Consider the following 72,089-nt stretch of genomic DNA (forward strand, 5'->3'; position numbering starts at 1 on the left):
TGCAAACGTGGATCAAAATAAGCAGTGCGACCAAGGGAACCGGCGCCACCACAGGAAGACCAAAATGTGAATAAAGCGGTGACTTGGTCCTCTTGCTCAGTTTGGTTTTAAAAGGGATAAAGGGGAGGATTTGGGTGGACCCCCTGCTGTGTTCGCTTTTGTTCTTGAAACAAAAGCACCAGACAGACGTGCTAGAGTTCCGCCCCCACCACCAAACGCCAGGAAACCAGACCTGTGAAACAGGGTCTGCATTCCAATCATTTTAATAAAAGGTTTTCTTTTTGGCTGAACAAGTAACACCAGTATCCCTGGAACGCTAAAACATGCTATATGAAGCTAAGGTCACTTTCACCATAAACGTGGGGGAAAACTGCCCCTAATTTAAATTAGTGCCTGGGCTTTTGCACCCTTTTGCACATTTCCCTTTTACTGTTACACAAAACCAGCGACATATGCTTAAGGGATATTTGGCTAGATCAAGGTGTCTACACGTCAGAAAAAGCATCAACTTTTATAGAACCTTGCACGCACACTTCTGTGGCCCAGAAACAGTATCCGTGCCATTTAGAACAAATCACTGTGTGTACTACACTGAGACCCATTTTCATTTCTCAACTGAACAAACATTCTGGAGACGAATGAGCAAAACATTATCAAGTGCAATGTTTCTATCTTCAAGGAGCAACTTCTAGAAATTGAAGCTATGAAGACTGTTGGAGAGAAAACAAATCAACCTAACGGCTGAGTAGTTCTTTTTTTTTTTTTTTTTTTGTCTTCCTGTTTTAAAAATAATACCTTGAAAAAACTGAAGTCATTCTTCAGCAGTGTGAGCCCCCCAGATTGAGAGTAACGGTTCTAAGCGCTCTCAGAAGAAGGTTCATTATCTCCCGTTCCTGTTACCCCACTGCATAATCAGTTTGTTATTAGGTCTTAACTGCACAGTCATTTATAAGAAAAGTTAGCAAATTGCTGGTCCTTTTTGGAAAATGATTTTCGGGAAAATAATTCAGCCCTGAATTCAGCCAAAATACTGTCCTCAAGCATAGCCTAAAAACAAATGATATTTATCAACTTTTTAAGTACTTTAACCTAGAGAAAATCACAGGGAAATGCTATAGAGTAGCAACACTAATCACAAACTCCCCTTAACGTAATCTTCACTTAGAGAAAAGTTTCCTGTAGGATCATTATGTTAATAACGATATTATCAAAATTATGTAATCTTAAAATAGTGGATACAACTAGTTTTTAAATTGCTGATTTTATTAGTCTGATTCTATGAGGAAACTAGGGCTTCGCTGGTGGCTCAGAGGTAAAGAATTCGCCCACCAATGTGGGAGACGAGGGTTGTGTCCCTGGATCAGGAAGATCCCCTGGAGAAGGAAATGACAACCCACTCCAGTATTCTTGCCTGGAGATTTCCATGGACAGAGAAACCTGGCGGACCACAGTTCATGGGATCACAAGTCGCCACGACGTAGCGGCTAGACAGCAACAACATGAAGGAAATTAAATTAATGAATAATGGACAATTGTTTACCTTTTGGGTTCAGGGATACCTTAATCCCCATATGAGCCAGAGAAATTAACTTTGGTACCTGACTTTTGTCACTGGCTCAAGGGCCATACTTTGCCTTCTTACTACCCTACAGGAAGGAAAACCCCCTCCTACTCAACAATGTTGCAAAGCAAGACAAGAATAAAAGAATATGGATTGAGAAGCAACTTTTCATCTGTCTTATTTTAACTTCATCTCTCTTCCTCTTACCTAAATCTTTCTATTCCTACCCTATAATAAAGCCTACGACCACCAGTAATCAGAACACTTTGAGGTCCTTTATCAATAGATATTTGATCAAGTGTCAGTGACATAATAAAGCTCACAGTCTTGTAGAAGAAAATGTTGCTGTTGTTTAGTTGCTAAGTCATGTACAACTCTTTTGTTACCCCATTGACTGTAGCCCACCAGGCTCCTCTGCCCATGGGATTTCCCAGGCAAGAATACTGGAGTGGGTGGTCATTTCCTTCTCCAGGGCATCTTCCCAACTCAGGGTGTCTCCTGCATAGCAGGCAGATTCTTGACCACTGAGCCACCTGGAAAAGAAAATAGTTCAACATTATAAAATAAACCAGAAGAGTTCAGAGGAGACATGGTGCCAGATAATGTGGAGAAAGTTATATCAAATGCAACAAGGAAGAGGTCGCAGACTTGACAGGTAAAATCACAGTCAGCCAGAACTACCAGGGATGCAGAGAACCTGGGAGTGTTGTTCCAAGCTGTAAGGAGAGGCAGGCACAAAAGCCTTCGCTGGGCACTGAGTATACCAGTAGGTTGGAGTGGATGGCTTTAGGAGAATAAGCTTGAATGGGTGGCACAGCTGAGGAGAACCTTGATGCTAAGCTGAAGACTTTAGACACTTTTAAAGGAGCGGGGAGAAAACACGGAAGTTTGTGGGGAAAGAGCAGCAACCTGGAATACATATCAACAATGATATGTAATCTATTACTGTGTGTGTGAGTTGTTCAATTGTGTCCAACTTTTTGCAACTTTCCTGTAGTCCATCAGGCTCCTCTGTCTACGGGATTCTCCAGGCAAGAATACTGGAGTGGATTGCCATTCCCTCCTCCAGAGGATCTTTCTGACCCAAGGATCGAACCCTGGTCTCCTGCATTTCAGACAGATTCTTCACCGTTTGAGCTACAGGGAAGTCGCATTCTATTCCTGTAGTTCCCCCTAACTAAGGATCATATGTTCCAATACCCCTTGATGCGTGAAATCACAGAGAGTACTGTTAAGTTTTTTGCTATACATACAGCCTCAGTTCAGTTCAACTCAGTCGCTCAGTCATGTCCGACTCTTTGTGACCCCATGGTCTGCAGCACGCCAGGCCTCCCTGTCCATCACCAACTCCCGGAGTTTACTCAGACTCACATCCATCAAGTCGGTGATGCCATCCAGCCATCTCATCCTCTGTCTTCCCCTTCTTCTCCCGCCTTCAATCTTTCCCATCAGGGTCTTTTCCAATGAGTCAGTTCTTCACATCAGGTGGCCAAAGTATTGGAGTTTCAGCTTCAGCATCAGTCCTTCCAATGAATATTCAAGACTGATTTCCTTTAGGATGGACTGGTTGGATCTCCTTGCAGTCCAAGAGACTCTCAAGAGTCGTCTCCAACACCACAGTTCAAAAGCATCAATTCTTCGGCATTTAGCTTTCTTTGTAGTCCAACTCTCACATCCATACATGACAACTGGAAAAGCCATAGCTTTCACTAGACAGACTTCTGTTGGTAAAGTAATGTTTCTGTTTTTTAATATGCTGCTAGGTTGGTCATACCTTTTCTTCCAAGGAGCCAGTGTCTTTTAATTTCATAGCCGCAATCACCATCTGCAGTGAATTTGGAGCCCCAAAATTAAAGTCTGTCACTTTTCCCCATCTGTTTGCCATGAAGGGATGGGACCAGATGCCATGACCTTAGTTTTCTGAATGTTGAGCTTTAAGCCAACTTTTTCACTCTCCTTTTTCACTTTCATCAAGAGACTCTTTAGTTCTTCTTCATTTTCTGCCACAAGTGTGGTGTCATCTGCACATCTGAAGTTATTGATATTTCTTCCAGCAATCTTGATTCCAGCTTGTGCTTCAGCCAGCCCAGCATTTCTCATGATGTACTCTACATATAAGTTAAATAAGCAGGGTGACAGTATACAACCTTGACATACTCCTTTCCTGATTTGGAACCAGACTGTGTTCCATGTCCAGTTCTAACTAGTGCTTCTTGACCTGAATACAGATTTCTCAGAAGGCAGGTTAGGTGGTCTGGTATCCCCTTCTCTTTAAGAATTTTCCACAGTTTGTTGTGATCCACACAGTCAAATGCTTTGGCATAGTCAATAAAGCAAAGTAGATGTTTTCCTGGAACTCTCTCGCTTTTTTGATGATCCAGTGGATATTGGCAATTTAATCTCTGGTTCCTCTACCTTTTCTAAATCCAGCTTGAACATCTGAAAGTTCATGGTTCACGTATTGCTGAAGCCTGGGTTGGAGAATTTTGAGCATTACTTTGCTAGTGTGTGAGATGAGTGCAATTGTGCAGTTGTTTGAGCATTCTTTGGCATTGACTTTCTTTGGGATTGGAATGAAAACTGACCTTTTCCCATCCTGTGGCCACTGCTGAGTTTTTTAAATTTGCTGGCATATTGAGTGCAGCACTTTCACAGCATCGTCTTTCAGGATTTGAAATAGCTCAACTGGAATTCCATCACCTCCACTAGCTTTGTTCGTAGTGATGCTTTCTAAGGCCCACTTGACTTCACATTCCAGGACGTCCGGCTCTAAGTCAGTGATCACACCATTGTGATTATCTGGGTCATGAAGATCTTTTTTGTACAGTTCTTCTGTGTATTCTTGCCACCTCTTCTTAGTATCTTCTGCTTCTGTTAGATCCCTACCATTTCAGTCTTATATTGAGCCCATCTTTGCATGAAATGTTCCCTTGGTATCTCTAATTTTCTTGAAGAGATCTCTAGTCTTTCCCATTCTATTGTTTTCCTCTATTTCTTTGCTCTGACTACTAAGGAAGGCTTTCTTATCTCTCCTTGCTATTCTTTGGAACTCTGCATTTAAATGGGTATATCTTTCCTTATCTCCTTTGCCTTTGGAAAACCACAGTCACAGAAAACTAACCAACCTGATCACATGGACCACAGTACACTTCAGTTCAGTCACTCAGTCGTGTCCGACTCTTTGTGACCCCATGAATCGCAGCACGCCAGGCCTCCCTGTCCATCACCAACTCCCGGAGTTCACTCAGACTCACGTCCATCGAGTTAGTGATGCCATCCAACCATCTCATCTTCTGTCGTCCCTTTCTCCTCCTGCCCCCAATCCCTCCCAGCATCAGAGTCTTTTCCAATGAGTCAACTCTTCACATGAGGTGGCCAAAGTACTGGAGTTTCAGCTTTAGCATCATTCCTTCCAAAGAAATCCCAGGGCTGATCTCCTTCAGAATGGACTGGTTGGATCTCCTTGCAGTCCAAGGGACTCTCAAGAGTCTTCTCCAACACCACAGTTCAAAAGCATCAATTCTTCGGTGCTCAGCCTTCTTCACAGTCCAACTCTCACATCCATACATGACCACAGGAAAAACCATAGCCTTGACTAGACGAACCTTTGTTGGCAAAGTAATGTCTCTGCTTTTGAATATGCTATATAGGTTGGTCATAACTTTCCTTCCAAGGAGTAAGCGTCTTTTAATTTCATGGCTGCAGTCACCATCTGCAGTGATTTTGGAGCCCAGAAAAATAAAGTCTGACACTGTTTTCCCATCTATTTGCCATGAAGTGATGGGACCAGATGCCATGATCTTCGTTTTCTGAATGTTGAGCTTTAAGCCAACTTTTTCACTCTCCACTTTCACCTTCATCAGGAAGCTTTTTAGTTCCTCTTCACTTTCTGCCATAAGGGTGGTGTCATCTGCATATCTGAGGTTATTGATATTTCTCCCGGCAATCTTGATTCCAGCTTGTGCTTCCTGCAGTCCAGTGTTTCTCACGATGTACTCTGCATATAAGTTAAATAGGCAGGGTGACAATATATAGCCTTGACGTACTCCTTTTCCTATTTGGAACCAGTCTGTTGTTCCATGTCCAGTTCTAACTGTTGCCTCCTGACCTGCATACAGATTTCTCAAGAGGCAGATCAGGTGGTCTGGTATTCCCATCTTTTTCAGGATTTTCCACAGTTTATTGTGATCCACACAGTGAAAGGCTTTGGCATAGTCAATAAAGCAGAAATAGATGTTTTTCTGGAACTCTCTTGCTTTTTCCATGATCCAACAGATGTTGGCAATTTGATCTCATGGACCACAGCCTTGTATAACTCAATGAAACTATGAGCCATGCTGTGTAGGGCCACCCAAGATGGACAGGTCATGGTGGAGAGTTCTGACAAAACGTGGCCCACTGGAGAAGAGAATGGCAAACCACTTCAGTATTCTTGCCTTGAGAACCCCATGAACAGTATGAAAAAGCAAAAAGATAGGACACTGAAAGATGAACTCCCCAGGTCAGTAGGTGCCAAATATGCTACTGGAGATCAGTGGAGAAATAACTCCAGAAAGAATGAAGGGATGGAGCCAAAGCAAAAACAACACCCAGTTGTGAATGTGACCAGTGATAGAAGCAAAGTCCAATTCTTGTAAAGAGCAATATTGCATAGGAACCTGGAATGTTAAGTCCATGAATCAAGGCAAATTGGAAGTGATCAAACAGGAGATGGCAAGAGTAAACATTGACACTCTAGGAATCAGCAAACTAAGATGGACTGGAATGGGTGGATTTAATTCTGATGACCATTATATCTAGTACTGTGGGCAAGAATCCCTTAGAAGAAACGGAGTAGCCATCACAGTCAACAAAAGAGTCCAAAAGATAACACTTGGATGCAATCACAAAAATGACAGAATGGTCTCTATTCACTTCCAAGGTAAACCATTCCATATCAAACCATTCAAGTCTATGCCCTGACCAGTAATGCTGAAGAAGCTGAAGTTGAACAGTTCTATGAAGACCTACAAGACCTTCTAGAACTAATACCCAAAAAAGATGTCCTTTTCATTATAGGGGACTGGAATGCAAAAGTAGGAAGTCAAGAAATACTAGAATAGCAGGGAAATTTGGTCTTGGAGTATAGAATGAAGCAGGGGAAAGGCTAATAGAGTTTTGCCAAGAGAATACGCTGGTCATAGCAAACACCCTCTTCCAACAACACAAGAGAAGACTCTACACATGGACATCACAAGATAGTCAATACCAGAATCAGATTGATTATATCCTTTGCAGGCACAAATGGAGAAGCTCCATACAGTCAGCAAAAACAAGACCAGGAGTTGACCATGGCTCCATCATGAACCATGATTGCCAAATTCAGACTTAAATTGAAGAAAGTAAGGAAAACCACTGAACCATTCAGGTATGACCTAAATCAAATCCCTTATGATTACACAGTGGAAGTGACAAATAGATTCAAGGGATTAGATCTGATAGACAGAATGCCTGAAGAACTATGGACGGAGGTTCGTGACATTGTACAGAAGGCAGTGATCAAGACCATCCCCAAGAAAAAGAAATGCAAAATGGCAAAATGGTTGTCTGATGAGGCCTTACAAATAGCTATGAAAAGAAGAGAAGCGAAAGGCGAAGGAGAAAAGGAAAGACATACAGACAGCCTATGGGGTCACAAAGAGTCAGACACAACTCAGCAACTAAACCACACCATCATATATCTATGATAAAGTTTAACTTATAAATCAGGCATAGTAAGAGATTAACAGCAATAATTAATAAAATATAACAACTTTAACAACACCATAATAAAGGTTATGTGAATGCTATTTCTCTCTCCCTCCCTTTCCTTCTCCGCCATCTAAATATCTTACTGTACAAATTTAATGCATTTTCCATGCTCACTAAGCATTTCTCATGCACTGTGGCCATAGCTTTTGCAATTTGAGGCACAACAGCAAAACTAGCACAAATTTCTTTTTCTTTTTCCACAACTTTATGGATAGAAAATTTATTAATACCATAGATGGTAGCAACCTCAGCATACAATTTTTTTTTCTTATTAAGTGGGGCATCTTTCACCTTTCCACTTAAAGGAAGTGCATTGTGGCTTTCCTTTTGCATATTCAAATTGCCAGCATCACTGCTCTGGCAGTTTGGAACCATTATTAAGTCAAATAAGGGTTGCCTGAACACAGCACTGTGATGCCAACGACAGCCTATCTGATAACACGATGGCTTCTAGATGACTCAGGGGCAGGATGCAATAGACAGAGGATGATTCACGTCCCGGGTGGGATGGAGCAGAATGGCACAAGATTTTATTATCTTACTCAGAACAGCATGAAGTTGGAAAAAAAAAATAGGGGAGTGCTTATTTCTGGAATTTTCTGTTTAATATTTTCAGACCTCAGTTGACCATAGGTAACTTAAACCAGGTGAAACCACAGTGATGTGGGCAGGGGGACTACTGTGCGATAAATCATGCTAAATGATTGCTTTTCTTGAACACTGGTGAAATGCTTGAAAACAGTTGTTTTGTCATATGGTGGTAATTTTATTCCTAGCTACTGGGCATATACCCTGTGTGTGTCAGTTGGTCAGTCTCGTCCGACTTTTTGCAACCCCATGGACTGTAGCCCACCAGGCTTCTCTGTCTGTGGGATTCTCCAGGCAAGAATACCGGAGTGGATTGTCATTCCCTTCTCCAGAGAATCTTCCCGACCCAGGGGTCGAACCCTGGTCTCCTGCATTGCAGGCAGATTCTTTACTGTTGGAGCTACAGGGAAGTCTCTAAGGAAACCATAACTGAAGAAGACACATGTACGTCAGTGTTGATTGAAGCACTATTTACAGTCGCTAGGACATAGAAGCAACCTAGATATCCATCGACAGACGAATGGATCAAGAATCTGTGGTGCGTACACACAGTGGAATGTTACTCATCTATAAAGGAATGCGTTTGAGTCAGTTCTAATGAAGTGGATGAACCTAGAGCCCATTACACAGAGTGAAGGAAGTCAGAAAGAGAAAAACAAAGATCATATGTGAATGCATATATATGGAGTCTAGAAAGGTGGCCCTAATGGACCCGTTTGCAGGGCAGCAGTGGAGACGCAGACACAAAGAGTGGACTTGCAGACCCAGTGGGGAAGGAGAGGGCGGGACGAACTGAGAGAGCAGCACTGAAATGTATCCATTACCGTACGTAAAATAGATGACCAGTGGGAATTTGCTCTATGACACAGGGAGTCCAAATCCAGTGCTCCGTGACAACCTACACAGGTGGGAGGCGGAGGGGAGAGGGAGGGGGGTTCAAGAGGGAGCGGACATGTGAACACCTATGGCTGATTCATGTTGATGTATGGCAGAAACCAATGCAATATTGTAAAGCAATTACCCTCCAATTAAAAATAAATAATTTTTTAAAGTGTTAAAAAAATAAAGGATCGTTTGATTGGAAGCTTTAAACCATGATCGGGTACAATATTTGCCAAATAAATGATCAAGGAAATATGATATGGTACACAACTTCTGCCTACCTCAAAACACACCTGGTAGCAGGATGAATTAAAGAGAGACAGGAAGCAAGAAGATCACTGCAGCTGCCTCTGCAATCTACACGGTGGTGGTAGTGCATCGTGCTAAGTCGCTTCAGTTGTGTCTGACTCTTTGTGACCCCGTGGACTGTAGCCTGCCAGACTTCTCTGTCCATGGGATTCTCCAGGCAAGAATACTGAAGTGAGTTGCCATTCCCTACTCCAGGGAATCTTCCTGATCCAGGAATCAAACCCGCATCTCCTGAGACTCCTGCATTGACTCTCAAATACTGAGGAATATAATATTCCCAAATAGAGTTCCCAAAGGCCCCTGCTACAATCCAGCTGAATGACCACACACGAAAGACTTTATCTCTACAAACCTCTATGTCCTTAGAGAGAAATGCTTGCTTTGAGGGATTGCCCTGAGACTTAAGTAAAAAAATGTGGAAAGAGCAAAAAACCCAGTGCCTACCATTTTGTAGGGTTTCAAAAGACAACTGAATCGTTTGTTATAGATACTTGCATATCACACTAAGATTTATGTACTTAAAGGTATATTTCTTACCTCCAGTTATGATTCCTTCCAGGTATTAATTATGTCTTCATCAGATTTGTGTTCCAGTGCCCAGTCCCTTGCTGACCACATGAGAAGGACTCATGAATATTTTGAAACAGTTGTAAAGGTCCCATCACCCAAGAATGCATAATTCTTTTCACATTATATAATCTGAATTCTAAACCAGAAGACTGGCTAAAGGATCGTAAGATCCTTGGAACTTGCAGTTTGTGTAAGACTTCTGCAAAAAGCGATACTTATTAAATAATATGGGCTTCCCAGGTGGTGCCAGTGGTAAAGAACCTACCTGCCAAATACAGAGGACATAAGGGACGCGGGTTCAATCCCTTGGTCTGGAAGGTCCTCTGGAGGAGGGCATGGCAACCCTCTCCAGTACTTTTGCCTAGATAATCCCATGAACGGAGGAGCCTGATGGGTCACAGTCCATAGCATCGCAGAGTCTGACACGACTGAAGTGACTTAGCATGCACACACGCATTGAATAATATACAAGACTCGGCACAACAACATATAACAAAACTGGTTTCTTGAGTCAGTTTCAATACTGACCTATCAGTGCACGTTGGACATTCATTGTTTTTGCCTGCTCAGCATGGAATCTTCTCTGAGAAACTACCTCTTCCCTAAATCAGTGAATAGTGTATGATAGATGCCCCTACCCTTGGTGCTAGGATGGCCATGTGACCCACATTTAGCCAAATTAAAATATCCCATCCTCGCAGCTGCAGAGCTTGACTCAAGTAAATGCATGTTTCCCAACTCAGGCCAACGAAGCCCACTGAGCATCAGCTCCAGGATTGTAGAAACAATTACTAAGAAAGGGGCTTTCTCCTCTGAAGTTGCTAAAATGTAAACCGGATGTGAGCCACCAGGTTGGGACTATTGGCCTGAGGTCAATATTAAAAAAAAAAAAACTGAAATGTCTCTGAGCACTTAGATCCAGCCATGCCTGATCTCCCAGTGAGCTTTTCATTTAAGGGTAACAGCAACTTCCCCTTTTATGTCCAAAAAAAAATAGCAGCTGTAATTTCTGTTGTCTCCAAAACAATCATAACAAATTCCAATATTAGAAAAGGAATTGTCAGGAACAGACTTTAAAATGGGTAATTTGCTGAGGGCACCCAGGGAGGAGGTCCGTGGAGACTTATTGACATGCGAAGTCAAGAGATTACCCTGCATTCTTGCTGTGCGTTTGCCCAGCTTCTGGTAAGCCATGACTTGAACTTTGGGATTCAGATCATGTGTCCATCAGAGCCACACGATAGGTCAGAGGTTGGAAGGGCTTGGCTACATTCATTTTTAAAAAGGATAATGTCCACTTGAACGTAGTCCCTCTGAGGGCAGAAAGGAAGAAAGTATAGTATCTCTAAAGCAGCTCCATTTCTGGCTGAGGCCAGTAATCCAAGAAGGCTGAAAGTTGGCAATCTCAGCAAGTCTTCAGGGTTAAAAAAAAAAAAAAGCAAAAATATTTGTACCAAACTAAAGTTAGTGCAAAAAAAAAAAAAAAAAAAAAAACATTGGCAAATACAGTCAGGAAGATAACATTGAGGTCTCACAGAGACTTCAGGCACCCCTGTCCCTCTTAAATTCCCCTTAAGTCTGGAAGATCCAAGTTAGGAAAAATTAAAATCACCTCACGGCAAAAAGCCATCCCTGGAGATGTAATTTGGGAGCAGAGGGGCATATATTCGCTGTGACTCCCACCCTAAGAAGTTGTTCTGAACGACCCTGGAGAGGCCCAGGTAAAAGTCATTTAAGCTGAGGGTTAAGGGCATGAAGGGAACATTCAGGGCTGTTGCTAGGAGACAGAAATCCCTGGGTTGGGAGTAAATTTGAGCACTGTCTCCAGCTTTGATTATGGAGTTGATCAAATGCAAATAAATACTGAACTACTACCTGGCAAACAAAGGACTGAGGTTCCTGAATTCCTAATTTAAAAAAACAAAAATGATAAAGTTCCTGTGATACCACCCCAACGCCCAGGTCAGATGTGGTCACAGAGGAAAAAGACCTTGTGACCAGGATCCAGGAAGACCATCCTGGCCAGCACAGGAGCACACATCTCAGTGGCTTAGGGAGTCATTGCATCTTTTGGCAAACAGGATATGCTTATGTGCTATGGACAGTGGTCGCTGTGTGTGTCTTTCCCTTTTCCAGGTGGGCTTTTTAAATTTCTTGTCATTGATCTGTTGGGAGATGTTATGTGTATCAGATAAGTTGTCAAATCATGACAACCCTAACTAAGAGCAGTGCAAATCTTCCCAAGATCCGACTTGTTACAAGACCCAGTAATTGCATCTTATATTGATCTTTAAACTTCTGTAGACTGATTAAGTCACCAAGTGGTAATTTATTTTTAAATGAATTTTTTGTATGGTATGGAGTAGGGGCCATGGTTTATTTTTTTCTCGTATGTTGTTCCAGTACATTTGTTGAAGATTATCCCTTCCCTATTAAATGATCTTCTTGCTTTTGTCAAAATGAACACATCTGGGTCTATTTCCAAGTTCTCTGTTTCTTCCATTGATTGTATGCCTACCCTTATGATAATTCCATATTGTCTTGATTACTGTAGCATTTATAAAAGGTCATGAAACCAGATAGTATAAGTCCTTTGATCTCGTTTTCCTTTTTTTAAGAATTTTTTTGACTATTCTAGGTCCTTCGCATTTCTGTATAGATGTTAGAATCAGCTTCTTAATTTCTACAAAAATGACCTCTGCAATTCTGGTTGTAATTTCATTGACTCTATGTTTCAATTTAGGAAAAATGAACATCTGAACAATATTTAGTCTTCCAATCCATAAATATGGTGTATCTCTTTATTTTAAATTTTAAAAATTTCTCTTGGAAATATTTACTGCTTTCAATACACAAGTCCTTCCTGTCTTCTGTTACATATGTTTACAAGTATTGTATGCTTTTTGATACTGTCCTAAATATCTTTAATATCTATTTTTATCTATTTGTTACTAACATAGAGCCACACAGTTGATTTTTTAAGTAATAAATTATACACTTATTTGTGATGATTTGATTGTTATCAGCAAGACTCCTTTTGGATTTTGTTCATAATACTATTCATTTTCTACCACATATTCAGTAAATGTTTGCTGACTATTGTGTACTGGGTAAGATTCTCTGGAGGTCGTTTATTTTTTCATTTATTTTTATTTTAGTGGGGTATAATTGCTTTACAATGTTGTGTTAGCTGTTGTACAACAAAGTGAGTCAGCTCTGTGTATACATACATCTCCTCCGTCTTGGACCTCCCTCCCACCCCCATTCCAGCCCTCCAGGTCATCGCAGAGCACCGAGCTGAGCTCCCTGTGTTACGCAGCAGCGTCCCACTCGCTATCTGCTTTACACGTGGTAGTGTATATATGTCAGTGCCAATCTCCCAAGCCGTCTCCCCATCACCCTCCACCTCTGGGTCCACATGTTCGTTCTGTATGTCTGTGTCTCTGTTCCCACCCTATACTTGGATGTATCCTGAGGACATCCTAACAAATAGGTTCATTTGTTAAGTTTAGTTGGCCCTTTGCTTGTTTTTTTATAGACTCCTTAGTTTTTCTACCATGTCTTTCATGAATAGAGACAGTCTTACTCTTCCTTCTCAATCTTTATCCCTTTTAGTTCCTTTTCTAGCTTCGTCCTCTAGTTTCGATGAGAACTCCCAGTACAATATCGAAGAAAAGTGAAGAGAGCAAACATCCTTGCCGTATTCTCAGTCCTAGAGAACAGCATTCCATGTTTTTATCATTAACTATGATATTTTTAGTACATATATTTTAAATGTTCTTTATCAAATTTGGAAACTTCTCTGCTCGTACTAATTTGCTGAGAGATTTCATCATATGTGGGTGTTGAATTTTGCCAAATGTTATTTTCTGTATCGATTGAGATTATCATGTGATTTTTCTTCTTTATCTTGTTAAGCCTGGTGAATTACATATATTAGTTTTTAACTGTTAAACAAGCCTTGTTTTCCTAGGGTAAACCCATTGCAGTCAGGATGTATTATCTGTTTTCTAGCTATTACTTGATTTGATTTGCCAACATTTTTATTTTTGCATCTATGCTAATGAGAGGCATTAATAGGGACAAAATGAAGGGACAAAGTAGGAGACTGGTTAATCCCACTAGGGGACTATAAGTAGAAAAATATGAGAGGCACCTGTAAGTTAATAATTACTCGAGAAAGCAGGTTTGCTTAACCACAAACCAAGCATGCTTGCTTAGCAGGAAAACCATGAAACAGACGCACGGGACATGCCCCAGAGCCGTGGAACAATGGTGGCTTGAGACCCGCACTCTGCCCAGTGAGGTGAGTAAGTTAGTGATCCCTAGGACATGCTCTCTGCACAGATGAAAAACAGCAATCTGTGAACCTCGCTTGACCATGTAGGAACAAGAAAACTCCCCTGCTCAACCTGGAGAAGGAGCTGAGGATGGAAGCATGACATCTACTCAAGAAAGACAAAGAACTTCTTCCCCTTGTCCTCAGTTCTTGGGCACGGCATTTCTCACCCAGCTGCTTGTAAATCTCACAAGCATCCTATCCTAATGAATCTCTTCTTGTCTACCATTTTGCTCTTGCTGAATTCTCCTCGGCACTGAGATATAAAGGACTCTGGTACCAGAGTTCTTCGGAGCCCCCGCTGAAATGACACCAATCGGTTTCAGTATTTGGTTTATAGCTTTTTTCTTCTTGCAGTGTCTTTGACAGGCAAATTAATGACTGTTAACAAATTTAAACTTGTTAGCCTGTGTTTAGGCCATGGAAACCTCTAGTTGTTTCTCATTTCCTATAACTTAGTGAACTCAACTTTCAAACTCTGTCTCACCTGTGGAACTTGTCAAAGCTTGGATTTTTAGGCTTTAGTAAGTTGGGTCTGGGCTTCCCTGGTAAAGAATCTGCCCGCAATGTAGGAGACCCTGGTTTGATTCCTGGGTTGGGAAGATCCCCTGGAGAAGGAATACGCTACCCACTCCAGTATTCTTGGGCTTCCCTGGTGGCTCAGATGGTAAAGAATCCGCCTGCAAGGTGGGAGACCTGGGTTTGACCCCTGGGTTGGGAAGATCCCCTGGAGGAGGGCATTGCAAACCACTCCAGTATTCTGGCCTGGAGAATCCCCATGGACAGAAGAGCCTGGCGGGCTACAGTCCATGGGGTTGCATGCAGTCGGACATGACTGAGCAACTAAGCACAGCACAAGTTGGGTCTAGAGTAGCCTTGGGATTCCCAGGTGGCACTGGTGGTAAAAGAACCTGCCTGCCAATGCAGGAGACATAAGAGATTCAGGTTTGATCCCTAGGTGGGGAAGATCCTCTGGAAGAAGTCATGGCAACTCACCCCAGTATTCTTGCCTGGGAAATCCCATGGACAGAGGAGCCTGGCAGGCTACAGTCCATGGGGTTGCAAAGAGTTAGATACGACTGAAGTGGCTTAGCTTGCAGTCAGGGTAGCCCTGACCTCAATGCACGGTTCTGTCTTCTGAGGTATGGCCTTTCTGGTGTCTCAGTGAATGCCTGGGGTGTTAACAAGACCTCTCCCCAGGCTGGATCAGATTTGCAGCTTGCATCCACTCGAGTGATCCCAAGCTCTTATCTCTGCCTCTTCAAGTTGACTGGACCACCAGCCTCAGCACGGACCCAACTTACTGGGCAACAACTGACAACCTGGACAGGGACTCAGATGTACACGTGGAAAGAATGCCCTTCTCTTGGGGATCATACCCTTGTTATTCAACACCAGAAAAGAGTTACCTCATATATTTGTTCAGTTTTAGAGTCATTTTTGACAAAAAACAGCAGTCTTCAGGGCTATGTTTTATATTAACTCTTTGTTTTGACTTGCAACCACCAGAGGCAACATATCAGAAACTCTAGGACAATGATAAAATGGATTTTTTTCTTATTGCCTCAAACTAGGGCTGAAAGCAAGATGGTTGCAGGTTTTATATGGACATTTGAAAAGCATTATTTTTTTCTCAGTCGTTTTATTTTATTTTTCGCAGGCATTTTAAAATCTTATCTTCTTACCTCTTTCCCAAGAACTCTTCATTCTGGTAATATTTCATGAAATTTCTTTACTAGCAGCCACCCACTGAATCGATGAGAAAAGGACAGGTCAAATGATCTTTGTTATATTTCAAAGGGGAAAAGTTGTGACAAAGGAAGTATAAGAGGGAAAGTGTGCTTTACTAAGAAGAATTAGGAAACTCTAGCGGTGTTTTCCCAGAAACTGTCTGTTTGACAAGAAAGATGGCCAGAGGAGTTTTCTGGTCCATTCAGGAAGCAAGAATCTGTAAGAACTACACACAAACTTCGATTCCAACTTCAAAGAAGAAAATGGTTGAAGACACTTCAAATCTTTCCTTCCATCAGCTCTTGGGAAACTCCCTTCCTGACTCTCAAATTGGAGATCCTTCTGTTGTGTCAAGTATCTACTGCTGTATTTCAGTCCTGTGTGTGTGTCTGTGTGTGTGTGCGTGTGCTCAGCCATGTCCAACTCTTTGACACCCCATGGTCTGCAGCCCACCAGGCTCCTCCATCCATGGGATTCTCCAGGCAAGAATACTGGAGTGGGTTGCCATTTCCTTCTCCAGGGGATCTTCCCGACCCAGGGATCAAACTTAGTGTCTCAAATAGCTACCATTGTATTAGCTGTGACTCTGTGGGTCAGCTATTTGGGCTGAGATCAGCTGGTTGTTTCCTTTTCTGGTCTCATCTGAGGTCACTCATGTTTTTATGGTCATCCATCAGCTCAAATGAAGCTGGTTAGTCTAAGCCTCATTCACATGTCTGGTGAATGGTGCTGGCTGTCAGCTGGGCCATGTGTCACCAGCAGGCCAAGAGACCTCTTTGTGTAGTGGCTGTGTTCAAAAGCAGCGAGAGATGGGACAAACCTTAATGAAAAAGTATTTGTTTAGACTGTGCTTGAATCATATTTGTTATTGCCAAAGTAAACCACATAGACAAGGCTAGTGCAAATGTGGATAAACAAATAATAAAGGGTGTGGATATAGGAAGGTATGATTCATCAGTGCCATTACTATTTCAGTCTACTGTATCCACTGAGATATCCAATCATGTCCATAAGCCCTTTTGCATTGGTGTCATCTTTCTGCAACAGTTCTTAAATATCACGATGTGCTTCTTCTAACAGAGGATGCAATAACCAGTAAAATGAAGAATATGGACTAGTGATTTCTGAAGTCTTTTCTGCTTTCACAATTTAACACCAATAGCTGGGGCTCCATTCCCAGAAGTGGAGTTAATAATTATCTGGCACATACCGGTGAAGTTGTTGATATCAAGCCTTCATTTTATGCTGCTAAATACTCAAAATAGCAAATATATGTTGGTTACTTGCAGCACGCTATTCCAAGCCTGATTAGTACCCTAGGCATAATTCACAGACTCGCACTCCTTAACGTTGTCCCAAATCTACAAGCTACACGTGAAGAAACTGAGGCCCAGAAAGATCAAGTGACTTGCTTTAATTAAGTCAATTGACAAGTAAATGGAAGAACTAAGCTTGGAACCCAGGTCTTTCAATGGTTACACCAGTGTGCTCTTTGTTCAGCAGTATCCCAAATGATTTTCATGGGATTTGGTCTTGCCTTCTAAACTGCTACCTTAGCTAGTATATTTAAGATCTGCATTCCAGCCACAGATTTTTTTTTAATATTTATTTATTTATATTAATTTGGCTGTCTCAGGCCTTAGTTGCAGCACTTGGGATCTTTAGTTGTGGCATGTGGGATCTGGTTCCCTGCCCAGGGATCGAACCTGGGTCCTCTGCGTCAGGAGCACAGAGTCTAAGACTCTTAGCCACTACTGCTAGGGAAGTCCCCCAGCCACAAGTTTTAAATGCAAACTTTCCTAATTGATAACGAGAAGATATCTGGAATTTCCTAGTTTTTACTCTTTATAGAGTTTAATAGGAACACTTCATCAGCACTGCAATTCCACCTCATGGTTCAGGAGTGGGTGGCGATGAGAACGGAGAAGCCAGTGGGGATGAGAAAGGAATGTTATTGCAAAAAACTGCTTCTGAATTCTCTCCCACCCATTATTCCAGTAAAAGCATCCCTAAGCCCTGACTTCACCAATCAGCCCTGACTTCAAGGAATTTCTGCAGCTCTTTCATTGCTTTAATATGACATGCATCCTCAGAAATGTTTTCATTCTGATTTAGTTACCTATTAATGTGTGCCCCAGAACCACTTCAGTCTCAGCACGTTAGGGTCTGGGATGTTTTTTCCCCAAAAGCAATCATTCAGTGTAGGTCTGAACCATCCTCTGAAAGAAGAATCGAATTGCGCTCTGTAATAGGCTAAAGGGCAAGACGCTGAAAATAGAACTATCTTCTGCATCTTACAAAATTCAACTGAGTCTTTCAGAACTAACAAACGAGCCCAGAATAGGAAAAGGTCAAAAACCAGGGGCTGTTTGGGGCCACTCAGACTTCCAAGACCTTAGGATTTCACATGGTCTGGCTTACTTGCGATTTTACAGCTACAAAGCCATGAAAACTCCATGCAACTACAAATCACTAAATAAGCCTGTGCAAGAAGACATTGAAAACCCAAATTCATCTTTACCAAGTGAAGGGTATGCTAACAGGAGGAAGTATAAACAGCGCATGAAAAGAGATACGTAAGAAAGGTACTAACACACCAATTTGAACTCCTGTCAAACGTCTCTTTAGAGCTCCTGACAGCAGGAAGCCAATTACTTGGGAAAGGATGAAGTTTGTTTTATGAGCACAATATTACAAATGAAGCCCCTTCATCCTGACATCAAGGAAGAATTTTGCATTTCCAATATAAGCCAGCAGTGTTTTGCAGTTGATGGGCTGGTAGTTTGCCTTGGAGGTTAAAGCTATGGGAGGAATCAACATCTTCTTAACTCCCTGATTTAGCTCTGGGTGATTAATCTATGACACTTAGTTTGTGGGCACCTGCAACAGAAAACCAGGGCCCTCAGAGCACAGTAGCTCAAGCTACAGTGTAACTTCTGGCCTCATGAGCTTCTAAAGGTCTCTAATGTGAAAAGACTTTAAAGCTTCCTGCATTGAAAGCTGTGATCTTCATCAGAGGGGTATGAAAAGAAGCACAGAGCATCATCTCCCATGTCATAACTTCTGAACATAATTGTATTATTATTTCATCATATAATATTCCCTTAGAAGAAACAATTTTCTTGAGTTTGCACAAAAGAAAATGCTTTCATTAGAGGGCCATCATTGCCCTTGCTGCTGCTGCTAAGTCACTTCAGTCATGTCCGACTCTGTGCGACCCCATAGATGGCAGCCCACCAGGCTCCCCCATCCCTGGGATTCTCCAGGCAAGAACATTGGAGTGGGTTGCCATTTCCTTCTTCAATGCAAGAAAGTGAAAAGTGAAAGTGAAGTCGTTCAGTCGTGTCCAACCCTCAGTGACCCCATGGACTGCAGCCTACCAGGCTCCTCCGCCCATGGGATTTTCCAGGCAAGAGTACTGGAGTGGGGTGCCATTGCCTTCTCCAATCATTACCGTTAGTGTGGACACAAAAACATCTAATTTGTCTCACTTTGTTTATATAGCCCTTTCCTTCATATTTGAGCAGATAGCAGGATTCTTAACTGCTCAGCACAGGGTGCTTGGTTAAGCAGTGGTGTGAAGTGTTTCTCTCTGCTCCTAAACATCTGCCACGGTTTTCCCAGGGAAGAGTAACATTTCACTTGAATGAGAAAAGGAAAGGACTCAGGCTATTCAACGGATCTGTGGGATGATAGCAGTATCACTTACCTCTACCCAGGTGGTGCAGTGGTAAAGAATCCACCTGCCAATGCAGAAGACAGAAAACCTGAGTTCCATCCCTGGGTTGGAAAGATCCCCTGGAGGAGGAAATGGCAACCCACTCCTATTCTTGCCTGGAAAATCCCATGGACAGCCCTCCAGGGCTACAGTCCATGGGGTCACAAAGAATCAGACACGACTGAGCAACTGAGCATACAGAATCTATACAATAGCGGGTACTAAGCAATTAGTATGCCTGGGCACAGGGTTCAGGGTTCCCAGTCTTATTATCACTGGTGTCCCAGAAAGCTGCCGTATGTTGACCATTTGACCTGTGAGAGTCACACAAACTATAAAACAGACACTTAAAAAGCCCTGCCATGTCATTTCTGTGCTGCGGATACAAAATTGAGATTTTAACAGGAAGAGAAGCAAAAAGAAAGAATCTATTCCATTTCCTTGGGCTAGCGTCTTGACTGAGCTTCCCCGGTGGCTCAGTGGTAAAGAATCTGCCTGCGATGCAGGAGACCCAGGTTTGATCCCTGGGTCAGGAAGATCCCCTGGAGAAGGGAATAGCAACCCACTCCAGTGTTCTTGCCTGGAGAATCCCATGGACAAACAGCCTGGCAGGCTACAGTCCATAGAGTTACAAAGAGTCGTTCAGGACTGAAGCAACTTAGCACGCACACATGCTGCATCCTGACTGCTTCTGTTTTGAGTTTAGCACAAAGATATTCAGTTCAGTTCAGTCGCTCAGTCATGTCCGACTCTTTGTGACCCCACGAATCGCAGCACGCCAGGCCTCCCTGTCCATCACCAACTCCCAGAGTTCACTGAGACTCACGTCCATCTAGTCAGCAATGCCATCCAGCCATCTCATCCTCTGTCATCCCCTTCTCCTCCTGCCCCCAGTCCCTCCCAGCATCAGAGTCTTTTCCAATGAGTCAACTCTTCGCATGAGGTGGCCAAAGTACTGGAGTTTCACCTTTAACATCATTCCCTCCAAAGAAATCCCAGGGCTGATCTCCTTCAGAATGGACTGGTTGGATCTCCTTGCAATCCAAGGGACTCTCAAGAGTCTTCTCCAACACCACAGTTCAAAAGCATCAATTCTTCGGCACTCAGCCTTCTTCACAGTCCAACTCTCACATCCATACATGACCACAGGAAAAACCATAGCCTTGACTAAGATGAACTTTTTTTTTTTTTTTTTTTTAAACACGGCGCCACCACGTCCAGGGCATCCCCTGTGCAGGCTGCAGGAGGCTTCATAGCTGGCGGGTGTGCACCGGAGGCCCCTGCTTCCACCTGGTCCGTGTCCGCACAGCGGCCAGCAGCCTCCTTCCGCCCACTCAGAGAACGCAAATGTCCACACCGAGGCGCCCGCCGCACGCCCGCTCACTGAATGCTGGGAGACTCGTGCGCTGGAGAGCAGGGCGCTTGCGCGCCCTAGCTCCGCCCAAAGCCCGTGGCGGTGCTCCAGATGGCTGACTCACTCTGCGCCTCTAAGATGAACTTTTGTTGGCAAAGTAATGTCTCTGCTTTTCCATATGCTATCTAGGTTGGTCATAACTTTCCTCCAAGGAGTAAGCGTCTTTTAATTTCATGGCTGTAATCACCATCTGCAGTGATTTTGGAGCCCAGAAAAATAAAGTCTGACAGTTTCCACTGTTTCCCCATCTATTTCCCATGAAGTGGTGGGACCGGATGCCATGATCTTCGTTTTCTGAATGTTGAGCTTTAAGCCAACTTTTTCACTCTCCACTTTCACTTTCATCAAGAGGCTTTTTAGTTCCTCTTCACTTTCTGCCATAAGGGTGGTGTCATCTGCATATCTGAGGTTATTGATATTTCTCCCGGCAATCTTGATTCCAGCTTGTGTTTCTTCCAGTCCAGCGTTTCTCATGATATACTCTGCATATAAGTTAAATAAGCAGGGTGACAATATACAGCCTTGACATATTCCTTTTCCTATTTGGAACCAGTCTGTTGTTCCATGTCCAGTTCTAACTGTTGCTTCCTGACCTGCATACAGGTTTCTCAAGAGGCAGGTCAGGTGGTCTGGGATTCCCATCTCTTTCAGAGTTCTTCTAAAACCCAAACAAGTTCTAATTTCCTTTGTGATTTTGTCTTTGATCCATAGTTTATTTAGAAGTGTACAACTGACCCACCATATCCACGGGTTCCATATCCAAAATATTCAATAACAGGGACTTACCTGGCAGTCCAGTGGTTCAGACTTCACCTGCCAATGCAGGGAGTGTGGGTTCAGTTTCTGATTGTGGAGCTAGGATCCCACATGCCTCCTGACTGACAACTCAAAACACAAAACAGAAGCAACATTGTAACAACTTCAATAAAAACAAAAAAATTTCAACAATGAGAAAAATTCCAGAAAAGTTCCAAAACACAAGTGTTAAATTTGCTGTACATTATTTACTTGGCATTTACACTGGTGGGTCAGATGGTAAAGAGTCCACCTGCAATGCAGGAGACCCGGGTTTGATCCCTGTTTCGGGAAGATCCGACTTCCCTGGTGGCTTAAACAGTTAAGCGTCTGTCTACAATGTGGGAGACCCGGGTTCGATTCTTGGGTCGGGAAGATTCCTGGAGAAGGAAATGGCAATCCACTCCAGTACTATTGCCTGGAAAATCCCATGAACAGAGGATCCTGGTGGGCTACAGTCCATGGGGTCGCAAAGAGTCGGACACGACTGAGGGACTAACACTTTCACTTTCACGTTATATTATATGTACAACTATTTACATAGAATTTACATTGCATTAGGTATTATATGGAATCTATAGATGATGTAGGTATGCAGGACATTGTGATAGGTTATGTGTAAATATGCCATTTTATATAAAGGACGTGATGTCTGGGGATTTTGGTATCTTCAGGAGTCCTGGAACCAGTCTCTCCCAAAGACTGATTATATCACTTAGTTTCCAAAACATTTGAGGATTTTTCTAGTTATCGTTTCATGACTGATTTCTAGCCTAATTTCACTGTGTTTGGAGGAATACTCTGTATGAATTTAATATTTGGAAAATTGTTGAGGCTTGTTTTAGGTTCCACTGCGGTTGTTGGATGCAGTGTTCAATGTATGTCAATTGAGTCAAGTATGGCTCAACAGGTAAAGAATCAGCCTGCAATATAGGAGATACAGGAGACCCAGGTTTGATCCCCAGGTCAGGAAGATTCCCTGGAGGAGGAAAATGGCAACTCACTCCAGTATTCTTGCCTGAAAAATCCCATGGACAGAGAAGCCTGGTGCGCAATAGTCCAAAGGGTCACAAAGAGTCAGACACGACTGAGTTGATTAAGCACACACACACACACACACACACCCTTACTAATTATTTTCCTCTGCTTACGCTTTCAGTCACTGAAAGAGATACATTCAGTTCAGTTCAGTTCAGTCGCTCAGTCGTGTCTGACTCTTTCTGACCCCATGAATCACAGTATGCCAGGCCTCCCTGTCCATCACCAACTCCTGGAGTTCACTCAAACCCATGTCCATCAAGTTGGTGATGCCATCCAGCCCTCTCATCCTCTGTCGTCCCCTTTTCCTCCTGCCCCCAATCCCTCCCAGCATCAGAGTCTTTTCCAACGAGTTAACTCTTTGCATGAGGTGGCCAAAGTACTGGAGTTTCAGCTTTAGCATCAGTCCTTCCAAAGAAAACCCAGGGCTGATCTCCTTCACAATGGACTGGTTGGATCTCCTTGCAGTCCAAGGGACTCTCAAGAGTCTTCTCCAACACCACAGTTCAAAAGCATCAATTCTTCGGCGCTCAGCCTTCTTCACAGTCCAACTCTCACATCCATACATGACCACTGGGAAAACCATAGCCTTGACTACACGGACCTTTGTTGCATACCTTAGAATTACCTAAAACTAGTGTGAATTTGCCTTTTCTTGTTTTGGTTCTGAATTTTTACTTTATAAATTTGGGGGCTTTATTATTACATCCAAGCAGATTTGTCAGTGCTGCTTTCTGGTTTCTTTACCGTCTGAGCCACCAGGGAAGCCCAAAGAATACTGGAGTGGGTGGCCTATCCTTTCTCCAAAGGATCTTCCCGACCCAGGATTCAGAACCGGGGACTCCTGGACTGCAGGTGGATTGTTTACTAGCTGAGCTACCAGGGAAGCCCCACTTCCTGAAAGATGAATCATTTTCTCATTGTGAGCTATCCTTCTAGTAATTCTTCCTGCCTTAACGTCTACTTTGGGCTTCTCTGATAGCTCAGCTGGTGAAGAATCTGCCTGCAATGCAGGAGACCTGGGTTTGATCCCTGGGTTGGGAAGATCCCCTGGAGAAGGGAAAGGCTACCCACTTCAGTATTCTGGCCTGGAGAATTCCATGGACTGTATAGTTCATGGGGTCGCAAAGAGTTGGACACGACTGAACGACTTACATGCTAATGTCTACTTGGCCTGTTTAGCAAAAAAAAAAAAAAAACCAGCTTTCTTTGGTTAATGTGAATAAGGAATATCTATCATCCTTTAACTGCCAAACTTTATTTTAGGTTGTTTACTATAAGCAGCACGAAGGTTTGTAAACATCTAGTTGGACCATTCTAATCTTTTCATTGCAGTATTTGGACTTTCATTTACAAGTTTAAATCTACCACGTTACTATATTTTTCTCTTTTCACATGTGCCATGTTCCTTTTGTTCTCGTTTCTTGCCTTATTTTGTTTTAATTAAATATTTTTATTATTCAATTTCCACTTTTATTATCTTGTTTATTATACTTTTATTATTTTCTTAAGGGTCATCCTAAAATAAAATATACATTCTTGACTTTTGCTGCAGCATAATACCAGGACTTCAGTTCAGCTCAGTTCAGTTCAGTCGCTCAGTCGTGTCCAACTCTTTGCAACCCCATGAATCGCAGCAGGCCAGGCCTCCCTGTCCATCACCAACTCCCAGAGTTTACCCAAACCCACATCCATTGAGTCGGTGATGCCATCCAGCCATCTCATCCTCTGTCATTCCCTTCTTCTCTTGCCCCCAATCCCTTCCAGCATCAGAGTCTTTTCCAATGAGTCAACTCTTCGCATGAGGTGGCCAAAGTACTGGAGTTTCAGCTTTAGCATCATTCCTTCCAAAGAACACCCAGGACTGATCTCCTTTAGGATGGACTGATTGGATCTCCTTGCAGTCCAAGGGACTCTCAAGAACTTCAGAACAGTATAATTCCATTTATCTATTTTCCAACCTTTTGTTTTATTTTTTGTCCTGTGTCTATCCTGTAGATATTTAAACCCCACAAAAAACAATATTATTATTATTCAATATTTTAAATATTCATCTAGATCTACCCAGTTATTAGGCTTTACATTGATTTTCATTTTTTTCTTGTATCTCAATGCCTCTGAAATACAGTAAATACCAGAGCAGAATTCACTCTAGTATTTACTAAAATGCAGGTCAGCTAATGATAAAATTATCTCAATTCTTTTTTGGTCTAGAATTATTTCATGTATTTTTAGAGAAGATTTCTATGGGGATGGAATTCTAAGATAGTTTTGAGTAAATTATTTAAAACAATTTTTTCAAAGTGTTGAATAAATAATTTCATTGCCAGCCGGCTTCCATTGTTGCTTGGGAGAAGCCATATGACAGTTTTATTTGGGCTTCTGTTGGCTTTTAAGACTCTTTGGTTTATAGCAGTTTTACTATGATATGCCTAAGTGTGATAGTTTTAATTTTTATCCTGCAATGGATTTTTACTGCTTCTTGACTCTTTCTTTATTTTTGGAGAACTCTTGGCCATCATTCCTTTAAATATGGCTTGTTCCAATCTCTTTTTTCATTGAGAGATTCTAGATGCATCCCTCAATAAAAATTGTGTTCAAAAATATGTTTGATCTCTTTACTAAGTCCCATATTTCTCTAGTATTGAGATTTTCTTATGGCTTATCTCCCAGTTCACTAATTCTCTTTTAAGCAGTCTTTTTTAATCTGATATTAAACATATCTATTGAGTTAATAATTTCAGGTGTTATTCTTTTATGCTCCACATTTTACATTTGATTATTTATTATTTGCTTCAGCTAACTTCCTAATTTAGTCACATTCATTAAATTTGTCAGGTGACTTCATTGTTTGGATCCCCTCCAGATCTGTTTCTGTTCTGCTTTTTTTTTTCTGCTTTCAAGAACGTGTTTACCTTCAAGCATTGCCTGGTGATTTTGCATTGAATTCTAGATAACATATATGAAATAGTTTGAGATTCTGGAGAACGTCAACTCTTTTAAGACAGTTTTTAGCTTTCCTTCTGACAGAACAGAGAAAGATCACCTTAATCTCATCAGGGAATAAGCTGACTCAAATCTGGGCTCTGCTTTGTAGGGCTAATCTATTTCTGACCCTCTCTCACTCCCGCGGTATAAACCACCCAGGGGCCTATTACAATCCTGGAATATTTGTCAGTGTTTTCTTCTTTGAACTAGCTCTGAAGTCCACTTTTTGTCCCCTGGCCCGTGAGACCACCAGAAACTCCGTTTGACTTCTCAACTTTTCAGCTGTCAATTTCTGCTCAGTTTCTCAGCCTCTCTGCTGCGTCTTTGGAATTGGCAAATATCTTGAAGGGAAAAGCATGCCTAAAAGTCAAATTCCTCTCTTGGCACTTTTCTTTCCAAGATCTTGGCTCCTCCAACTGTAGTTGCTTTAGGAGCTCGCCAATGCTTCAAATGGACTTTTTGTAAAATACATTTTGTTTATTTATTTCACTATTACCAGAAACACACATTCCTCCAAAACACTTATAATATGTTTAACATGCCATCCCAGCAGCACAAAATTGATCATTTCTATAAAATACTAGATGTATTGAGTTTAGCTAACGGGAGACTGACAACTTTTGGGGCAAGGTAGTTCCTGTTTGACCAAGGGCACGTCTCAACAGCACAGAGCAGCTGTGGGCTATTAGCAGCCACCTTTCACGGCAGCTGGCAGATTGATACATTAGGTGAAAAGGATATGCAGGAGAGCATCCATAGCACTGAGTACAACAGATGTCTGATCATTTCGGTAGATTTTTTTTTTTTTTTTACTTTTTCAGTTTTTATCTAGATCTTCCTTATTTCTTTGCCTTCTGCATCACAAACATTTTTCTGGCTCCTCAAACACTGGGGTGGGTGTGGGAACTTAGAATGGAATTAAAGGGAAAATACCCACCCCAAAACACACACACTATCTCCAACACCATTCCGAGACCACCACTCACCTCTCAATGCTGCTCCAGTGATATATCCCTTTCAGCCTTTTTGTTGGAGACACCCTGCCCTGACAAGCAGATCTCTTAGAGTCTTCTCAACATGCTTCTGAACTCGCTGCTTCGCTCAGAGTGTCCGATTAACCCATGAGAAAGCTTACCCCTGTCTTTCCAAAATCTAGATGTATAGGACACTCCTCTGGTAGCCTCCCCCATTGGTCTAATCTCCAGAAGCATCTCCACATAACCTCTTGCCTTTAGGATTTTCTATGCTAGAGTTAGGGCTTCCCTGGTGGCTCAGATGGCAAAGAATCCAATCCACCCGCAATGCATGAGACCCAGGTTCGATCCCTGGATTAGGAAGATACCTTGGAGAAGGGAGCAGCTACCCACTCCAGTATTCCTGCCTGGAGAATCCCATGAATGGAGGAGCCTGGCAGGTAGGTAAGGACTAAGGGACATTTTCAAACTCCTTTCCCATTAGCCCTTATTTTAAGAGTGTTTCTGTCTTGAACACAATGGCCAGATTACTGGTGTACTTTCCCTTTATGCTTCCGCCAGAACTCATGAAGCCTCAGGAATCTTGCACTTGTGTCTAACACGATTTGCCACAAGATACCGTGAATTATTAATTACTTGATTCTAAAACATTACTTTTAAAACCTAAATGTTTAACTTAATAGAGTTTTTCCCCTCTGGGTAAGATTTCCAAGTTTAGAAAAAACGCACAGAGTATAGGTTATTACTACACAGTTGCCATCTTCCTACTGAGTGACAGAGAATCAGCATTAAGGTCTGACTTCAAAAATAGCTTCATGTTAGCAGACCACACTGGACAGAAATCAGATTACTTCAAGCCACTATCATTGTATCTGAATCTTGGGAAGCCAAATATAATATAAGTTCTTTGAAGACCCCTAATTTTTCCTCTTAATTGATTTCTAAGCATTAACTGAGTGTATGATTCTGGACTCAGTGTTGAATTACAAAGCCAAGTAAGAAATAGCCAGTTCTCTTAAAGAGCTTATCAACTAATAAGGGAACCACAAAAATAAACAGATCATTAGTATACGGCTGAGTACTGATGATGACAAGGAAGCCTGACATGCTGCAGTCCATGGAATCGCAGAGTTGGACATGACTTAGTGATTGAACAACAACACTGATGGTGAGAGGCACAGGGATCTGTGAGAACCCAGAAGACAGCAGGTAGCAAGTGATGGGAGCTTCTGGAAACAAGTGCTGCTTGAATTGGCTTAAAGGACAATTACGATTCTCAGTTTTCTATCCTTGGTGACCAACTGAATGTTTCCATCGAAGAAGATGGAAAATGTATAAGCATGACTTAGGATGAATGATCATGAATTTAATCTTGGAATTGGTGGGTTTGGGCTATTGACCCAAAGAAGCAAAGATCAGATGAGATCAGATCAGTCGCTCAGTCATGTCAGACTCTTTGCCACCCCATGAATCACAGCATGCCAGGCCTCCCTGTCCATCACCAACTCCCAGAGTTCACTCAGACTCACGTCCATCGAGTCAGTGATGCCATCCAGCCATCTCATCCTCTGTCATCCCCTTCTCCTCTTGCCCCCAGTCCCTCCCAGCATCAGAGTCTTTTCCAATGAGTCAACTCTTCGCATGAGGTGGCCAAAGTACTGGAGTTTCACCTTTAACATCATTCCCTCCAAAGAAATCCCAGGGCTGATCTCCTTCAGAATGGACTGGTTGGATCTCCTTGCAGTCCAAGGGACTCTCAAGAGTCTCCTCCAATACCACAGTTCAAAAGCATCAATTCTTCGGCGCTCAGCCTTCTTCACAGTCCAACTCTCACATCCATACATGACCACAGGAAAAACCATAGCCTTGACTAGACGAACCTTTGTTGGCAAAGTAATGTCTCTGCTTTTGAATATGCTATCTAGGTTGGTCATAACTTTCCTTCCAAGGAGTAAGCATCTTTTAATTTCATGGCTGCAGTCACCATCTGTAGTGATTTTGGAGCCCAGAAAAATAAAGTCTGATACTGTTTCCACATCTATTTCCCATGAAGTGGTGGGACCGGATGCCATGATCTTCGTTTTCTGAATGTTGAGCTTTAAGCCAACTTAGAAGCAAAGATAGGTGGTAAATATAAGGATGTATGGGCTTCCCAGGTGGTGCTAGTGGTAAAGAACCCATGCAGGAGACATAAGAGAAATGGGTTTGATCCCTGGGTTGGGAAGATCCCCTGGAGGAAGGCACGTCAACCCACTCCAGTATTCTTGCCTGGAGAATCCCATGGACAGAGGAGCCCAGCAGGCTACAGTGCATGGAGCTGCAGAGAATCAGACACAACTGAAGCAACTCAGCATGCATGCATGCATTAGGATACATAAGAATAAAACTCAGGGGAGATTTAGACTATAGATACAGCTTTGAGAGTCATCAGCATTTAACTGGTATTTCAGTTGAGGCTGGATACAGTCACTGTAGTTTTACGTTGTCTGGTTCACAGATCTTTTTGAGAACAGGATGAAAATTATGGACTCTCTTCTGAGAAAAATGTATCGAGAGAGAAGTTCTGCATATGCTTACAGTGACTGCAGAGATTCCCTGAAGCTATTCATGAGTAAGAAAACACAGTGTGTAATAATAACAAGGGAAGTGAATTGATGATTGAAACTTCCTGAACCGCAGTCAAAAGCACTGATGTTCAAGAACCGCATGCAAGATAAAGCTATCTAGACAAAGGAGATTTGAAAAGGTTGAGTTTTTAATCTAAGTACTTCCATTTTTATAACTATTTAACTATGGACTACCTGCCTTTGGAACCAGTTCAGTCTATAAAACACATCACCACAAAAATCCAAAACTAGAGGCAATTTTGAAATATACATGTGAAATGGAGTTGGGTACATTCATATCACAGCTCCAGAGAATCTATCAAGCTAGAAGTAATGAGTTCTAGTTTGTAAGGATTTTTACAGCTCAAGAAAAATTGGCTTTTCTAAAGCTTTTCTGTCTCTCTGTTGCCAGAGCACCGTGCTTATGCTTCTACCATAAAACTCATTTCATTCCTTCCTGTTCACAGGTCACACTCCTGCCTTCAAAATTTTAGGGTCTTTGTAGAAAAGGACTCATTCTTGTTTATCTCTGCCCATAATGCTGTTCCCTCAATCCCTCCAACTGCCCCCTGACACACACCCCTAATAACAAAGCCTAGTACATGCATATGATGAAAGTTTGTGGAACCAACCAAAACTGTCAACCCAATCACAGACTCTTCTAACATTAGCAAAGCAGAAATTGAAAGTATGGAAGATAATGGAAACCAGAGGCTCCAATTGCTTCTCTCCAACTCTGGTCTGATGGCTCCCATTCCTGCAGAAACATCACAGTAAATAACATTTATCGGCCCTGGGTCTCCACATCACACTTGTCATGCCTGTATGACACTGCATGGTGTGGAATTAAGAGAAAACAGAAGGGGAAGGATGTAAGGTCTCACAGGTAAGATTTCTTCTCACACCATGTAAAAGTCACTTCTTCGGTGGAAGGAGACTATCATTTGTGCAGAGGACCAAACAGGGGTTAGTACAAAAAACAGATCATCTCAGGAGTCATAAAACGAAGGCTTTGCTCTGCATAGATCAAGACAGAAATCAAGAACACACGTGCAGGAACTAAACCACAATTTAGCCTTGTTTGCTGCAAAACATTGTAACTAAGATTAGTGCAACTGACATCTTCAAATATTTCAGGGAGCCCAAAGGGAAGCCATTTTTTGACCTTGGTAGATTTGCAGTCCCATCTAGTATGGAACAGAGCAGAATGTCTGCTGTTTTCAGAAGAATGTTTGCCCTGGCCTCTGGCTGATGCCTTCATTATCTTACTCCCATAAATCTTCACTTCCTGCTTACAAATGGGGCACTTCTGGCATCCATTTCTACATACAAAAGGTCTGAGTTTATTGCAATATCTGACAAGGTGCTTTTTTTTTGCCTTTCGGTTTTTGTGGTTTTTGTTTGCTTGGTTGGTTTGGTTTTATCCGTCTGTCCATCTTCAACTATCTAAAGGACACTTAAGCCCCAGTGTCTCTCAATTCAAAAGCATGCAATAAAATAAAAAAGCAGATGGAGAACCATTTCAAACTAGCCTTGACTCCATGTGAGTCTCTTGAGGTGATACACAGCCTCAAATAAGCTCTGGCCAGAACTATGTTTTGCCCGAACTATTCGTCTCTTCCATGGGAAGGCAGGGTTTGTTCCTTTTCCAAGGTGACTGCGTAGAGACTGTAGTTGCTCGGGAGAATACAAAGTATTACTTTGGTCTCTAACAACAATTCTAAACCAAGAAATCAGTTTGTCCTAGACAAGGAAGGCACGGTAATAAACACAGCACAGAATAGAGTTCTTCTTTGTTAGACTGGATGTCTTCTATTTTTTATACTGAGTGAAGTGCTTGATTCAGAAGATTCTGAAAGGAAATCAGGTACAGGACAAGAAGGAAAATGGCGAGACTGGAATACTAAGTGAGGAAGGAGAAAAATGATAAATAGGTCCCGACTTGCAGCTGCTTATTCTGAGGATGGGAATTCAGCAATTGGGTTTATTTTTATAAAGTCAGACCTTTGCCTGGCATGGTTCCTCCCACCCCCCAACTATATTCTGTCACATAGCAAATCCATACCCATTACTCAAGCCTTATCTCGTACATCATCTCTTCTGCAAAGCTTCCCAACACTGAGAAAAGAACTCCTTTCTCCCTCCTTTGTCCTCCCATCTCACTTAATCAGTCCCCCTTTTTTTAGAAGAATTGTCCCCCTCCACTCTGGAAGCACCTTAAGGGCCCTGGATTATTGTTCATCATTTTCTCCCCAGGGCCTATCATTACAGATGATGCCCAAAAAATGTGCTTAATAAGTGTATGCTGAAGAAATCTAAGTGACTAATGTTGAAAAAAAAAAAAAAAAATCAAACTCCCAGATACTTGAATTAGATAGACAATGAATAAAGTGCCACTCACTGTATGCCATGAAGACCCAGTCTGAAATGAGTGAGACCCGCTAGCAAACAGCGGGTATGAAATCAGCCCTGAATGTGACAACTCCTAAGAGAAGTTAGCATAGAAGGCCTAGAAGAATTGTTACAGGAGGAAGAAATGAAAAATAGTCTTTTTTTACTTGGGGTTCATTTTCCAAAGGAATTTTAGCAAGAGGCACATTTTTTTTTTCATCAGGAAAAAAAAAAAAAGTGAAAATATTTACCCTGAAATATCCCTGTGTGCTGTATAATTATACCCTGGGCAGAAAGGTTATACACCCACATCAGATGTACAGAGCACATGGGCGAAGAGTCTAAGACTCTCCTCCCACTTAGACATTGCTCAGTCCGTTTATGAGCAGACACTGAAAACTACACTTAAAAGTACCTTTACATTTAAAATGAACACTGCATGGACCAGTGCACAGATTACCATGGACACTGTCCAAATGTGGCCTCATAGCATGATAGGAACCTAAAGCTTATTGAGAAGGACAGTTTCTTTTCCATAGCCCCTTTGCAAAAATCTGTTTAAGGATGCAGTGACTTGCCAGAAATTATTCAACTGCTGTATGATTTGAATAACTTTCCCAGAAGAGTCTCTTAGTTCTCTGCAGGGCATGAAGAGACATACATAATGAATACACACATTGACACATGCAGACATACATGTTCACATGCACTCACACATACGTGCATTCACACCCAAGTGTGCAAATACTTTCACATACATGTTCACTCATGCACCCACACACATATTCTTTCTTTCTCCCTCCCCTTCTCTCTCTGTCTCTCTCTCACACACACACATCCAATTATCTAGTGAAAGCTGCTCGGTGAGCAGACCATTTCTAGGCCAGCTATTACCTGACTCTCATGTACTGAAAAGGGGGTACCTAGTAGGTTTCAGCCCAGTACTTTAGAGTAGCCATCAGCAGCAACGAAGTCCCCAAAACTGAAGTCTCGTTTATTATTGAGCATATCCCCACACCCATCCACATTTCTGCTAAATATTAAGGATAGCTGTCAGGTCTTGACACTATCGAAAATAAACTTGACATTTTTAAATCTCAAGAAAGTGATCTGTAGTCACAAAATTAGGGCTAAGAAAAGCAGCATTCTTAGGCCTTGAAGCATCTTGGTGTTGCTTCTAGAACTTCAGTTAGTGAGCAAAGCCCTTCTGTTCTTCCTGCAGGGTTCCCCTTAGCTAGACTAGAAACCCCCCAGAAACAGGTACCTGTGTTCTCTGCTCACCACTGGGACCCACAGTGAAGGAATGAGTGACAGAAAGATGCTGCAAAACTCTCAAGTTAACGTGATGTGTTTAGTCACTCAGTCATGTCCGATTCCCTGCGACCCTGTGGACTGTAGCCAGCCAGGCTCCTCTGTCCATAGGATTCTCCAGGAGAGAATACTGGAGGGGGTAGATGTTGGCTAATTTGTGGATGTTCACCATGACATATGAGTCCTCTTGTCTAGAGAAAGAAAGGAGAAAAATAGAAGCATTTTCCAGGAAAACCCAACCTTTTCCAGGTGTTTCCACAGCTCAGAAATGCATTTGTCAGCATCCTTTCTCTCTAGGTGTTTGGCTTCATTGTGGCAACTTCCTCCATTTACAGAAGAGACTGAAATCATGCATACACTTCTCATATAAATTACGTTGCTTTCCACACTGACACTGGAGAGCAATGGCTCAGCCTGTACCTACCAACGAAAGGGTAAGAGTGAGTAACCGTCCAAAGACAATAATCAGAGGAGCAGTGAATATGTATTATTCATAGCACATCTTTCCCTTAGGTGAAATGTTTTGACCAGAAAATCAGATCATTATTACAGATTTACACCTCGTTTGTCCTATGTAAGCATCATTTCATGATACTAAAGAGAAGAGAGTTAGCCTAACGGTTTTTGTCCAACCAGTTGTACTAAATAAATGAATTCCTAGAGTAGATTCCCAGCAAAAGTTTGAATAAATATATATACAATTGTCGGAGAAGGCGATGGCACCTCACTCCAATACTCTTGCCTGGAAAATCCCATGGACAGAGGAGCCTGGTGGGCTGCAGTCCAAGGGATCTCGAAGAGTCGGACACGACTGAGCGACTTCACTTTCACTTTTCACTTTCACACATTGGAGAAGGAAATGGCAACCCACTCCAGTGTTCTTGCCTGGAGAATCCCAGGGACGGGGGAGCCTGGTGGGCTGTTGTCTCTGGGGTCGCACAGAGTCGGACACGACTGAAGCGACTTAGCAGCAGCAGCAGCATACACAACTGTGTTACATGGAGGTCCCACATACTACGTTTGTATTATACCTTTTAGCCATACTGTGTTTGACAGAGAGTGGAGAAATAGAGTCCCAACTAGGAAGAAGATCTGATTGGTTTGTAAAACTGATTATACACATTCTGCATCTATGGTGTAACATTTGTATATTTTTTTACATAGATGAAAAGATAAAGATCTATCTACACAGTGATCCCACCCCAATCGAACTTCCTGTGTTTTTAGGAATTGCAGCATCTGCGAAGCTACAATAAAGATTCAAAGAAAGAAAAAAGACAACAAATGTGTCTTTGAAAACCATGCCAAGGAAGGGACCCTTTAGCTGGAGCTAAGCTCCCGTGTTCAATCTGTCTCTGCCCCAGAGGAAACGGTACCCGTTTGGAATGTGAGGTGAAGATGCTCGCTTTTGTGGAGATAATTGGCTCTAAGCAGGCATAGTAATTAGCAGCATCAGGTAACTCAGGCAGCATTTGGTTGCCATCGCCTATTTACTTGTGAGCAAACGGGAGGGTGTGGGGGTGAAGGAGCAGATGGGAAAGAGACACAGGCACTTCCTGGCACTTTGCATGGACGCCTGGCGCAGTCTTCCTCCCCCCGCCCCCCTCCCAACGCCCCGAGCCAGCCTTGGTGCCTCTGGCTGCTGAGCCACGTCTGAAGGGCCCGTGGGCAGGTGCAGATGCCGCCAGCTGTTCCTTCCCAGTCACCTGGCACCAACAGGGAGTTTCTGTGCTCATATCTTCAATCTCTGCACACTTTAGTCTCATAGCTGAAGACTTATTTTTAACAATAACAAGCCAAAAGGGCTGTAGTTAGGGGTTAATTGGGCATAAAGGCAAAATGTGGAAAGACCCAGCTGTTCCTCTCGGGGAGAATTCCAGAGAGTTATTATAACTGATTGCTACCTTTCAACAACAATTCTCTAATCTTGGTGGCAGCACCAGAAACTGAGATGTAGCCAAAGTCATGGGGAAGGAATGCCACATAGAAATGCCTGTAAAAGCAGGGGGAGGGCAGTGGGGTTTGGAGTCATGAAAATGGACTAGGACAGGAAAGGAAATAAAGGAACCATCGTGGCAATCTTTGGGTAAAAATAACTAGTGTTAATTGAGCAGTTACTGTGTGCCAGGCACCATAATAAGGGCTTCCCAGGTGGTGCTAGTGGTAAAAAAAAAAAAAAAAAAAAAACCTGCCTGCCAATGCAGGAGACATAAGAAACGTAGGTTCTTACATCGGGGAGATCCCCTGGAGGAGGGCATGGCAGCCCACTCCAGTATTCTTGCCTGGAGAATCCCATGGACAGAGGAGCCTGGCCAGCTACAGTCCATGGAGTCACAAAGAGTCAGACATAACTGAAGTGACTTACCTCATACGCACATGCAGGCACCGTATTAAGCAATTTACATAGACAACATTATGAGTTTGGTATTACCCCCATTTTACAAAAGAGAAAACATGGACCAGTCAGCCTATTAAGTACTAGACTGCAATTCAGACCAAAAAGTTCCTTTCTAAGGCTTTCCTGGGAGTCTGGCAGACTGGAGTTCTGCTTCTGGGCCAGCTTCTGTGCAGTAGGGTAACAGTCAGCAAGTCACTGAACTTTGGTATCTATCCCTACAGACAAAAGTGGCAATTCCAAGTATAAGGGCCTCCTGCCTCAGAATCATCTGACAAGCGTACTTAATATGCAGATTTCAAAGTCACTCCTTAAATCTAATAAATCAGACTCTCTCTAGCAAGGGGCACCAAATTGCATTATTAATAATCCCTGAGGATTTTTAGGTTCAATAAAATTAAAGATGGCTGGACCAGCTGATATCTAAATCAAAAATGCTATGGCTATGGCAGTCGACTTGACATCCCAGAAAGTTGCTGCTTTATTTATACTTCAGTTTTGCTTATTTAAAAGAAAACTCAAACTAGTTTTATTCTGTGTAAATTGTTTTACTCAAAGAGTGATTTTGAATGACTTCTTTTTTAAATCCCCAAATTCAAGCCAATCTTCAAAGGATAAAGAAATGGACACCCTGAAGTTTAGGATTGGTGCTCCCCAGGTGGTGCTAGCCATAAAGAACCCACCTGCCAATACAGGAGACATAAGAGACACTGGTTCTATCCCTGGATTGGGAAGATCTCCTGGAGGAGGGCATGGCAACCCACTCCAGGATTCTTGCCTAGAGAATCCCATGGACAGGGGAGTCTGGTGGGCTACAGTCCATGGGGTCATGACGAGTCGGATACAACTAAGCGACTAGCACACACACAAACAATTGCCCTAAGATTCACAGTATTTTTGAAAACAGACCTCTATGGGGATGATTTTTAAAGGAGTCAATTGTCTTTTGAACGTATGAGCTCTATTTTTTTTTTTCAATAAAGCATGATTATCTTATAGCTCCCAAACAGAAAGCTCTGTTAGGTTCTGTATGAAATTGCGTTTCTACTTACAAAAACAGTGATTTCATATGCTTCAACCTAATGTGTGTGTATGTGTTTGGGCAGGCTTGTGTGTGTGTCTGTGTGTGTGTACATAATGTGTGTGTGTGAGAGGGCAGGCTTGCACACAGGCCCATATGGGCTGAGTACAATTCCTGAAAGTGAAAGTGAAGTTGCTCAGTCATGTCCGACTCTTTGCAACCCCATGGGCTGCAGCCTATCAGGCTCCTCTGTCCATGGGATTTTCCAGACAAGAGTGCTGGAGTAGATTGCCATTGCCTTCTCCAGGGGATCTTCCCGACCCTGGGATCGAACCCAGGTCTCCCGGATTGCAGGCAGACACTTTACCTGTCACCTTGCTGGGTGCTCATAAGGTAGTGCTACCGTCTCAGTGCATTCTCAAAAGATGTTAGTTATTAATGGTGAAATTTCCCATTTGACTTCCCAGTCTTTGTCCTACATCCTTGAATCCTAATAAAAAGGTGAATATTCACAACTGTAGTAGACCAAACAGTAATCAAACTAAAAATCTGGTAAAATTCTTCTTCTGTTCCGTTCCCAAGCATAATTCGCAAATATGGACACCCAGCTCCTAAGAGCCATGGCATTTCTCCCCATTGCTCTTGCAAATGTGAATTCATACTGTATCTTTTGAAAGATGACTTTGGCGTCCAACAGATTTTGTCAGCTGCTTGTTTTCCCACTATTCAGGCCATCTTCCTCAAACTACATATTCAGCTGTTGTCACTAAAAACATATCAATAGGAGAAAAATATCTAAAAGTTAAAAATCAGGTGGAATGACATTGATTGAGTGCTTGGGGAAGAAATAAAAGTGATGGAGCTCACTGGGCCCCAAGAAATATCTGTGCGTCTCTCTCCTCTGCGTCTCCCTCCTCTGTGCCCACCTCTGACTGCCAGGGGGATTATTTGGCAGCAGTGAGCTCTGACTAAAGCTTCTAGAAGCTCTCATTCAGCAGTGAAATTGTTGTCTTCCTCTGATCCTCAGATTATGGAGATGAGGGGATGAATGTAGGCACTAAGATTCCCTACCGAGATAGCTTTTCACTCTTTTCAGTGGGAAAAAGATCAAAAGGAAACTGGCTAATTAGCATACCAAAGGAGACAAAAACCCCTAGAGCTTTATCGTTGTTGCAATCCAATAATAAACACCCGAGTACAAAAAAGATTATTTGATAATGACATACAGAATTGAAAGCTTTTGAAACAGCAGCTTCTAGAAAAAAAATATTTTTGGAAGGGAAAATATCCATAATTATACAGAATAATGCTTACCCATTGGGGAATGGCTCTTGGTTCTTGGGAAAGCTACTTGCAGAATGACTTTGCCTAAGAAGGGTGGTGTGGCTTCCTTTATCTGAAAAACTCAAAAAGCCTACAAAAGGTTTCAAATCCCTTCCCAAGTAAACATTCAGTGCCTTCATATTCCCTGAAATTAAACACAGAATTCTTGTCTTGAAAATAAGTGTCCCCTTTTCCCAGACCAGCGCCCAATCAAAGGCTTGAGCTCAAAGTCAAAGGAATTTGCGACTCTTTGGGACTCATTGTTCTTCTCGACATCCTTTTCTGGTTTTGGAAAGTCCGGAAGTCTCTGCAAATATGAACTTAAAAAAAAAAGTGAGAGAGACAGAGAATAAAGCAATTGTTTAATTATAAATGAGTTACTCTGTGAGACACAAGTACAGGAATCCACCAGGACCATGGAGAGAGACAGCCTTGAAAAAAAAACCAGACCCTTACTCGTTGGTTTAATATTAATATGGTGGGTGCTTTTCTTCAGACACTGAGGGGACAATAACCAGCAGAATGGAGTCTTCTGCTGTGAGTTTGAGTGAGCTGCGAGTGTGTCTGCCTCTTCCTTTAAGGCGCACATAGAACATGTCGATCGACATTGGGTGCGTGGTCAGGCTTGGCTTCCCCATGAAAAACCGACCCACTTCCAAGTCAACTTCAGGACCTTTCTGGGACAGGAGATGGTGGAACTCTGAATTGGGGCGGGGGTTGGGGGTGGGGGTGGTGGCACAGTGGGCAGGTGCTAATAGAGAATTTCTTCATGAAGGGACAGGGGTTGCCAAGCTCTAGTTCCCATCTAAACTGCCTACTGATCAGAGAGAAGGCATTATTTCACTTGGAGATCACCCAGGTGATTATAATGGACTTGCCTGCGACTCTGGCTCTAAGCCATTTGAATTAAAAAGCACAGAGTCCTGGGTTATTAATACTTTATCCTATTTTTAAGCAAAGAATCATTGTTAATGAGTCAAGGGGTAATGACTCTTTATACAAGTCTGAGTTTAAATGAATAATGTCTCTCTTGTTTTATGCATTTTTAAAAATAATTAATAGATGAGAAATATACCTTTGACTGGCCATCAAGTATGCTACCTTTCTTTATCTCTGGGAACTTTAGTTCTTCCCAGATCTGCCAAGATCACTTAAGGACCTTATTTTGATAGTTTCATGCAAAATTATTTCTTTGTTCCTTTTCATAAATTGTCCGTTGGCAATGAAACAGCCCCAAATCAGAATTTTACTCAGAAAATGTGTCTAGAGGATGCCATTTACCCACCACTCCAAAGTATTAATTAGACTTAGCTGTTTGCCAGCTAAGTACCAGAGGAGACCATGGTGATTAGCTGCACTAATTGGAATTTCAAGTGGCACTGATAACCACACGAAGATAATAGGATTATACCTTCCCTCCCTGAAAAAAAGCAGTTTTGTCATAACTGTTTAGATGATGGTTTTAAGCTGTTTCACACCTAACTACCCTCAGAGAAAGGGAACATTTTTAGATACTATTTTTATTCATACCTCCCCACCCCCCCAAAAAAAAAAGAGAGAGAGAGAAATAAAACTCTTCCAGATAGTAACGAAAGTACAAAGGAAAGTCCCTCTCTGTCTCTGGATCTCGGCTTGCTCTTCAAAAAGCCAAGAAGCCCAGAAAAGCAACTTTATATGACCACCAACAGCAATTCAAGCTGATTCAGAAAATCAGCTAGACCCGTCCCTCTCAGCAAGAACATATTTCTGTTTTGGTTTGCAGAAACTCTCTCAGAAACTGATGGACACCTCAATCCCCAGGATGGCCAGAGCTATAGATACAATTCGTGTTTGGGAAGGTTGGAAAGATGTTCTTATCCACATTTTAAACATGAAGAAACTATCATTTGAAGAGGTTGAATCTTTCCTAGTATTCTCTTCCCTTGAGCACAGCCCATGTTTACAGAAATGTAGCAGTTTCCAAATCTGACAGGTCCCACTGGGGCAGAGAAAGACTCCACAGCTTCTGTCCTCCAACTGCTCATGGGGAGCCAGGCGCTGGACCGTCTCCCCGGACTGAACTTCCTCTGCGGAGTTCAGATATCTTGGTTTAATCTCCATAGATAAAACCCCAACGTGGTGAGGAGCCACAGCCACTAAGAGTGGGATCCATTCACTGTCTTACATTTCTGCCCAGGCCAGCTGTTGCAGATGATGGCATACACTATCATAAAAGAAAGCCTCATAAGGGAAAAGAGAGGGGAGGGTGGGAAATCTTTCTCAGATATTAAGTATTCAAAAGAGATATATTAACATAATTTTTACTTCAAGTAAACATGACGAGCAAATGCTGGTCAAGACTTACTTGCGCTTGCAGTCAGACTTCTGGTGGCTGGGAGATGGAGCTTTTGATGCTGAAAACTCAACTTCTCTGTACACCAATGCCAAATCAAATCTCAGAGTTTCGAGTGAAGTAGAAAAGAATAGCTTTATTGCTTTGCCAGGCAGAGGTGGACACAGTGGACTCCTGCCCTCAAAACCTGGGTTCCAGCCCTGGAGGGTTTGGTAAGGAGCTTCTTGGCAATGGTTCAAGGGTGGAGACACAGGGACCTTTAATCTCATCTCAGGTAATCTTGAGGAGTTTCTCTAGTTCCTTTAATCTGGCCTCAGGTGGTCTTCTCTGGTATGAAGAATATCCCATTTGCTAGTGTTAATTCAGTTTTCAACTCATTTGGGTAAATACCAAGGAGTGTCATTTCCGAATCTTTTAAATGTATGTTTAGTTTTGTAAGAAACTGCCGAACTGTCTTCCGAAGTGGCTCTCTTGTTCTGTATTCCCACCAACGATCAGTGAGACTTCCTTCTGCTCCGCATCCTCACTAGCGTTTGGGGTTGGTTGTTAGTGCTTTGGATCTTGGCCATTCTTAAAGGTGTGCAGTGGTACAATTTTAATTTGCAATTTCCTAGTGATATATGGCACCCCACTCCAGTACTCTTGCCTGGAAAATTCCATGAACAGAGGAGCCTGGTAGGCTGCAGTCCATGGGGTCGCTAAGAGTCGGGCATGACTGAGCGACTTCACTTTCACCTTTCACTTTCATGCATTGGAGAAGGAAATAGCAACCCACTCCAGTGTTCTTGCCTGGAGAATCCCAGGGACCCGGGAGCCTGGTGGGCTGCCGTCTATGGGGTGCACAGAGTCAGACACGACTGAAGCGACTGAGCAGCAGCAGCAGCAGCTTTAATTCTATCAAGGGCTTAAAGACGCTGTTACCTGCATCCCTCCAGGTGGAACCAGGACCCTGACCCAAGACAGCACTGTGTTTTCTTGACTGTTCCTCATTAACTCTGCATCCCTCCCCTTTCTGGAGCACCAACTCTTCAAAGCTGCCCTTTGGAACTTAGGGGGAAGTCATGGAGGTTGGAGTCCACTCCCTACAAGAAATGGGGGGCAGGGAAAGACTTCTGTGCCCAGGAACCCCATAGTGTGCTCTCAGTTTCAATGCTACTGCTGGGTGAATCAGGTCTCATCAGCAACTTGAGGGACCATAACATGTTTTCTGAAAGAGTCAACTTAGTGAGTAAACCACGAAGGTGTTTTCCAATGTAGAAACCAGACCTACATTGCAAACCTCTATAGTTTGGGAAAAAACAAGATAGATTTAATTGCACAGCCATTGGTCCTACTCACACTTGAAAGCAAGCCTGCTCCAGCATGGCCTGTCTCACATGAAGAATCTCAGGAGGCGCAGAAGCCATGTGGAGTTGACACAGCAACCTAAGGAGGGCGGAAAGGCCAACTTATCCCTACATATCTTCATCATAGGAACAGGGGTAATTTTAGACACTCTTTAGGTTGAGGCATTACATTTTTAGAATATTCTTTTCTGTTACCATTTTATCCATGAAAGCAATGATTACTCAGCATCATATTACTGAAAATGAGTTTGGGGAAACTGAATCAAAAGCAAGGCCATGGGGAAATCAGAGAAGGTAGAGATAAATGTGTTAACAAAAAGAAAGGCAGAAAAACTATGGGTAGATCCTGAAGCCTTTTCTGGTGGAAACAAGCAGTGGACAAAGTTTTCCTAGGAAAAATCTGAGAATGGTGGACTCCAGGGAGAGAATTTCCAAACGTGGGGAAGAGTTCAACAAGTGAAGAGAAGTGAATCAAAATGAACTTTTCTCGCTGTGAAATTTTCACTCAGGCTAGCAAATAATCAAAATGGGTTTTCTGCTTGACTTGATTTTTTAGATGACTGAAAAATTAGGTCCTCCCTAGAATAAAAGCTTCATATAAGCAAATTATTTTACTTATTTCTATGCTGCCGCCGCTGCTGCTAAGTCACTTCAGTCATGTCTGACTCTGTGCGACCTCATAGACGGCAGCCCATCCGGCTCCACTGTCCCTGGGATTCTCCAGGCAAGAACACTGGAGTGGGTTGCCATTTCCTTCTCCAATGCATGAAAGTGAAAAGTGAAAGTGAAGTCATTCAGTCATGTCCGACTCCCAGCAACCCCATGGACTGTAGCCCACCAGGCTCCTCCGTCCATGGGATCCTCCAGGCAAGAGTACTGGAGTGGGTTGCCATTTCCTCCTCCAATGCATGAAAGTGAAAGGTGAAAGTAAAGTCGCTCAGTCGTGTCCGACTCCCAGCAACCCCATGGACTGCAGCCTACCAGGGTCCTCCGTCCATGGGATCCTCCAGGCAAGAGGACTGGAGTGGGTGCTGTTGCCTTATTTCTACACTTAATGACAAATACTGTGTGCCTGACTCATAGGAATTATTCAGCAAATGTCTTATGAATGAATGAGTGAATCAGGAAAGAAAAAAGGAAAGAAAGGAAAGAGAGAAAAGGAGGAAAGAAAAGAAATGGATGATGCAAAGTTTGCTAAGTCTAAGAAAACTGAATATTTTGTAGTTGAGAAATTTTAATAACTGCAATTATGGCTATTCAGTGCTGCAACTATTGATTCAGAATCTATATGGATCAAATTAAATGTGTACTTGTTGGCCTGAGGAAGTAACTTGGACGAGATTTTTGTTTGTATTTCTGCGTAGTAGAGAATGGAGCGACAGTGAAGCAATAGCTAATGGAAGCTAGAGAAAAAGGGTCCTGAGTTATGTACTAGCAAAACAATTAGTAAAACAACCCCTTAAGGTACTTGAAATTTTCATATAGGAACCCAGGAGTGAAGTGGGTATATACGTAAAGTATATACCCATAAATGTAAAGTATACAGTATTTCGAACTGTGCAGTGGATAGAGGCCTGACAAACCTCAAAAGATTCTTAGTTAGAAAGACAGTGAGGAAGTGGTTTTGGAAACCAGAGAAAAGAAACGCCAAGTTATATATGCAGAGATTAATTAGCAAAGCTGTCATCTACAGTAATATGGAAAATAAAAAGGATACCTAATTAACTCGGAGATCCAGCTAAGGATCCATGCAGACTGTTGAAAATAGCACCTGACATCTTTAAGTTGCTGAAGATAAGTTATGAAAGGAGTAAGATGAGGTAAAGTAGTAATTGTTCGGTTTTCAAGCAAAATTTAGAGAAAATGTGAAGGGTTCGGGGTTTGAAAATGAAACTAATTTTCATCCCCAATGTATGTTGGGGAAATATTTTCAAAGTAAGAAATTGCTTCGAGGAAAATATAAAATCCAGGGCACCATCAGCAAAATGGGGCCTCAAGGTTAAGATTGAATCAAAGTGTTGTTTATGAGAACTCAGAATGATTTAGGGTACTACCTCATAAACTCTTGGCTAGACAAAAGGGCTTCTAATAATCTCTAGGACTTGTAGAATCTCTCAGCTAGTGAGAAGAAAAAACAAGCCTTCTAAGTATATTAAGGGTACAGTCCTACAGCACCCTGATTTGCACGCAAAAATTAGAGAGGGGTCAGTCTTGAATTCCTTTATGACAAGGCTACTGTCTAATGAAGTGAACCCATAATAAGTTTTATAAGAAATCCACAAAGTTTTTAAGAGAATGATACAATATCAACATTGCCAGATTAGACTAAAAGAGACAGAAATAATTCAAAATAAAATTTGAATTTCAAAAGTAAAAGAAGACTCTATCCTTTCAACCTTCTACAAGCAGGAAGAAGACCAAAAAAATGACTCAATTGTGATGCCAAAATTCATCCTCTGTGCACCAATAAAAATCAAATCTCAGAGACAAAGTTTTAGGTGAAGTTAAAAAGAATATCTCCATTGCTATGTCAGGCAAAGAGGAACACAGCAGGCTAATGCCCTCAAAACTGTGTCCCAACATGGGGGACTCTGGAGTTTTATAGCCATTGTTCAAAGGTGCAGTTGCTAATAAGGATCAGAGTGCGTGCAGGGCCTGCATTCCTCTAATCTGGATTCAGGTGGCCTCTTGGATGAGCGTCTGTGGTTCTTGAAGTCATCAAGCAGTGACTTTCTCTGTAGAATGAAGAATGCTTCATCAAGTAGTTAACATCTGCAGAAGATCTCAAAGATATTGTTCTATGTATCCCTTGAAGCCAAACCAGTGCCTCAAGGCGACATTGTTGTTTCTTGATGTTCCTCCCTTGTCTCTGTATCCTGTACCTTCCCTGATCAGCAACTATTTGAACCTTTCTTTGGAATTCAGAAGGGCTTCCCTGATAGCTCAGTTGGTAATGCAATGCAGGAGTAAGTGAAGTCACTTGGTCGTGTCCGACTCTTTGCAACCCCATGGACTGTAGCCTATCAGGCTCCTCCATCCATGGGATTGTCCAGGCAAGAATACTGGAGTGGGGTGCCATTTCCTTCTCCAGGAGATCTTCCCCACCCAGGGATCGAACCCAGGCCTCCCGCATTGTAGACAGATGCTTTACCGTCTGAGCCACCAGGGAAGTCTCCTGCAATGCAGGAGACCCCGGTTCAATTTCTGGATCAGGAAGCTCTGCTGGAGAAGGGATAGGCTACCCACTCCAATATTCTTGGGCTTCCTTTGAGACTCAACTGGTAAAGAATCCACCTGCAAGGCAGAAGACCTGGATTTGATCCCTGGGTTGGGAAGATCCCCTGAAGAAGGGAAAGGCTACCCACTCCAGTATTCTGGCCTGGAGGATTCCATGAACCTCATGGATTCATTGTCCATGGGGTAGCAAAGAGTTGGACACGACTGAGCAACTTTCACTTCACTTTCACTTGGAACTCAGAGAAGGTCATGGAGGCTGAAGCCTCTTTCCTCCAAACAAGAAACAGAGGGCACAGAAAGGCTTTCATGCCCAGGAGCCCTGTCGAGTTCTGCTGTTTCACTTATAGCCATGGAGAACCACCAACAGATACCAGAACTAGGTCCCAACCATGAAGCTGGCATTATATACCCAACTAGATGCCAGGTTTGCTATGGGCCTGTGACTACTGCCAAGCAGGAGAAGCAGGTTTGATCCCTGAGTTGGGAAGATCCCCTGAGAAGGAAATGGGAACCCACTCCAGTATTCTTGCCTGGGAAGTCCCATGGACAGAGGAGCCTGGCAGGCTACAGCCCACGGGGTTGCAAAGAGTCAGACATAGCTTAGCAACTAAGCAGCAGCAGGAATAGTGACTTTTATATATCTCCCCTTTCCCTTTTTTGAATATGTGTTTTTGTTTCCTGTCCTTACTCCACCATTATAGGTTGGTACTGGTGGCCAGAAGGGAGAAAGATAACTTATCTATTTACCTTAGAGGTATTTGGTTTGAAAATAACCACACCTAAGTAGCCTTATCCTCCCTGGGCCGAAGATAATAAGATTCCAAGCCTGAGTCTGATGCTCTAATTAGAGCAGGGTGATCTCTAGGGGAATTAGACTTTAGGAGGCTGGGAAAGGCTAGAATGTATTGTCTGTATAGGAGGATCAAGAATTGTTAGAGTCCAGAGAGTTTACAGTGATAGATAAACAACTTGTCTGTCCCAGTGAACCATGTAAAGGTGCCTCCCTGATTAACTCTGCACTTGACCATGGGGTAACTTTGGGTTTTTATTTTGTTTTTTAATTGGAGGAAAATTACTATACAATGTTGTGTTGGTTTCTGCGGCACTACAATCAAATCAGTCATCATTTTATATATGTGCGTATATATATATATATATATATATCCCTGTCCTCTTGAGCCTCCCTGTCCTTGAAAATTAGCAAGTGCAATGCAAGAAAAGGCTTAATAAGCAACTATGCATTGGGCTTACCCTTTTGGAATGCTCCATCTTGAGACCCAGCTACCATACTATAAGGAAGCCCAAACTAAAGAGACAGAGGGGAGAAGCCAGAGATAAAGACACCTGGATAGCCTCTGCAATTATAGCCATCCTACTAAGTCATGAATGATGAAGGCATCTTGGACATTCCAGCCCAACAGACATGGAGCACAGATGAGCTTTCCCTACCAAGTCTGGGCCAAATTCCAGAATCATGTGTGAATATATTATTGGTGGTGTTTTAAAGCACTTCAAAACTAGCACAGGTTTTGAAGTGGTTTATTATATAGCAATAGATAACTAAAATAGCATGTGTTTCTATTTTAAAATTATTCTTTCTTTGTATAAATATTCTATGTGACTTAATTTTCTCATTCCTTGACTTTAATACCTAAACATGAATTGAAGGGTTTCAAATTCTAGCAATTTAAAGGTTCTGTTCAATTAGGTTTCAGTAAGTATAATATAGTATAGGAATGATTATATTATATTTTAAATTATATGAGAAAGAAAAATTAAGCACTAACCTTTCAGTAGAAGACTAAACCTTACACATACCAGTGTTGAGATCACAAGAAAGTTATTCCTTACCATATTATCCTGTTCTATTTTCTTTATAGCATTGATTACATCATGCAGATGTCTCATTTATTTATTTGGTCACCCCTTTGTCATCCTTGACCCATATTGGAATGTAGCCTCTAGTCCGTCTCTTATATGTCAGACCACCAGCATTTAGAACATTGCCTGGCACATAGTAAGGGCTCTAAAAATGTTGTATGAAACACAGTACTAATATAAAATATAACTTTTCAGTTCATTTTAGTTCAGTTCAGTAGCTCAGTCATGTCCGACTCTTCACGACCCCATGAATCATAGCACGCCAGGCCTCCCTGTCCATCACCAACTCCTGGAGTTCACTGAGACTCACATCCATCGAGTCAGTGATGCCATCCAGCCATCTCATCCTCTGTCGTCCCCTTCTCCTCCTGCCCCCAATCCCTCCCAGCATCAGAGTCTTTTCCAATGAGTCAACTCTTCGCGTGAGGTGGCCAAAGTACCGGAGTTTCAGCTTTAGCCTCATTCCTTCCAAAGAAATCCCAGGGCTGATCTCCTTCAGAATGGACTGGTTGGATCTCCTTGCAGTCCAAGGGACTCTCAAGAGTCTTCTTCAACACCACAGTTCAAACGCATCAATTCTTAGGGGAAATAAAAAGTACCAAAGTTAGAAATTAGTAGTGTTCAGCCACATTTCTAGTCCTCCTCCTCTTCCTAACATGCACAGGATAACATTTCTTAGCCCCCTTGAAGTTGTGTCATGACACCAGTCCTGGCCAACAGACTGGCAACAGGGTAACATGTCATTTTTCAGCTGAAGCAATTAAGATCCAGTGCTGATTCTTCCATGATCCCTTCACCTGTCACAGGAAACCTTGAAGCTTCATGCTGAGCTCCCTGGGAAGCTTTGCTCCCACAGTTGAACATGACCACCTTGGATAACTGTCTGGACCTGCAGAAGATTTTGCCTGAGAAAGAGAGAAACTTTGTTGAGTGGAGTCACTGAGAGTTAGGAGTTGTTTGATACTGCAGCATGACCTAACCTATCCTGACTGATACAGTGCTTGACAATGAATTTGTATACTCTTTGAACTCTGTAACTGTAAAGCTAGCATGGATTTATAGATTCAGTGACAATTTATTGAGTATCTATTATGGACAAGGCACTCCGCTAGTTCAAGGAATAGAAATAAATATGAATTAGATATTGCTTCCAAGGAGGTTATAGTTTCATAGGTGAGATAAATTGGGTGCATAAGGAACCATAGTACAAGGCAGAAAATTGTGAGGGTCATAAGATAGGTACAGGTAAAGTGCTATGGAAATCTACCTGAAATGGACATGATAAAGATTTGTTAGCCCAGGTCCTTTATAAGCATGGCAATGTGTAAAAGTGAGAGGAATAACTTCCTGTTTATATGTACCAAAGAACAAAGATCAAGCTGTGAAACTTAGAATTTCCCTGTGTTCTCATTTCTCTGTACACCCCTATTCTAGGTTTGTTATGGGTTGAATTATGTTCCCCCCGCCCCGCCTCAAATTTATATGTTGAAGTCCTAGCCCTCTAGTACTTCAGTACCTATTTAGAGATAGATTCTTCACAGAGGTAATTAAGCTAAAACGAGGTCCTTAGAGTGTACCCCAATCTGACTTGACTGGTATACTTATGAAAGGGGAAATGTGAAGACAGGCTCGCACACAGGAAGAATGGAGGGTGAACATCATGGCAGAGGTCAGGGTGATGTGCTGACAAGCCAGGAATGCTGAAGATTGCCAGCAAAGCCCCAGAAGCTAAGAGAAAGGCATGGGGTGGGTCCTCCTACACAGCCCTCCGCAGGAATCAACCCTGCTGACACTTTGATCTTGGGCTTCCAGCCTCCAGAACTGTGAGACAATAAATTTCTGTTATTTAAGCCACCAAGTTGGTGGTAGTTTATTACAGAAGTCTTAGCAAACCAACGTAAGCCTTGAGCAGATGCAGCAGATAGGGGAAGGAATGAAAGCCTGCGATGATTCAGCCAACTCCATGTCTCAGCTGCCGTTTATCTATTTCTCTTTCCTGGCAACAAATCAAGTGGATGAGGGAAAAAAAATGGAAAGAAACCAAAAATTTCTGGCTATCATTGCCAGAGGCAGAATAAAGAAAGAAGCCTGGGAGGACCGGAGTTGGCAATCAAGTTACTAGAAAAAGAATGGGTTGAGGGAGGGTATGTGTGTGTGAGTGTGAGTGTGTGTGTGTGTGTGTGTGTGTGTGTGTGTGGTATTACTAGTCTGTTTACCTTTCTTCCTTCTCCAGTGAATGCCTTTTATACACAGTTTTGATTTTTATCCCAAGCAACCAAGTCTAGCAGAATATCTAAATTTTAAAATGCTCTAAAGCCTTTCGATGTTTGTGTTTGAAATTTTCTCAAGCTTATATGGTGGGTAAAGCATTAGGATGGTTTGCTTCATATAATTACAATGGATTTCTAACTCGTTAACTCTCGGAGCCTTACACACCAATACAGAGAGGTCCCTTTGGGTACATTTTCCACTTTGATCTCTCATGATCTTTTCATACATAAGATGTGACCTGAAGCAATGACACTAGTTCTTAATACGGTTTGTAAAAGTGCTTCTGAAAGCAATTTCAAATGAGGAGAACCAAAATATTTGGAATAATGTCAGCATCTCTGGTAAGAGTAGACTCTACAGTCTCCCCTGGTGTCCACTCTAAAATGCAAATCTCTTTAGTTACTTAAGTTCTGATTCTTTTTTTTAAATCTCACTAGTTTGCAGGCACAGCTCGGATTCTAAACACGCATTTTGCCTCTTTAGAGGTAAGCCAGCCATGGCCAGTACACTTACTGAGTGACAAAATGAGCGTTGCATTGCCAGGCACCTTACAAAGTAGATAAATGGCACAATCTCCACCCTCTAGGGGGATAAAAAGAATAATGGAAGAAACGGTATTTCCATAAATGCATATATTAACATTTGACTTCAGTTAAAAAATGCTCATCTGAGGAAAAATAATTTCCCTTGAAGTTAAGAAATTCTATGATAGATCCAACAGTAAAGGGAAAAGAAAAAAGGTCAGGGGGCTAATAACAATAATTAGCACTTACGGTGGCACTTTCTATCTTCAAAGCGTTTTTGTGAAATATTAACTTGTTAATCTTCCCAATGTTCTTGTCGAATTTGGAAAGCTTTAGACTGTTCTGATGTTCCCTCCAGTACAATTCCATATAATAAGTGCACATTCATTTGATTTTTGCATACAAACACTACTGGGGATCTGAGCAACCCACACACTGTCTGAGAATAGATGCTAACTCCTGCCTCATTACCCAAAGACTCACTCAAAACTGAAGAGTCTGAACTTATTTACAAAACTCACAGACTTCAAAACAGACTCACAGACTTTGAAAACAAATTTATGGTTACCGAAGGGGAAAGGGTAGGAAGGGATACATTAGGAGGTTGGGATTAACATATACAGACTACTGTATGTAAAATAGATAATTAACAAGGACCTAGAGAATAGCACAGGGAACTCTATCAGTACTCTGTAATAACCTATATAGACAAAGAATCTCAAAAAGAATGGGTATATGTATAATTGAACCACTTTGCTGTATACTCAAAACTAACACAATATTATAAATGAACTATATCCCAATATAAAATAAAAATCAAATGTGAAAAGTCAAAGGGTCTGCAAAGAAAAAGGATTATCACCTTAACTGCCTAGAAAAAGGCAGTTAAAATACCTAATCATATTTTATCAAAATGGACTTTTCCTGTGTTTGACTCTCGTTAGATTATGAGCTCTTCAAATAAAAAAAACCTGTGTGCTTTTCATATCATTTCCAAGGATTATTTGACCTGTGTAGGGTCAGAGTGATGCCTAATAAACAACAGTACAAATGAAGTCTTTCTTGAGAACCTGTTATTAAACTGTGAAGAATAAATAACATGTGGGATATTTTCTGCCCTCTCAGAACTTAGCACACAAGAGGAAGCAAGACTTAAGTACAGAAAATAGACACAAAATACAAAATACAACAAATACAAAATAAGTGCCATCGTGTTTGGCCCAAGAAATAAATGCTAGGGAAGGATTATAGTTTTTTTGTCTTTTCACCCCATTAATCCCACCTCCTTTCTTTGAGTTTATGTAGGTTTTTTAACCAGCTTTTGACCTGCAATAAATGGTTACCATAGTAAAATATTGAAGTTCTTAGAATGCTTAATACAGAATCTCACTCATTTGGGAATTGCTCACTGTTGTGTGTGCTTGCTTAGTCGCTCAATTGTGTCTAACTCTTTGTGATCCTTTCCTCTGTCCGTGGGATTTTTCCAGGCAAGAATACTGGAGTGGGTTGCCATCTCCTCCAGGGAATCTTCCTGACCCAGGGATCAAATCTGTGTCTCCTGTATTGCAAGTGGAATCTTTACCTGCTGAGCCATCAGGGAATCCCATTTGGGAATTCAGTTCAGTTCAGTTCAGTTGCTCAGTCGTGTCCAACTCTTTGCGACCCCATGAATTGCAGCACGCCAGGTCTCCCTGTCCATCACCAACCCCCGGAGTTCACTCAGACTCACGTCCATTAAGTTGGTGATGCCATCCAGCCATCTCATACACACATATAAAAAAAGTTTCTTCCTATAGAAAACAATAAGAACATACAGAAATAAACACACACAAACACACACACTGGACTGTCATGCTGATCTATAGTCTAAATTAAAGCTTTAGGGTGTATTGAGGAAAAAATAATATAGCTCCAAGCTTTAATTGAAATTTGTATGATTTTTATGAATTTGAAGAAAGTTGTTGTTTTTTTTTTTTTTTTTTCCTGAAAGAGCTTTTTACTTAAATTCTTTCTAAGGTGGAAATGTATTTATCATTCCTCCCCCACCCCCCAAGTGAATTTTGTAGCAGTTGTGGAAATCATAGTTGTGTCCAACTCTTTGCAACTCCATGGACTATACAGTCCATGGAATTCTCCAGGCCAGAATACTGGAGTGGGTAGCCTTTCCCTTCTCCAGGGGATCTTCCCAACCCAGGGATCAAACTCAGGTTTCCCGCATTGCAGGTGGATTCCTTACCAGTTGAACCACAAGGGAAGCCCCAATAAATAATTATGGCCCAACTACACATGAGAATCCATAGTGCTTTTTGCAGGAAATCCTGAATCTTGTCAGGATATTCCACAGGTACCATAGCTGACATGTCCAAACAGAATTCACTGTCTTCTCATCAAACTCAAATCTGTTCTTTCTCCCAACTATGAAGCCCATAAACCTGGGGCCATCTCTCATGCTTCCCTCTCCTGCGTCTCCATCTTGTCCACAGTAAAGTCCTACCCACTCTGCTGCATCAGTACCACTCTAATACCAGCTTCCTGGGTCCCCACTATCTCAACTACATTTCAGGAAAAGGTCAGTGCATCCTTCTCCCAGTCTCCGCTTGTATCATCTGCCACCCCATCTATTCCAGCTCCCAGATGCTCCCCTCTTTAATCCACCCTTTTTTTCACCACCAGGACCAGTTACCAGGGCTTCCCTGATGATTTACCCAGTAAAGAATCCGCCCACAATGCAGGAGACATAGGAGATGTGGGTTTGATCCCTGGTTCCTGAAGAACCCACAGAGCAGGAAATGGCACTGCACTCCAGTATTCTTGCCTGGAAAATCCCATAGACAGAGGAGCCTGGCAGGCTACAGTTGGTGGGATCACAAGAGTCAGACACCACTGCAACGACTGAACATGCATACACCAGGAGTTACTGAGACACACCCTACCTGCCCTTGCTTATTGAATCCCACTTGCAGCCAGAGCTGCTGGGTCACAGAACAGAAGCAGTCACTTCACTTTCCACTCCCCCAAGCTTCACGCTTGTTGCTTAGTCACTAAGTTGTGTCCAACTCTTTGCAACTATATGAACTGTAGCCCACCAGGCTTCCCTGTCCATGGGATTTCTCTGTCCATGGAATTTCTCAGGCAAGAATACTGGAGTGGGTTGTAATTTCCTTCTCCAGGGCATCTTCCTGACCCAGGGATCGAACCTGAGTCTCCTGCATTGGCAGGTGGATTCTTTACCACTGAGCCACCAGGAAAGCCCAAGCTTCATGGTACCCATGGATAAAACAAACTCAGCCAGACACAGAACGGTATTCAGTTTTCCCCATCATCCCAGTTCAGCCCAAAGGCCTTCAACACATTCTCTGCAGTGACAAACTCCACTGAAAGAATTCAGCGCACGCTTGAGTCTAGCTTTCTCCTTCCTGAAGTCAGAGAGATGGCTGGTTCTGCCTGCTTCACTCTAAAAGGCCTGCAGTCACGTGATGATGACTGTAGTCCCAGGCTGCCGTATCTTCCACCCTTTCCCACAGCCATCACTGGGAGCCCAGCTCACCCCATCCTTAACAGCACTCTTCAGATTTATCTGTCAGGGCAAAGAATCCAGATTAAAAATGAAACAAGCATCTCACTTGCTTGACAAGGGCAGACCTGCTCTACCAAATTTCCATCCCTATCATTGGGGAGCAGGACTTGAGGAAATAAATAATAAATGCTTCCTGACCTGGGGCCACCCACCTTGGAAGTCTTAGGGGTTTCTTATCTTAGTGCAACGATTATTCCAGTTAATAGGTCAAGGGACACACACACATATATATATATATATACATATTTCTATGATTACCAATAATCCTTTCACACTTTTGTTCGGTACTTACTTGAGATGCGAGGCACACATATTGAAGGATTAGCTCCCCTCTCTCCTTACTCATATCCTTAGAGTGATACCACTTCCTGCTATCTTCTCTTGCAGAATAGAAACGAAGAATAGTTACACTAGGGGAGTTATTACAATCAGGCTCTTTTATATCTTTAAGGCAATTACAGGCAAAGACAAGAGTGCCTAATGCACAGCGTTTCCAGAATTTGTAATTTCGACATCTCGTCTTGCCAAGCCATGATAACATCCAGATGTTGCCCTATTGAAAGGTGTTAAATAGAATAAGCCTCGAGCCAGGAGCGCTTCCATGCTTTATTTTGGGGGCTTCCAAAATTCTAAAGGGGTACTTTTTTTCTTTTCCACATCAGAAATTCAGTGGTTTAGAAAGTAACATTCAGGTCTGTGTGATGCCTTCGTGTCTGACAACAATACGAACAGCAAAAATATTTTATTTATTGAGCGAACACTTACACAGTGCTGTGTGCCTTTCAAATATTAACTCCATTAATTCCCTCTGAGTCGTCTCCTGCTTCCACCAGCTTCATCACACATTTCTCCAGGTTGTTTTCTAATTCCAGTTGAAAAAGGTAGAATACCACTTCTTCTAGGGTTGTTAGCAAGTAATAAGAAGGAAACGGACCCTTTATGAAGAGCTTGCCAGGGGCTGAGAGAGGCAGTCCTTATAAATCCACAAGAAGAAGGTACCGTGCTCATTCACAGAGCATACCTAAGACTTTGGGAGAAGAAAATTAGTCCTGGAGTGCACACTCAGCATCACATTCTGGGCGGGAGTTACGTGGGAGCCATTGAACGAGGCGAGGCTTGCTGTGGCTGTGCTGTGTCATCACTGCTGGGCAAGCGCCTGCTCTGTTTGTGGCACGTGGAGGCTGCTCCCCAGTTGTAGAGCACAGGCTTCTCTTCGTGGTGGCCTCCCTCGTTGCAGAGCACAGGCCCCAGCGGGTGCAGGTTTCAGTATTTGTGGCGCGTGGGCTCAGAACTTGCAGCAGGTGGACTCCAGAGCAGAGGCTCAGCAGCAGTGGCACACGGGCTTAGTTGCTCCTCGGCCTGCAGGATCTTCCCGGACCAGGGATGGAACCCGTGTCCCTTGCCTTGGCAGAAGGATTCTTTATCCCTGGGCCACCAGGGACGCTCAGCAAGGTGTTTTTTTCTTTTTTTTCGCGGAGTGGACTACCCATGCTAGAAAAGGACTGCCTGCTCTACTTGCCCTGCAAGCCCTTTCTGAGTTTCTGGAATGTCTCTGTGAGCTCTGTACTCAGTACTCAGTACTGTACTCAGTACTCTGCCGTCTCACAGACGTGAAACTTGCAGTGGGCTGGGAGCTGGCAGGAAGGATGGCGCATTGTATTAACAGGGCATTTAGTGCAGACACATAACCCCACCTTCAGAAATCACAGATGACTTCTCAAAGCCCAAGGCCCGAAAAAATGAAAAGGCATTGCAGAGCCAGGCCCAGAGAACCTTGGTCTTCACTAACTTTGCCCTTCAGTTCAGTTCAATCGCTCAGTCATGTCCGACTCTTTGCGACCCCATGAATCGCAGCATGCCAGGCCTCCCTGTCCATCACCAACTCCCGGAGTTCACCCAAACCCACGTCCATTGAGTGCGTGATGCCATCCAGCCATCTCATCTTCTGTCGTCCCCTTCTCCTCCTGCCCCCAATCCCTCCCAGCATCAGAGTCTTTTCCAATGAGTCAACTCTTTGCATGAGGTGGCCGAAGTACTGGAGTTTCAGCTTTAGCATCATTCCTTCCAAAGAAATCCCAGGGCTGATCTCCTTCAGAATGGACTGGTTGGATCTCCTTGGAGTCCAAGGGACTCTCAAGAGTCTCCTCCAACACCACAGTTCAAAAGCATCAATTCTTCGGCGCTCAGCCTTCTTCACAGTCCAACTCTCACATCCATACATGACCACTGGAAAAATCATAGCCTTGACTAGACAGACTTTTGTTGGCAAAGTAATGTCTCTGCTTTTCCATATGCTATCTAGGTTGGTCATAACTTTCCTTCTAAGGAGTAAGTGTCTTTTAATTTCATGGCTGCAGTCACCATCTGCAGTGATTTTGGAGCCCAGAAAAATAAAGTCTGACACTGTTTCCACTGTTTCCCCATCTACTTCGCATGAAGTGATGGGACCAGATGCCATGATCTTCATTTTCTGAATGTTGAGCTTTAAGCCAACTTTTTCACTCTCCTCTTTCACTTTCATCAAGAGGCTTTTGAGTTCCTCTTCACTTTCTGCCATAAGGGTGGTGTCATCTGCATATCTGAGGTTATTGATATTTCTCCCGGCAATCTTGATTCCAGCTTGTGCTTAAGACTACTTTGCCCTTAAGACTACCCTTTCTTTGAGTTGATGGTCTGGGGGTGAAGAGATAACTTTAAAATCCGGTGTCAGACGCATCTGTTTAGTTTTGTCCCACGCTGAATTTTTTCTCATGAGGCTAGCGATCTCATTAGTTTCTTTCTTACCCCAAGAACATTCTTTACGACATTCCTCAGCTTCTTTGAGCAGTCAGCATGAACTTGCTGGCTGTCCTTAACAGGGGGATGCAAATGGCACCCATAAACTTCTTACCCCAGCGCAACTGGATGAGGGAAGGGCCAAGTGGGTGTCCTCTGGTTCAGAAAGAGAGATGCTCATCTTAGGTTTACCCCCAGTCCCCCACCGTCACTCCAAAGTTGGAACCTGTCTGAACAACAGACTGTCCTAGGGAAATAGCACCTTCCTCTATGGATATGGCACAGAGTCAAGGGTCAAGGGATCAGAGGTGAGAGTAAGGTGCATGCCTCTGGGTGGCTGTTAAGAAACAAAATGTGGGGATTGTTCAAAGCTGTAGTATCCTAAAAATTTTTAAGTTAGGCAAAAAGCAGCTTATTCCAAAATCAGGCTACCACATCTAAGGTAAGAAGAGAACATTGAAACAAAGTGAGAAGCTGAAGGGGTGTGGGCTAAGAGGGCCGTGTAGGGAGACTCAGAGCAGACAGAAGAGAGGGAGGTCTGAAGGGGCTTCATAGGGCCAAGGGACAAGCAGCTGCCATGGATGGGTGGATCCTTGCAGTCAGGTGAGGGGTAGCTCTGAAGGTTTAAGGAGAGCCAAACTCTTCAATTCACTGGCCGGAGAAGAGAAGAAATTGCTCATTCAATTGATGCTAAATGTTGACCTCTATAGAGATGCTTCAGAGCAGAACGCCCAGGCCAGACACGTGCTGTCACATTTGTGCATGGGTGTGTGACAGCTGCCACTTTCCACACTCCAAATCACTTCCTTTCTAAGCTACTCATTTCTACCAGGATCCATACTTTATAAGGCCTCATCACAACCCTACGTCCAGTATGTCTGGAACAAACACAAAGAAAAAAATCTTCCCTTCTTACCAAAAAAAAAAAAAAAAGAGAGAGAGAGAGAAAGAGAGCATGAAATTGAATGTAACTCAAAGAGTTTTTGAGAGCGTGTATTATTTGGGAACACAGGGATGAAAGAGACATGGCCTTTCCCCACGGGGAGAGCTCCTAGAACCCCAAATAAAAGACAGATTGACAACAGTAATTGAAAACCAATCCAGGCCCCCACTCATTTACTCAACAAACATTGCTTGCTCATTTTGGAGGTAAAAGCATATACAAAGGCATGCAAGAGTACAGAAATGTAATTGCTCTACCTTTGTTATTATTCAGTCGCTCAGTTGAGTCCGACTCTTTGCAACCTCATGGACGGCAGCATGCCAGGCTCCCCTGTCCTTCACTATCTCCCAGAACTTGCTCAAACTCATGTCCATTGAGTTGGTGATGTCATCCAATCATCTCATCCACCGTCATCCCCTTCTCCTTCTGCCTTCAATCTTTTCCAGCCCCAGGGTCTTTTCCAATGAGTTGACTCTTTGCATGAGGTGGCCAAAGTGCTGGAGCTTCAGCTTGAGCATCAGTCTTTCCAATGAATATCCAGGGTGGATTTCCTTTAGGATTTACTGGTTTGATCTCCTTGCTATCTTTGCTTCCTCTACCTGCTGCTGCTGCTAAATCGCTTCAGTCGTGTCCAACTCTGTGCGATCCCAGAGATGGGAGATCCCAAAAGAAGTAGGAAAAATTTGAATAATCTAAGCTAAGGAAGGATTCTAATGTGGATTTGCCTTACATTAAGATGTAGAATCCTGCTTAGAAAGTCCTTGCATCGTGATGAAAGTGAGAGTTGGGATGCCTGTAATTAGCAGGAAAGCGAGTGATATTTACACAGCACTTTCCTTACAGAATCCCTGAGAGGTCCATGAAGACAGTGAGCTTTATGAGAGCAAGAATTATGTCCCACTCATCCTCAGATTCTATTACGAGATACATAATAGTTAATACATTTTTCTATTTTTTTTTTTCCTAATTTTACATGTGGCACTAAGGGCTGTGAAGCAATAAAAAGTAAATGCGTAAATTCTTAAGAACTTATAAATCTACAAATAGCTTGACTTTGAAAGTATTTTTAACTCCTTTTCTCTATTCTTCATTGAGGGAGAAAGCTGAAACATGGGTTTAGGTTTTATTTTGTAAAAAATCAATCATTTTAACTGTCTTAAAAACAAGGTCTAGGAGGTTGCAGAGGGAGAAGAATCAGAAATCCCGGAGCGATAGTTGGTCCGTGGGTGTTTGCTATTCATCTGTTCTGGACGTTATCACAAGCACAGAAAGGGAACATCAAGGTTGCCAGATCATTAAGGTTTCCATCATGTTTCATCTCTTTGGATTTATGGAATGATTTAGTAATTCTGCTTCTCGAGTTGACACATCTTGAGCAAATGAGTATGATGACTGTGTCTTAGTCCATTAGGCTCCTTTATAAAAGCTGCCGGTCTCCTGTGAGAAGTCAGCTTTCTTCCCAAATGTGTGTGTGTGTGTGTTAGTCATTCAGTCGTGTCCGACTCTTTGCAACCCAATGGACCATAGCCCACCAGGCTTCTCAGTCCATGGAATTCTCCAGGCAAGAATAACGGAGTGGGTTCCATGCCCTCCTCCAGGGGATCTTCCTGATGCAGGGATCGAACCCAGGTCTCCTGCATTGCAGGCAGATTCTTTACCATCTGAGCCACCAGGGAAGCCCCCTTTCCCAAATGGAGGAGAAGTGAGGGGAAACATTCCTTTGGCACCTCCTGAAGACAAGGGAAGGTTTGAGGTGTGTCCACATCCAGCTTAGACTCCTTCTCCTCTCCAGCAGGGTCTGCTGGTGGGGGTCACTGCAGGCTCCCCAGCACAGCCTAGACACAGGGTGGTGCCCAGAGGGGAATCTGTGAGTGTCCTGTGGATCCGGCTGCAGCCTGGGAAGCACCTTTCCAGCAGATGAGAAATCAGTGCATTTCTCAACCATGGAAAGGCTTTGAATGTGCTGCTCGGAGTAGCCCAGGCTGACCCTGGGGAGCTGTCATTACTCATTCATGGCTGTTCCTGAGTCTGGCCAGTTAACAGAAGACACTTTCCAGAGACATGCGCCATCACTCCTGATTTGGTTTCAAGGGTCTTGATTGCAACCCAGAGATGAGAGTTTTAGAGGAGAGGAAGGTGGAGAGGAGACAGAGCTGGGAGAGAAGGGGGCCAAAATGAGTAGGTATGAGGGAGACAAATTGGACAGACTGACTGAGGAGGGATGGACAGACACACAGAGAGACACAGATGCAAAGAAAGAGAGGAGAAGATGGGAAGACAAGGCAAAGACAAAATATGGATGTCGCTGAGTGGCAACACTTTTCAAAGCAGAACTGATTACAGCAAGCCCCTTACATACAAATGAGTTCCATTCTGAGAGTGTGTTCATCAGCGCAGTTGGTTCACAGGCCAGCAAAGTTAGCCTGGGCACCAACTAACACACTTGGCCACACAGTAAAAGTCTTAGTCCCTCAGTTGGGCCTACTTTGTGACCCCATGGACTGTGGCCCACCAGGCTCCTCTGTCCAGAGAATTCTCCAGGCAGGGATACTGGAGTCGGTAGCCATTCCTTTCTCCGGGGGATCTTCCCAACCCAAAGATTGAACCTGAGTATCCTGCACTGCAGACAGATTCTTTACAATTTGAGCCATCAGGGAAGTCCTGTCCTGTAATAGGTTTATAATCCTTTTCACACAAATAATACATAAAAATGAGCACAATTTCTTTTACTTTTAGTCTTACAGTACAATACTTTGAAATATGCAGTGGTACGGTACAATAGCTGGCCCATAGGAGCTGGCATCGAGTGAACAGGCAAGAAGAGCCAGTGTCTGTAGGTGGGAGAGGAAGTGGGAGATGGTAGAGGTGAAGGATCATCAGCAATAGGAGATGGAGGGCAAACTGCAATTTCACTCATGACTCACAATGGAACGCACATTCCCATCTTTGAAAGTTCACACCTTGCAGGGTCATAGGTAGGGAACTCACTGTATTCTCTTCACAGACATTCTGATGTCACTGATGCAGTTTGCCTCATATGCTAAGGGCTGACAATGGTTATTTCCTGAAAGACGTGCTGAGCGGAGGAAAGCCTGGGTTAGGTCAGCATATGTGCTGAAAGGAGAGGGGAGATGCTTTTCAGTTTGGAGAATGATTTCCAGGAAGGGGGCTGTTGGTTATCCAAGGATAAAGACATCTATCCCTTCTTCACGAAGGTAGCACACATTTAGAGCTGACTCTAAAGAAGAATTGTCAGATGCAATGTTTGTGGGAAATAATTTGAGGGTAATGGAGAGAAAATAAAGGCTTGTCTTGCTCATTAAGCTTTCTTTTCTCGCATTTCCTTCATTCCTGTGTATGCCTCTGTTTTTTTGCATGGAGAAAACAAAAACAAAACAAAATATAAAGGCTCACCACATTTCCAGCAAAAAAAAAAAAAAAAAAGATGAGTAATTTCCATAATATATTATTACATCAGGAAAATTTAAATTTAGTGTTATAAATCTTTTTTGTTCACCAACTACGCTGTCAACTTGAAGAACAACTGTTTGGTTCTTTCTACGTTATCATGTGTGAGCTTAATTAATCACAATCGAATCCTATTCAAACTCTTTTCCAACCCAAGAAGCAATTGTTTCCTATATAGCACGATGTTTCCTTCTAACTAAGGATGGCACTAAATGGGAGAAAACATTAAAACCCTGATGCGCATCGTAATAAACTCCACGCAAAGTAGTTATATTAATGTAATGGAGTTGAGATCTTAATTGCACTCGTGTTTATATTTGCATCCTTCGTTTTTAAAGCCTTTTTATTTTACTAAATGATTTGAACGATGAGGTAGGAGAGGTTGCATGGCACACTAAATAGAGATGGCTTCCACCATGTGAAAGGAGGAAAAATGAATCTGGGAGGGAAGACTGGCTAATTTAATTTTCTAAAGTAGCTTTTATTCTCAGTCGATAATGGCTAAAATTACTCTGTGAAACCCATCTTTCCAGAGCCAGAAAATGTTCCCTGGATGCTTAAACAGAAGCACATCCAAGAGCCCTTTTTATTCCTCCCTATGACAACCATTAGCTGCCACCCAGAAACCTCCAGCTCGAGCATCGAATCCCATATAAAGCAATTTAGGCAGATGTAGCCTCTGGCCTCTGATTGAAAATTGCTGATACACAACAGTGTACCATCCAGCCAGACTTCAGATGGGAGAGGCTGCACAGCAGGAGATGGAGGATAAATCTCCCTTAAGGCCTTATAGAAAGTAGGCATTCAATTAAGAATTGCTGCCTCGTGAATGAGGGCACGAATGAATGAGTGAGTGAAAGTGTCAGAGCTCTTAATCCCAGGAGGGGGAGATTGCCTCTCCCACTCCTTTGCCTTTCCCTGTTCATCAGACATAGACCAAGAGGAATCAGGCTCACATTTTCCTAATGAACGCTCACTAATGTAGACACTGGGCAAGCGTTGCACTTGCTCCTTCAGCTCAGCCAGGAATCATCCTGCCATGTGCTAACAGGCTATCAGAAGGGAGAACAGTGGGATTCTCTGGTTACCTGGTGCCCTTATGAGAAATTTACCTTGGGTCTCAAGACTTAGAGTTATTTGTTCTTCTGCAAAGCAAGATTTTACTATATGGATGCCAGTAAGTGTGTAAGCTTATCTTGTAGTTTTCGTTCAGGCTGCCGGTGAGCTCAGAACAAGTCCTGCAGCCATGCTCTGATGCCAGTACTGCCCCAGGGAGGCAGATGATGTACTAACCACATCTGTAGCTTTATCCCAGTGCCACTTTTTTTTTTAACCAAAGCTTATTTATCTATATATTTATTTATGCTGCTGCTGACAAGTGCTCAGTAGTGTCCAACTCTCTGCGACCCCATGGACTGTAGCCCACCAGGCTTCTCTGTCCATGGGATTTCCCAGGCAAGAATACTGAAGAGGGTTGCTATTTCCTACTCCAGGGGATCTTCCCGACTCAGGGATTAAACCTGCATCAATTTCATTTCCTGCATTGGCAGGTGGATTCTTTACCACTTGCGTCATCTGGGAATCCCCCTATTTATTTATGAAATCTTATGTGGATTTTGATAATCCATCAGCTCCTTCTCTATGGAGAAAGGGAAAGTAAGAAAGAAGGGAAAGAGATCGAAAGACATAGGGTTGAGTCAGATGTTATGAAGTTTTCCATCATTCAAAGACACTTGTGGCTTTCGCATAGAATGCCAAACGTTGCCCTCACATGCTGGAGCATTCACAGTCTGATGGAGAAGACAAGTAAGAAGACACAGATTGCTATAAAGCTTTGCTGTTGTTTAGTCTCTCAGTCATGGCCAGCTTTTTTGTGACCCCATGGTATTTCCCAGGCAACAATACTGGAGTTTGTTGCCATTTCTTCTTCCAGGAGATCTTCCTGACCCAGGGATGGAACCCAGGTCTCCTGCATTGACAGGAGGGTTCTTTACCACCGAACTACCAAGGAAGCCCATTATAAAGCTTAGAGTGGTGTTACACAACCACATACTAGGTGCCATGGAGGAGATTGCCACCTACCCCACCTGGGAAATTACTCTTTTATTTGGAGAATCCCATGGACAAAGGAGCTTGGCAGGCTACAGTCCATGAGGTTGCAAAAAGTCAAACACAACAGACAGACTTTGACTCACTCACTTACTAAGGTGAGAAGGAATTTCTCAGGTATAGAAGGGGTGAAAGAGTATCCCGAGCTGGGGAAACAGCACATGCAAAAGTACCGAGGCATGGAAGACGGTGTTGTCCCCAGGACACAGTGAGAAGCCCCATCATGCAGAAGTCTGCAGTGCTTGGGGTGAGGAGACATTCGAGAGACAGAGCTCGACAGATGAAAAGTAGGTCGTGGCCAGATTTGTGACAGTCTGGAGCATCAACGTATGGGATTTAGAGATACATCCTAAGCAGTGAGAAGTCAGCAGTAATTTCAAAACAAGACAGCCCTGTGGTCAACTTGACTCTTTCAAAAGGAGTCTGTTTGGATTGGGATGAAGAGAGATCGGAGGAAAAGACAGGTTAAGAGGCTCCAGTTCGGTGAGAAATGTTGAGGACAAGGATCCACAGAAGATGGATATACTGAGATATACTGATGAGTACAGAACCAGGATGAGGAGGCATGGCTTGGGAAGCAGAGGATACAGCAGCAGTAGACGTGAAATACAGACCACATGAGGGAGGGGATACTTAGCCATGATAGGGGACATTTCAGGGTGAGGTGCTAGCAAGACATCCAGGTGGGTGGCAGATCACTAAAAATAGAGATCTGGAGCTTGGGGAAGGCACCAAGATGAGGGAACTAGATTTGACATTTTCCAGCATATAAATACTACCAAAAAATTATAAATAAAATCAGGCCACTCAGGACATGGGCCAGTATAATACAGAGAGAAGAAAATGAGCTCTGAAACTGAGGGTAGTTTTTAATTTTACCAAGGGAGTAACTCAGTCTCCTTTTCTGGAGGGTTTTTTTAAATGGCCAGATTATATCTTCTTAGTGTAGCTCAAGTAGCCATCCTAATCGGCAGACCTATGAGGCTGGTACTCTTTCATAGACTTCAAGTAGCTCTCCAGGGGAGGGCCCTAAGCTCATTAGGAGAAAATCAGACAGCTACACTGCTTAAGTTTTGTTGAAAAAACACCAAACAATAACATTAGCAGGAGGCCACCTCTCCATCTGGGGAAGGAACACGCAGCGTCCCTCAGGGGACCAGTGTCGTGTTTGGAAGAAGCAACAGAGGTGGGGAGCTGGGCTGTGTTCCAGCATGAAGTGATATCTCAAGGCTGTTTAAAACACATCAGAAGCTTTGAGTGTTGCTTTGAAAGAGACAGAGACATGTCAAGAAGAAGCGGTAAGGAACTGTGTTGATGTCCAAACTGTATAAACACAAAGTGTCGAGACTGCCAGCTCAATTTGGTGTGGATGAATGACGCCAGGTGTCAGGAGGCCGCAGGGCTTAAAGAATTAAGACAACAAAGAGTGAGACAGAAAGGAGAAGGACAGGGAAGAGAGAGATCCTTAAAAGGAAATAGGACAGGACAAAAGAGAAAGTAGCCAGAAAGAACAGATACTGCTGGTCTGGGTCTGCCTGTGAGCACAGGGGCCAAAGTCACTGAAACAGACAGATAAGCACAGAGAATGACAGAGAGTGTTGAGGGAGAGGAGAGATCAAGGGCGCGGTGTCTCTTAGAGTCAAGGGTAGAGATACACAGTCGAGTAGAAAGCAAAGGCTGTCCTGAGTCAATACAGTTTTGACCTGATGCAACAGACTCGAAGTCAGAAGGTCTCTGCTCAAACACTGAGCTTTCACACTGAGAGTCTTAATTCACTTGGGTTTTCATTTTCTTTTGTGTAAAACAAAAAATAAAGATACCAACCTTTCTGGGATGTTTGAAAATTCAACAAGATGATAGATATAAAAGTTTCAAGAGAAGGACAAACGAGGAGTTTGGGATTAACAGATACACACTACTATATATATATATATATATATATATATATATAAAATAAACAATAAGAAACTACTGTTTAACACAGGTAACTATACTCAATATCTTATAATACTCTATAATGGAAAAAAGTCTGAAAAAGAATATATACACACACACATATAATAAAATCACTTGGCCGTATACCTGGAACTAATATAACATTATAAAGCAACTATATTTCAGTTTTTAAAAAAAGTTCCAGTCTGGGCATATGATAAGGCCAGATTGTGAAGGGCTTTGTGGTTTTGGTTGAAATGGAGGTAAAATCCAAAAGGATTCACTAGAGTCCCAAGAAAGAAAAAATGAGAGGTAATTTACCTGTGTCATGGATTGAATTATGTACCCTCATCCCCTGGAGAAGGCAATGGCACCCCACTCCAGTACTCTTGCCTGGAAAATCCCAAGGACAGAGAAGCCTGGGAGGCTGCAGTCCATGGGGTCGCAAAGAGTCGGACATGACTGAGCGACTTCACTCACTCACTCACTCCCCCAAAAGAGATAAGTACCTCAAATTGTGAAATGAGGTCTTTATAGATTTAACAATTTAAGATGAGATCACGAAGGTGGGATTTACTCCAATATGACTGATATCTTTGTAAAAAGGGGAAATCGGGGCAGAGACATGCACAGAAAGACAGCGTGAAGACACAGGGAGCATGCCACGTGAAGACAGAAGGAGAGACTGGAGTCCCGCTGCCAGAAGCCACGGGAGCCCAAGAGTGGGTGGTGACCACCACAAGCTAGGGCTGCAGTCTCTTCCATGGACTTGAGGGGAGCATGACCCTCCCAGCAGCTTGGTTTTGGGCATCTGGCTTCTGGAACTGTGAAATGACAGATTTCTGATGTTATAATAAGCCAACCAGTTTCAGGTACTTGCTATGCAGTCCTGGTGTTGCTATTCGGCAGCTATTCAGTCATGTCCAACTCTCTGCGACCCCGTGAGCTGCAGCACACCAGGCTTCCCTGTCCTTCACCATCTCACGGAGCTGGCTCAAACTCATGTCCATTTAGTCAATGATGCCATCCTACCATCTCATCCTCTGTTACCACCTTCTCTTCTTGTGCTCAATCTTTCCCAGCATCAGGGTCTTTCTAATGAGTCAGCTCTTGGCATCAGGTGGCCAAAGTATTTCCACTTCAGCTTCAACATCAGTCCTTCCAATGAATGTTCAGAGTTGATTTCCTTTAAGGTTGATTGGTTTGATCTCCTTGCAATCCAAGGGACTCTCAAGAGTCTTCTCCAGCACCACAGTTTGAAACCATCAATTCTTCAGTGCTCAGCCTTCTTTATGGTTCAACTCTCACATCCATACATAACTATGGAGAAAGCTTTGACTATATGGACCCTCGTTAGCAAAGTGATGTCTCTGCCTTTTAATACACTGTCTAGGTTTGTCAGAGCTTTTCTGCCAAGGAGCAAGCGTCTTTCAATTGCATGGCTGCAGTCACCATCTGCAGTGATTTTGGAGCCCAAGAAAATAAAATCTGTTTCTGTTTCCACTTTCCCCCCATCTATTTGCCATGACATGATGGGACTGGATGCCATGATCTTCGTTTTCTGAATGTTGAATTTTAAGCCAGCTTCTTCACTCTCCTCTTTCACCCTCATCAAGAGGCTCTTTAGTTCCTCTTCACTTTCTGCCATTTTAGTGGTATCATCTGCATATACGAGGTTGTTGATATTTCTCCCAGCCATCTTGATTTCAGCTAGTGAGTAATTCAGCATGGCATTTTGCATGATTTACTTGGCATATATGCAGTCCTAGGAAACATATAACATCTAAGTTTAGAAAGAGATCAGGAGGGAAGTGGAGACTCACAGTGAATGCGGAGTCTCGCTCATTGTCAAGTTTCAGCCAGAGGACAACTGGCCTTTGCAGCCCTGTATGCAGGCTCTGCTCGGGAGTCTCCTGACTGCCCTCACTGAAGTGCCAACACCCCGAGTGTTTGAGGGATGACAGCGGGCAAGCTAGGAGGAGCAAGAAGGGGAAACGGTAAAGCAAGCCCCAGGTAGACAGAGGATGGGCTGCAGAAGGTTATTTTCTTTATTATTTTTTTGTTGTTGTTATTTTATTTTCTTATTTTTCAAAAGTGATTTTCTATGAGGGACAAATCCATTCTACTGAGGAACAAGACAAATATAGAATAGAGTGTCATTTGTGTCCTTTAAAAAAAAAGTCATCACATTCACATTATTCTAGCAGAAAACTCAAAATAGAAACATGGGTCATGTTTCCTTACCAGATTACTAATAAGACACACAGAGAACTAGGAAATCAGGAAACACAGAGAAGCATTTACGACAGAGAGGTATTTGAAAACTCAATAATTAAACTGAAGCTTAATTTTTACACTATTCAAGAAGGGGTTTATTTATCTGAAGGGAAGGGAAGGGGGCTTCATCTACTGTGTGGGGCTTCGTGCCAGGCCCTTGCTAAGCATGGAAACTGGGCCCCTTGTTTAATCTTCTCAATGGCTCTGTTTACAAGGGGGGAGCAGAGGCTCAGAAAGGTCAAGAAATACGCCGAAGCTGGTGAGATCCAGGGCTGGGATTCATACCCCGATACGCCCGACTCCCCACGGACAGAGGAGCCTGGCAAGCTGCAGTCCACAGGGTCAAATAGAGCCAGACAGGACTGGAGCAACTTAGCACGGTGCATCCATGTAAGCCCGACTCCAAAGGCAGGCTCCCCTCCCCTCCCTACGTGGACCTGTAAGGATACAAATTAGAATTCAGTTTCTTAGGCATCTGAACATTCAGCAACAGACAAGGACTGAGGCAGGGTGAAAGGAGGTTGGGAAGGGCTCTCGCCACAGCCCATGCCGCTCAGAGCTTGGAACCCCAGCATGGGCTCTAGCTCTGGCTCAGCTCCTGGTCGCCCCCGAAGGCTGTTTGGTGTGTGTGTGCCTTCCTCTCCATGGGGAGGTGCCAGCTCTCCACTGGGCCAGCGCACAGCGGGGTGACTTTCAGGGGCCACCTGGGCTCACCCGCGTGGTCCTGTAACAGAGATAAAAGCCCGAGGACCCAGGCTCCGCTCCCTGGAGACTCCAGCCCCATCCCCAAGCCAGGTGTGTGCGCGACTCCACATCCTCAAGTAGCTCATTACAATCAGGAGCTGAATAGTAAAACAGAAATTAAATTGACACTTTGAAGCATTCATCTGAGCACAAATTAATATTCATCAACATCTGCTATTTGTTCAGGTGAGTGTTCAGCTTCAACAGCAACAGCAACGACAAAAACCCAGTGTACTTCCTACATAGAAACAGCGTGAACCAAACACAGTGGTGGTCGGGGCTCAGGCCCCTTGTGCTCAGCTGGCAGGAGAGGCCGGTTCCCTGCAGAGAGAGCATTGGCGATGGTCCTCCCAGCGGCACCCTGAATGATTTTCAATAAATCATCTCTATTTGGCCCCCTTTTTCCTCCTGGATTTCCTCCTGGATTTCCAGATCTTGCTCTTCCTTCTCAGAAGGGAAGGAACAGGAAGCTGGGTGATGTTTATCTCAAGACTTGGATACAGGCGCTGTCCCTGTTGTCTGCCATTTGATCATCGTCCTCAGGGCTGGAGGAACTTCTTTGCTGGAAAACGACAGGCTAAATCTCAACATGTGTGTGGAGAGACGTTTGCACTGGGGGCGAGATGGGCCAGGGGAATCAAAGAGATGGGTATAGCTCCTCACAGACGGAGAATGAAGCCGTTAGACAGTCGGAGCCTGCACTGACAGCCAAGGGGAGTGGTCCATGTATAACACAGGAAGCGTCATTGAGTCAACAACATCTTTGGAGCAAGGGAATATTTTTAGGTCAGATCTAAAATGGCAACCCACTCCAGTATTCTTGCCTGGAGAATCCCACGGACGGAGGGGCTTGGTATGCTACAGTCCACCGGGTCGCAAAGAGTCAGACACGACTGAGCGATTTCACTTTCATTTTCAAACTGATGGTAGCTCTTTTCCTGCGAAAAAGCCAGAACAACTTCTGAAAGCCCTCCCATGACTACAGACCAGGGCAGATCTGAGCGATACTTCGAGACAAGATCTCTTCCTTGGGCAAAACAATGGCTTGCCGAGAGCGCTTCAGAGAATGTTTCCTCTTGTATTTCAACATTTCTCCTCTCTCAGCCCCAGATAATCGAAACACAGTCCCTAAAATGGTAGAAATGCAGTTAATGAAGGTAATAAACACATCAAGAGACCACAAGTTCTGTAAACCTTGGGAAAAATCCTGTGAAGTTTGCTTGAATCTAGCAACCAGATTATTCCTGTGTTGAGTGAGTAGTGAGGGAAGGATTTTGCACTCTGGTTTATATACTATGAGTGGCAGGAGTGTATACTAGTTAAGAGCAAGGACTTTAAAGTTAGACTATGATGTAAATTCCAACTTTGTCACTTGCTATCTGGGCGACCTTGGGTGACTCAGCCTCTCTGTGCTTCACTTTGCCCATCTGCAGGATGGGAATACCATGCTTATTAAATGAGCTTAAACATTTCAAGTGTTTGAAACACTCTCTGTAACCCTGTAAGTACCATATAACTGTTAGTTATTGTCATAAACTTAAGCATGGAAGTTGGATATTAGAAAATCTCTGGTAATTCTATCAATAGAGATTGATTTGCTGAAGCTGTAACGTGAATGGGGCAAGGCTGGAAAGAGTCAACCCGTTAAATCCAATCTATGAATTTGCTGAATTGTTTTTCTTTTATATAAATTTATTTATTTTAATTGGAGGTTAATTACTTTACAATATTGTATTGGTTTTGCCATACATCAACATGAATACGCCACAGGTGTACACGTGTTCCCCATCCTGAACCCCCCTCCCCTCTCCCTCCCTGTACCATCCCTCTGGGTCATCTCAGTGCACCAGCCCCAAGCATCCTGTATCATGCATGGAACCTGGACTGGCGATTCGTTTCTTATATGATATTATACATGTTTCACTGTCATTCTCCCAAATCATCCCACCCTCTCCCTCTCCCACAGAGTCCAAAAGACTGTTCTATACATCTGTGTCTCTTTTGCTGTCTCGCATACAGGGTTATCATTACCACCTTTCTAAATTCCATATATATGCGTTAGTATACTGTATTGGTGTTTTTCTTTCTGGCTTACTTCACTCTGTATAATAAGCTCCAGTTTCATCCACCTCATTCGAACTGATTCAAATGTATTCTTTTTAATGGCTGAGTAATACTCCATTGTGTATATGTACCACAGCTTTCTTATCCATTCATCTGCTGATGGACACCTAGGTTGCTTCCATGTCCTGGCTATTATAAACAGTGCTGCGATGAACATTGGGGTACACGTGTCTCTTTCAATTCTGGTTTCCTTGGTGTGTATGCCCAGTAGTGGGATTGCTGGGTCATAAGGCAGTTCTATTTCCAGTTTTTTAAGGAATCTCCACAAGGTGTCTGGACTTGAGACATGGAAATTATTCAAAAGTGAATCCCACAAAGGTAATACAGCTACATACTGCACAACTCCTGGATCCTCAGGTGGCCTGTTACCTCTCTAGAGAACTGAGCTTTCTCCCAGTGGGGCCTCCTCAGTCCTGGCAGCTTAGGACTCCAAAGACCAGTGTCCCAGGAGAACCAAGTGGAAGCTTCGTGCCTTCTCTGACCTAGCCTCCGATCTTAGGAGTCATCTTGAGACAGGCTGGGGCTCGGGATCCTTTACTGCAGTGCTTGCCCCTGAACATACGTCTCCTCGAGTGTTGCTTTTGTGATCGCTAAGTCTTCTCCTCTTGGCAACCCTGTGGACTGCAGCATGCCAGGCTTCCCTGTCCTTCACCATCTCCTAGAGCTTGCTCAAAGTCCGGTCCGTTGAGTCAGTGATGCTATTTAACCATCTCATCCTCTGTCATCCCCATCTCCTCCTGCCTTCAATCTTCCCCAGCATCAGGGTCTTTCCCAATGAGTAGGTTCCTCACATCAGGTGGCCAAAGTATTGCAGCTTCAGCTTCAACATCAGTCTCAAAACACAAAGAAGATGTATGGGACCAAAAATAACTCCTTTCATGCGCAGTTAGGGCAAATTCTGGACAGAAGATACAAAAAGACCAAAAAAAAAAAAAAACCCCAACTGCCACTTTTGAAGAGCCTGGAGCAAAACCAGGGGGTTGGGAGCAAAAGCAGGGTACTGCGCATGCCCCCTACACAGAACACTACCTAAGGGGCACTCTTGCCCCGGAACACACCCCTAGTCTCTCTCACTCCATATAAAGAACAAACGGCCCCCGCTCAGGGAGTGAGCAAGCCAGGGACTCTGCTGCTTGTTCGCACTACCCGCTGCTGTAGCAGGGACCCTAATAAGGTCTTGCCTGAATTTCTTGTCCGGCCTCTAGTCAATTTCTATTGCCTGGGCAGGCCAAGACCTCCATCAGTAACAGTCTTTACTGCTGCATTACAAATGAGTCACCAGTTCAACCCAGATTCACCGGAAGGGGACATAGACTCCCAGCTCCAGAGGGAGGAGAGTCAAGGAAACCTCAGACATGTTTTAAAACCAGCACAGAGAGTTAATAGAGTTAGAAAAGGGAATACTAGGAAGAGCCCTGGGGAACTCCAACATTTAGAACTTGAGGGGAGAAGGAAGAACTAGCAAAGGAGACTGAGATGAATGAAGGTCAGTGCGTAAGAAGAAAACCCCTGGGCTGGAATGAGGTCATTGAAACCTAGAGAAGGAGCTGCTTCCAGAAAGTAGGAGTCATCACTGTGTTTGCCAAACGCTCCTAAAGAGCTTAGGGGCAGAGAAGGTTCCATCTGATGATGGAGAGGTACTAGCGACTTGACAGAGGTCATCTCTATGGGGTGGTTGGGACGGAAGCCAGCTTAGATTGGGTTGAAAAGAGACTGAGGAAAGGAAAGAGGCATCCATCACAACTGTTTGATGTGACTGTGCATGTACTTGTATAAAGAGATCACCTGCAAGACACTAGGAAATCACAGAATCTTGTTTAGAGGGTCATAAGAGGCATATGGAGAAGGAAATGGCAACCCACTCCAGTGTTCTTGCCTGGAGAATCCCAGGGACGGGGGAGCCTGGTGGGCTGCCATCTATGGGGTCGCACAGAGTTGGACACGACTGAAGCGACTTAGCAGCAGCAGCAGCAAGAGGCATATACTTGAACGTTTCCGATCTTCAGGAGCTCATTACCTCTCACAGCAGCCCATTTCATCATTGTTATAAAAGGTATTCCTTCTACAGAACTCAGTTGCAGCGCCCACTGGTCTTTATCTGCCTGGAGCAGCATGCACGCGATGTGACTCCAGAAGTCACGTGCTATGTCAGGCTCTTTCCTCCGAGTGAATGCAGCATCTCCAGCACCTCAAGATTTCCAGGTACTTTCTGGGCTTCGTTGCTCTCCACTGAATGTGCCCAAATTCATTCCCGTCCCTTCCGCTGTGTGTCCTTCAAAACCAAATTCAACATCCCTAGTACTGTCTGAATATGCCAGCCCCCAGATCAACCATCACCCCTATGGCTGTTGCAGGCTTTTGTCACACTGCTGTCTCATACTGTAGAAACCAAGAGCCACCAGCCATCATCCACGTTGATTCTTAATCACTATCAAGATTTAAAAATGTTCAGTTACGTTTGGTGAAATAATCTCAACAGGTTGTTCTATCATAGCAAAGCTAGATTCTGCCAAGCTTCAGTTTCCTTAACCTTAAAAACGGAAATTAAAAGTGCCTGCCTAGGGGTATATCCCTGAGGACTGAAGTGTGGTAACTTCACGGAGCCTGGTACATACCACGTGTTGCATAGATTTTAGTTCCTGTGCATTTCTCTTCTTTTAATTCATCCTGATTATGGATAGCATTCAATCCACCAAAAACCTTGGTTCAATCATGTCACTGCGCCCATTGCAACCTGCCATCACTTCCTCCTGAACAAGGAAAAAAACCAAATCCTTGCATTATCAGTCTCACCCTAACTTA

The sequence above is a fragment of the Bos indicus x Bos taurus genome, chromosome 12, assembly GCF_003369695.1.
Source record: "Bos indicus x Bos taurus breed Angus x Brahman F1 hybrid chromosome 12, Bos_hybrid_MaternalHap_v2.0, whole genome shotgun sequence".
Lineage (NCBI taxonomy): Eukaryota > Metazoa > Chordata > Mammalia > Artiodactyla > Bovidae > Bos > Bos indicus x Bos taurus.